At 38.3% G+C, this 54,484-nt stretch overlaps 1 protein-coding gene across 1 annotated transcript; it reads right to left on the bottom strand.

The window, feature by feature from the left end:
• Nucleotides 1-3,340: 3,340 nt before the first annotated feature.
• Nucleotides 3,341-45,039, bottom strand: LOC124286736 (multiple inositol polyphosphate phosphatase 1-like). The gene is made up of 4 exons (XM_046723161.1): nt 44,238-45,039; nt 14,133-14,254; nt 6,794-6,927; nt 3,341-4,143 (listed from the first exon to the last, which is right to left on the bottom strand). The coding sequence occupies exons 1-4, from the start codon at nt 45,001-45,003 to the stop codon at nt 3,732-3,734; spliced, it is 1,434 nt and encodes a 477-aa protein (XP_046579117.1). The 5' UTR covers nt 45,004-45,039; the 3' UTR covers nt 3,341-3,731.
• Between the last annotated feature and the right edge of the window lie 9,445 nt (nt 45,040-54,484).

Here is a 54,484-nt window from a genome sequence, read left to right as displayed (position 1 = left end):
TGCAGTGATTATAGAAATAAAGGCAGAGATGGGAATATTCACCTAACTGCACCAATGGCCAGGTTTAAAAAATAGGCCAAGGCTCAATACTTGAACAATCTCCACACAGTGCTGTTTTTCTTGTTACTTGATATGTAATGGGAGATGATAGGCAAGAGTTAGTTCCCCTTACATACCTAAGAAAAAGACTATAGGGCCCACTGAGTTGAAGTACCCTGTAGTACCTTCCAGAACTAATTATAGCACACCTCTCCCAACTATTGTACAATGTGACAAACTTGGATTGTTATTACACAGTGAAATATACTGCCACGTAAGACAAGTATGGAATTCAGACATCCAGAGTAAATCACTTAAGAGCCTTAAACACTGACTGCAAAACATGAACAAGTGACCTGGAAGGACCAGTGAGCTGCCCTAATCCCACAACCAGTTCATCTGCATAATGAAACCCCAGCTTTAGCAATCTATTTGCTGTGACATCACAGTGTTAAGACATCCACCGTTTTCCTTTGTTTGCAGTGCATTCATCTACATCACAATTAACTGAATATGTGTTTTTCTCTGTGTTCAGGAGATGCTAAATGTGATATTGTGTTGTGTGTGGGTGTCCCTGTTCATCAAACAAAGGTATCAGGCATAATTTTTCAGACGTTCATGCATAAAGATTGATTTAGCGAGGAGGAAAGTTTAGAAATGTCAATGTCATCGTGGAGAAAAGGAATGGAATACCACTGGACATGCCGTGTTCTGTTCCTTGACGACGAGTCTCTCTGGTCATATTCAACACACCTGCCAGGACAAACATCACAACAATGTTGAGGGATTCTCTGGTAAACTAGGTCTTGAGAATCTCATTTAAACACAGTATCTATAAGTCCTGAAAATGTCAGGTCATGTGATGGCAACTCTGCTCATTACCTCTGTGATTTCCGGAAAACAAGTAGTTTCTTAACGTTTGTTGATATTAATGTTGACTTAAGAAAAAACATTTCATATTTCATCTGTATTTCTCCTTTTAGTTTTGGACCTGTTGCTTCAGTGCACTGAGCAGATGGTTCACGTGATCTGGATAAAATTGAACAAAGGGAAATAAATTTCTGAGCAGGCAAATACTTTCATATATCCTGTCACGAAGAAAACATGCTTCACTTGGATTTGTGTGCTTGAGAATATATCCCTTGAAACCCACTACAAGGCAAATAGCTGCATGTTGTTAATGAATCAATAAAAGTCACCTCACACAGTACAGTTTGACCTCCACTCAATTAAACAGCTGTCCTCTATCAATGTTTATGTCGCAGTACCATCATGGTGGATATACATTGATATATGATGGCATTGGCAAAATACTCTTCATGAATATGTCAACTAGTTATGACTATGTCAAATGTATGGTTGATGTACCTCAGTAATGTTGAAATAGAGTGGTACTGTTGATTTATGTCATCAGGTTCTTGGATACCCACAAAGTGGAAAGAGAGTATTGAAAGGTTTTAAAGTTCTGCTCCAGAAAGGATCACTACCACCAATTTCAGTCGAAGTCAAACTTGTTGCCATAGAAATGCAAAAAGATTTTATTCAGAAATCCAAAACCATCAAAAAACCAGTCCACCACCAGACCTATCTATGTGCCAAGTTTGGTGAAGAAATGATAAAGAGTTTTAAAGTTCTGCTCCAGTAAAAGAGCACAACACAGATTTCAGTCAAAGTCAAACTTGTTGCCATGGAAACGTAAAAAATATTTGATTTGGAAATCCAAAACTACCGAAAGCACCAGTTCATCACCAGACCTATCTATGTGCTAAGTTTGGTGAGGAAATATTGAACAATTTTTATGTTCTGCTCCGGAAAAAGACGAATTTTCACGACAGACAGAGTCCATTTTAATACCCCACGCGGAAAACGCTTTGCAGGGTATAATGAGAGTCTCTGATCATCCATTATGTGTCCACCCAATCTCCCATGATTACAATGGCAAAAACAACTTGAATTGTAATACATGACACATGTTCCAAGTCAGTTTGGTTTGATGTTGCTTTGTGTATTACATGGAGAGTACCACTGATTGGGTCACAACAACTGATTGGGTCACAATTCTGACTGATTAGAAATTGTGTTCTTTGAGTTTGCACATGTGAATAAGTACTTGAATAAGTCATTTTTGTGTATGTTCATTGTGATTCCTGCAATCTGATGCAATGAATAATTAAAAGCTGTATTCAGTTCCCAAGAAACGTAACTAAGTAACCCAGCCTGTTGATGGTTGTCTCTACAATATAATATGAGGGAATCTGAATGGACATTCTGGGAATTCTGTCTGGTTCTTACCACTGTAATTTGTGGAGCACAGTGGTGTAGTGGTTAGCATGCTGGCCTCTCACGCCAAAGGCCCGGGTTCGAATCCCGGTGGAGACCCAAAATTTGTGACCTGGGTCTCATGCTGTGTTGTGTCCCTGGGCAAGGCACTTCATCAACATTGCACTCAGTCCACCCAGCTGTTCCAAATGGGTACCTGAGAAGCGGATGTATGGACCTATACGGTCGCCCGAAGCGCTTAGTAGCAGCTTTGAAAGTACAATTCTGTCAGGGTAATAATGTAACGCCAGAGAGCAGCATCGTGCTTGATTCTAGGCGCAAAAATTAGCATTATTATTATTATTAATCATGGTCAATGTATAAGTTTGCAGTGTTAGGATTTGTGACCTCAGTGTTCACTCAGATCATTGTTAGCTAGGTTAACTATTATCTTACATCACACATAAATGTCGTTTTCTGACATTCAATGTACCCTGCTTACAAACGAGTAACATTTTCTATGTTACCTGCTGGAAATGACGAACTGTGGGAATTCGTTTGGTACTTTGTGTTAGTAGAGTTTGGGCTGTTGCCTAACTCCAGTACTCCTTGTTATGATCCAATACCCGTGCTTCAAACAGTTCAAAATTAACATTGAGGTGTTCGGTAAGATAAATACGTTGTTCACTGGTCCCTCAGGGCCCATGGACCCATGAACAGTGAACAACTTATGTTGTCTGTGAACATGCTGGACAACATGGGGTGGAAGCCTGGGTATGTTTAAACTTGTAATAATTATCTAGTGTACCTTCATTGTTGTTCTCTGTGTTTAACTGTGTGATTCAATCCAGCATAGCAAACAGAGGATGAACACAGCACAGATTTCATGTCAGGAGTCTTGTAGGTGGAGATAGCGATCCACACAACTGGACACATCAATGGACAAAGATAACTTTCATCTGACTTGTGTATCACAAAAGAGACCCGTGACAAAATAGTTTCATTTGGTCTGCACAAAATCCTCATCAGCATAAAACATGTCTATACAAGATAAAAATACTTTTTAATCAGAATTATGTACATTTTAAGCAGCTGAATTGTTTTACTTTAAAAACCAGTTACAGATTCCAGCAATACAGGAAGCAAACATAACACAATGAAATGACTGACTGACTGACTGAGTTTGGTTTTACGCCGCTTTTAGCAATATTCCAGCAACATCACGGCGGGGGACACCAGAAATGGGCTTCACACATTGTGCCCATGTGGGGATTCGAACCCGGGTCTTCGGCGTGACGAGCCAACGCTTTAACCATTAGGCTACCCCACCGCCCCACAATGAAATGAAATACACAATGCATATGAAGGTGACAAATTTAGCACTTGAGATGTTACGGTGATGGCATATGTGTATATAGCAATATGGCTAAAAATCACAATTCATCTCTTGGTCGGCCATTGTAGTCACAAACTTTACTGAAATTACAGGAAATGAGATCTACAAATCGCTTTCTAACCTGACTGTAGAGACAAGTTAAGTCTTCACAGCCAGGAATTTTCATTACTTTTTCATTCACGTACAGTCGTAACATGTACTGAGTTGTCTCCCTTGTTTCATCCGCAGCCTCACTTTCAGTTAGCAGTTCATCATTCTGGTCACATTCATATAGAATCAGCATTAAATTGGCAGAGAAGGGCAGAATTTCACTGGTCCGAAAGAGACGACTGCTTTGCTGGAGGTAGTTATCAGCAGTGAGAGGTAGTGTGTCGTTGAACAGCCCCAGTGCTGCGTACAGAGGTCCCAGAGTCTCCGCGTGGCCGAAGTAGAAGTTTCCCAGAACATACCTGGAATACAGTAGAAACACAATATAATAAGATGTAATTCATCTACAAAAATATTCTGTTCTTTTGGTAAGCCCTTTATTAATCCCTAAAAACTCCCAAACAATAAAAACATCAAAATGTGCGTTATAATTCAAACATACATATTTTGAACTATATTTTGTTTGTAATTTTATCGTTACTTTCATTTAGAGAGACACTCAATAGTTTTGACACACAAAAACTAAAAACATTTGTCTGGTCGACATGCTTCTAAGAGCTCCTCAAATGTTTTTGAATGTGAATTAAACACCATTCCATAGTTGCTGACAATACACACAACAGATTTAAAACTACTAATTGTCTTGACTGGTTTTGTGGGAGATGGAATAGAAGTATTCTGTATGCTGTATGCTGCAATAATTCAGGCATATTTAAAAACAATATTTTAATCCACCAATCCCTACAGGCAAACTGATTCAGTCTGCAACTTCATCCATGAGCCTGTAGCCCAAGTCTAGAAAGAATCTGGTTTGTCTAGTAAGCTGAGGAATACCAACCCATGTAATGCCACTGAAATGGAATTATAATGAAGCTGAGAGCCAAGTTTGGACCAACAGACTTGTCTTCAAAATCAACTATAATACCCTCGCGTCATGGGTTTCCGTGGTATTAAGAAATTTACGACTATGAATATGATCGTTCATATTGCCAAGTCATATAAACATAATATAGTGTTAGACGACATACCTTTGTATCATTTAATGTCAATAAAACACTTTTGTCATTCATTCATTGTTGTCCGTATCGGACAACAGGCGGCCATTGTGCACAAACTCTGGTGACGTCATATGTTTCCGTGGTATTTCCTACAGATCAAATTACAAGCGCACAGCACATGTCACAATCTCACACGTTGTCAACAGCCAATCTGGGAGTGACAATGTAGGTTTACAGTAATATCGAAGTTGATAAATTGTAATACAGTAAACGATTTTGTAGAATTTACACAATAGTCACATTTCTTCAGCATAAATTTCCAGTTCATAGAATATGTAGAGTTGATACGGGATACATGAAATGAAAAGTGAAAAAATAACTTAAGAGATGACCCTATCGGGCTTCTATAGTTTTAAAAAATAGAGCTGGGATTCCTCCCTTAGGTCACGTGATTGTTTTTATTGATGACATCATGTAGCAGATGAGCGATGTTTGGAAAACTTTGAAGCTGAGTAAGTTTATAGAATATGTTTGCAAAGATCGCGCAAAAAATGCATTACGTGCTAGACATAAAGTTGCATTAGTTTTTAATAGTAGATGACTGTACGCACGCAAATTGATGAAAGTCTGAACAGTTTTTGTTCAGACCCGTGCCGATCAACTGATGAACGTAAACAATCGATAGGTGGCGGATTTGGCGAGTGGCTCGTGAGAAATTATGTCATTAGAAAATACCACGGAAATGTAAGTACCACGGAATCATATGACGGCATGGTACCATATCCATCACATAAGAAACACACAAAAACACATGATCCATCCATTTAACCAAGCCATTATTTCTGTCTGACATACTTTATAGGTATTCTTCATCACAAATGTAGCGACAAATGTTTGTAATTATGTTCACTCCAGAAGGTTTACAAGCTGATACTGATGAACATTGACCAGTGTGATGGACTGGTTGCAACCAGCAGTTCACATCAAAACTGACTGTTGTAGAAAGTGTATCAGCTTTCTTTTCCATTGTGTATATAATAAAACTGAGTCAATTTTACCTGAAATAGTGTCTGGTAAATGATATCGTATCATGAATCAACATCATGAAATATATCTCATCATGGTTGGTTGGTTGGTTGTTGTTAAACGCCACACTCAGCAATATTCCAGCTATATGATGGCAAAGTCTGGACCAGACAATCCACTGATCAACAGCATGAGCATCAATCTATGATGACATGTGTCAACCAAGTCCCCAGATAGCATTCAGACGTTTGCCCAACGTTGGCAATACTTTTGCTAACATTGCCAACGTTGGGCCAACATCCGAAGTGCTATCTGGGTCAGTGAGCCTGACCACCCGATCTGATAGTCACCTCTTACAACAAGCATGGGAACTGAAGACCAATTCTAAACCAGATCTTCACGGGTCATCTTATCATGAGTGACTGCAGTGTGTGGGCTTGACCCTGAAACAAATCGGGCAGGGGGGTAGCCTAGTGGTTAAAGCATCCACTCGTCATGCTGAAGACCCGGGTTCGATTCCCCACATGGGTACAATGTGTGAAGCCCATTTCTGGTGTTCCCCACCCTGATATGGCATGAATATTACGAAAAGCAGCGTAAAACCATACTCACTCACTCACTCACTCACTCACTGAAACAAATGTATCCAAGAAAGCCCATGCAAGTCTAGAAAATGTGGCAAGTCCAGATTACCACAGTTTCAGGCTGAAAATGAAGAAGGTCTCTGGTCTCCTTTATTATTTTTTTTATGAACATTGTTTTTCTTGTTTTTATGCTTGTAAACTAACACAACACTAAGCAGTATTGCAGCTGTAAATCAACAGCTGGAAAATAATGGGAATCTGGACCACACAATCCAATGACATCACAGCAATGTGCCTCGTTGCAAAACTTTGGTGATCAGTGATAAGATAAGGGTGGAACAAACCCGTTCAAATCCTCCTCATCCACTTCAGTTTCCATTGCTTCAATAGCATCGTCCATGGTGGTGAAGATATCTGTGACCAATGGGCAGCTCTGGATTGCTGTTATCTTGTGTCCATAGCCATTCTTGTAGTAGTGCTGAAACAAAAGTGAGTGAGTGAGTGAGTTTTATGCCACACTCCGCAATATTCCAGCTATGTGGTGGCGGTCTGTAAATAATTGAGTCTGGACAACACAATCCAGTGAAAAGACAGCAGTGGGTCAGTAAGCCGGTTTGTGGCTGTTTGGACAAGAACTTATAGCACAGCTTGCCAGAATAATAAATGGAAAACCAAAGTAAAGCAGGTTATATATGTTTATCTCCTGTGTGAAAGGAAGGTTTTGGTGCTGAGCAACAAGTTATGACAAGTCTGCATGAGTAGGACTTCAGAGCACTTGCTCCTCCATCCAAATTAACCCCACCCCACTCTACTCCACCCACATCGCGAAGAACAGCAGAGGATAGTAAAAAGTATTAAATATTGGATACCTCTCCGGATGCCCCATGAAGTGAAATATTCACTCAGCTATTGTGTTTTGGTTTTGGTGTGCACATCAACAAGACATCAAAACACAACTACCCATGGCCAAGTAGATATGAGTTATATTGCAATAATGTAATTTTTAGAGTAAAATTGATATTTTATACTTATCCTGACTCATGCTCTTTTTGCTTGTCTTCTTCTTCTTGCGAACATAGTGGAACACTTGTATCTCCCTAATTGAAGCTCCCTTCAATGTAAAATCACTAATTAGTACTCACCACGAGTTACCTCCCTTCCACAAGCTCGGGAACGAGGGCGCCACCTCCACCCATGTGCCTCACTCTCTCCTCATATACTGAGCCCAACATTTGAATTTACAGGGAAATCCAAAGTGTTATGTGGGGAGGATGGGAGGGCTTACCTCATGAGTCAGGATAAGTATAAAATATCAATTTTACTCTAAAAATTACATATTTTTCCTTATCCTGACTCATGCTCTTTTTGCTTGTAGAATCCTACGGCAAAGGAGGTGGGAATATATAATACTTTGGATTTTAATAATTAGTGATTTGAACTGTAATGATTGTAATAACCCTATGGGAACTTCATAAAGGCACTGAACTGATGAATTCCTGCTGCTAACTTATCAGCTGCCATATAAAGGTTATTACAATGTACTTATTATGATAAAGTATATATAACATTAATACAATGCTTAAGACTAATAGACTGAAGCTTGTTAATATGCTAGTATAAACTCCTTAGAGTTTGTTAGCTAAAATACTTTAAGATATAAACATAGTACTAAGCTTAAGATATGATAAACTTAAGCTAATTATATAATAGCAAAACTCTTTAGAGTTTGTTAGTTAATATACTTATATGATATAGATATAATGCTGAGCTTAAGATATGAATAAGCTTTAGCTACATATATAATAGCAAAACTCTGTAGAGTTTGTTAGCTAATATATTTTTACAATATGAGTATAGTACTGTGCTTAAGATATAATTAACTTAAGCTACATATACAATAGCCAAAACTCTGTAGAGTTTATTAGCTAATAGATTTATAATATAACCATAGTACTAAGCTTAAGATAAGATTAGACTTAAGCTAAATGTATATAGCAAAAAACTCCTTAGAGTTTATTAACTAATATACTTTTATGTTATAAACATAGTACTGAGCTTAAGATATGATTAAACTTAAGCTATATATATAATAGCAAAAACTCCGTAGAGTTTTGTTAGCTAATACATTTTATAATGTAACCATACTGCTTAAGATATGAAGAAATTTAAGCTAATTGTATAATAGCAAAAAACCCTTTAGAGTTTGTTAGCTAAAATACTTATATGATATAAACCTAGTATTGAGCTTATGAAGGAAACCTTAAGCTACATATATAATAGCAAAAACTCTGTAGAGTTTGTTAGCTAATACATGTTATAATGTAACCATAAAGCTTAAAATATGATGAAACTTAAGCCAAATATATAATAGCAAAAACCTCTTTTTTAGAGTTTTGATAGCTAATATACCTATATGATATAAACATAGTATTGCGCTTAAGATATGAATAAGCTTAAGTTACATATATAATAGCAAAAACTCTGTAGAGTTTGTTAGCTAATACATGTTATAATGTAATCATATTGCTTAAGATATGATGACACTTAAGCCAAATAGCAAAAAACTCTTTAGAGTTTGTTAGCTAATATACTTATATGATATAAACATAGTACTGAGCTTAAGATATGAATAAGCTTAAGCTACCTATATAATAGCCCAAACTCTGTAGAGTTTGTGAGCTTATATATTTTTACAATATGAGTATAGTACTATGCTTAAGATATAATTAACTTAAGCTACGATATAATAGCCAAAAACTCTGTAGAGTTTGTTAGCTAATGCATTTATCATGTAACCATAGTACTACTCTTAAGATATGATTAACTTAAGGTAAATATATAATAACCAACTCTGTAGAGTTGTTAACTTATATATTGTATGATGTAATAATCATAGTACTGTGATGATAAAAGAACTTAAGCAAAATTATATATATAGCATGTAGCTATTTAGTACTGTTATAAGATAAGTAGAAATCTGGAAGATTGACTTATCTTCTCCGAGGAACTGTCAACTGTTGTGCGAGGACCATGGGATCGAATTGGTGGATACCTGAGACGTCCTCGGTGGTGATATCTCTCAGATAATGGTTGGCAATCACCATATCGGATCTCCAGAAATAAACTCTCCATTATTTCAAATAGCATTTGTGTAGATCAATTGTAGAAGTTAGCGCTCTAATATCATGAGTATTAAAAGCTCATGGAGGGTCGGATTAGGTCCATCCGTCCTTGTATGCCGCGTAGTATGACAGTTCTGATCCAAACGGAGATATAGTGCGTGAGACTTCATTTTGCGTAAGTTGATGATAAAGGAAATAATCTTTTGCATTTTTCCCTCCTGTTTGGTTCGGTGGAGATAAATTTACAGTGCTCTTGCCGGCCATCGTGATAGAATCATCGTATCATGGAGTCCAAGTATGTCATCCAGGCGTGTTCATAAACCTCACTTGTGAGGTGTTGGAGCACTATATTCAGATCCCCAAGTTGGAGGGTGAAACTTCCGTTTTAATTCTCCAATCAGAAAGCTTAAGTAGGTTTACTAACCATCTAGTTGTGTTAGTAGCTTGATGATGAAATTCAGCTGTAGTCTGAGACGCTGTGGATTTAGATCCACTTGTATCCCGTCGTCTAGGTTATTCGCTGCGAAGTCCTTGACGATGTAGGTGCACAACCAGGTGTGTCTGTCCTCGTTGAACTTTATGTAAAATCGCCTGACTGCCGTGCCTTGTCCTAACTTGACAGGGAGGTCTCTAACCTGAAGAAAGCAGCCCAATCATGAAGGTTCAGATTAACTGGACTGTAAGGAGGCTTGCTTTCGTTCACTGATATATAGTTGTCACTTGTAGCGTAAGTCTTGAACTGTGAACTAAGATTGACCTCTCATGTAGAGTCGTTGTCCAACGCGGTCCAATCAGAACAAGGCATTTGATTCTGTAGAATACCCGCTGTGATGTCACGGTGTAGCAGGAAAAACCTTGTATAAAATCTTGCCGTCGTTGATATTAGCATAATCGTCGGTCTTCACCGTAAGCTTCGAAAGTTACCCGAGTGACCACGTGTTTCGAGGGTTAAAGGTAAACGCCAGCGAAACCCTCCGGTAGCGAAATACCTCGCTCTGTAAATTAATGCTGGGTAGGTTATTTTCCTGGCTGTCGTGAAAGTAACTTCAGTTTTGAATATAATTCCGACTTCCTTATATAAAGGTACAATAAACTTGCAAGTTGTCAGCTTGTAGACTGTATACATGAATGTATCGTCATAATTGTAGAATTAAAGCTGAACTTGTTGTACATATTTCTTCTCAGAAACTTTGACGATTATGAGTTATACTCGCTGTAACAAGGCTGCTGTTCAATTTCTCGATATTGAATTGTCTGCAGATGTGCGTAATGGTCACGCATGTAAATAATCGTGATCGTAGTCCGGGATTGCATATTCTAGCAATCTATAAGGAAAGGTTGATTCCTGTGAAGATCTATGAAACGTCGTTGACTAATTAATACAGCCGGCGTTCTGTGTTGTAAATAGCCTGTGCAATTGTCTTCGGCGTGAGGCTTATAGGCGGCATATGGCATACAGTTGATAGACAACTTATGCGATGTCTTGAACGGACTGGACGAGTAGCTATATATGACGAAGTGTGGCTAATATATGGAGACCTTGGAGGAGATTTCCTCGGTGGACGCCGGAGACTTCACGAAGCTCTCGAAGTATCCATTCTAGATTTTCTGTGTGAAGTAGACTTGTAGCCACTTAGCCTTTGCGACCATCGCGAAGGTATCGAGTCAGAGCCCGATCAGTATATATATATGATATGCTTTGCCCGCGAATGACCTCTGTGTTCAACAGGAGTGAGTGAGTGAGTGAGTTTAGTTTCACGCCGCGACTCAGCAATATGTGGGGTCGGTGAAGCTTACTCCTCCGCCTGACGTCCCTTGTAACTGGTGAGGCTCTAGCTCCTTCGCGGAGGTGGCCTGGGACTTCCTTAGCGAAGTGTCTAGAGTCCGATCAATATATGAGCGTTAGCTTCATACAGGGTGGTTCTTGCTGGTTCTGCATAAGTAGAGCCGAGTAGATCATCCTATCATCTTCAGAAGTCGTGTCACGAAATCTGGTGATAAGAATCTCATTGATCGTTCTAGATCTATTAAGGCCAAGAACATACGCCTCTGGCGTTTGAACTTTTATGGCTTTATGGTAGGCTGTGTCCACATTCTGTGGCACCGCGGCAATCGAGTCGTCGGAGGTAAGGTGATGGCGCCTGCATCGTCTTCCTTTATCAGGTATGTCTCGCGCCGAAGTTGCCACTCTTGGAAGGTGAAGAGATCTAGGTTGTTTACCATCCAATATCGTATCTCAGCGTCTGAGAAAATTATGCCTCCATCATTTTCTATCCCAGCATCGCTGATGAGAGGTTGATGCTCTTCTGATGGTGGACTGTGTATTTCTATCTCTATGTCGGGTGACGCTCGGGGAGACCTGACTGTAGACTTGTGTGCAGACTTGTGTGGTGACCTGTGAGGCGATCGACGTGGTGATGTACGAGGAGATCGGCGCGGTGAACGGCGAGGAGATCGTCTTGGCGATCTGCGTCTATGGGTTGACCTTCTCGGAGACCTGTGAGGAGAATGTTGATAGCTTCGCGAAGCTTCTTCTGCGTCCGGTCCTGGGGAACGGCGACTTGACCTTCGCGAAGGCTTCCGTGAGGTCTGGTGGTCTGAGTCCGCATCTAAGGATGAAGCCGAGGAAGGTGATGATCTTCGCGAAGGCTGTACATCTGGGTCCTTCGTCGAGGTGGTCTGCGACTTCCTTCGCGAAGGTGGCTTCGTCGTGGCTGCTACGCTGACGGGGGTGCCTCTGGGGTGTCGTCTGCGTTGGAACCTTCGCGAAGGCTCAGGCCTTGGGCTGGCTGCTTCTCCAGTCTGTAGTGGCCCTCCATCATGATCATGATTTGCCGCAACAGTTCATCTGGGATGGTCTGCGATGAAGTAGTCGGTGCCCTCTCTGCGATGTTAGCGGCGGGGCCCTCAGGGAAGTCGTCTGACGTCAGTGTAGAGACATCAGGCTGCATGGCGATCTCTGCTGATGTCACTGTAGCTGTCTCCGGTCGCTTCTTGTGGCGTACGTCGGGGATGATGATCGGATGATCATCGAGGCCCAGTTCAGCGGCTGGAACAATCTCGGTTGAGAAAGTCCTAGTAGACTTCGTTGATTTCCCCTCAGAGGTCGACGCTGCCCTGGGGGTCGCGAAGTCTGGTTGAGTGTTGGTAGCGGCAGGGACCCTCAGGAAGATCATAGAATATCAGCGTTGGTACATCAGGCTGCATGTTGATCTGCGCTGACATCACTGTTGCCGACATCGGTCATTCTTTTGATGTACATCAGGTATGATGATCGGCTGATCATCATACAGGCCCAAATCTGCGACGGGAACAATCTCGGCTGAGAAGTTCAAGTAGACTTCGTTGATTTCCCCTCAGAGGTCGCGTTGAGATGCAGTAGAAACCCTCTAGTCTTCGGCTGCGACGATGGGATGTCTGGGGAAGCAGGACGCTTCTTGGAGCGCGGACTACGTCCCACGCCTCCACCACCCTCTAGCGGAACACCAGGCGGGAGGGGGTCGACCAACAGCAGTAGACTGGCGAGGGTTCAGGTGTATCAGTCATGGCTAGACTCTGCATATGCGGCCTATCTGCTGCGCGTCTCAAACGCAAAGTAATTATTTATTAAAGGCAGAATTGGATAGATTAGTACCGCAACTGCAACGTGAATAAAATGAAACATGGCGCAGTACAGCTAGGGCATATTAAATGCGGATCAGCAGCAGAATAAAAACGTTATGTGCAACAGTACAGAATTTTTATCCACGTAATCCACTGAAACAACACGGCGTCGTCCCGTGAATAAACAGTAGAAACACGACTAAATATCAATATATAATTGTTGAAGGATACTAGCTAAACCTCTATAGATGTCTATACGAGGTAACTAACTAAATATAATCAAAGGATATAGTGTGTCGGGAGACACAGGCGCTCTCACGTCCAGCTCACTGGGCGAAGAAGGAGAGAGTGAGGCACATGGGTGGAGGTGGCGCCCTCGTTCCCACGCTTGTGGAAGGGAGGTAACTCGTGGTGAGTACTAATTAGTGATTTTACATTGAAGGGAGCTTCAATTAGGGAGATACAAGTGTTCCACTATGTTCGCAAGAAGAAGAAGACAAGCAAAAAGAGCATGAGTCAGGATAAGGAAAAATAATAATTGTTTCTGTTCCATAGCCATAAAAGGTTTGTTTCCAATATAGGAAAATCCTGTCAGTTTATATACAAAAAAAGAGAGCAATTATAACACATTTCATTGACATGTCAATCAATATCAGCATATCTAAGATTGCTACTTTCCCCAGTTTGCACAGATGGCTTCATGGCCAGCTGTCTGGAAGCAGTCAAGACCAGCTGAAAGTCAAATGCAACCATTCTACCAAGACTGTAAAATACCTGATTCTGCTAATTCAAATTTTACTGAACACAAGTTGGCAAGTTTTGGTAAGGTGCTGCCACTGACAGGCTAAGGATCATGTCCAGGAAATCAGCTTATCCTGGCATATGAAAGGGATGGTACTCTTTGCAGTGAATTGCAGTGCTTAAAACCATAGTGCCACAAAAAACAATGTCAAATTACCTTTAAGTCAGACAGGTATTCCAGCACCTTGAAATCCTCCTCATCAAACAGACTGCACCATGGGGAAGACTGGTACAGGGCTGTTTCATATCCACACACAAGGTACATTGTCCGTAAATGTTCTGGAAAAAAATTCAAGAGGTATGTTTAGGTACAGATTCTAGTACTTCAGGGATGTGAACCTACATTGTCAGAGTGAGGCACCTAATCACCAGCACACAAGGTCAGGGATCCACTTAGCGACCACGGCTTCCACAAAAAGATGGTCTGACAGTGACAACTGGTAGCCTAGATCATGTACTTTGTGTACCTCTCTGACAAGTGTATTCAGTATTTACATGTCATAAGGGGACAGGGTACTTAGGGACGCCTGCCAGTTCTTAAAGGTCACATGCAACGTAAAACACAACTTTGCAGATTCTGATACCTTTCGGTATGGACTTACCGAAACAAATCATCAAAAATGCAAATTCAACTTATAAAGTGGAAAATAATGCGATGAAAAAAACAGCGCGAAATCGGAGTTCAAACGATTTACCAATTTTTCCCCCAGCACTTGGGGGAAAAGTGGTTTCAACAGCTGGGCTGCACTGCGCTGGGCTGCTCTCATAGCACATGTGCAGTGAAACTGGTTCGTACAGCTTGGAAGGTTGTCCAGATTATAAGGTCGTGAGCAGGAGTAGTCTAATCAAAACAAATAGTAAATAATCTACTCATTACATAAAAGAACCTTGTTAGGATCTAGATCTACTCAGCTATGTGTCAACCAGTGAGGCGTTCGACATTTCAAGACGGAAAACCTTCGCTGGCGGTGAATACTCGGTGAAGGCTTTGGTGTGAGCTATTTTTCTAATGTTTTGTTGATATTTCATAGGCGCAAGCTTTTTATATGTTATGACAGTAGATTACCGATTTAACTGTTTATATAATTTCATTTGTCTATTTCACCACACGCCACACTTACCGAGTCTTTCTTAGTTCAATACTTAAAAGCAATGTCATTATTTAACGTTGACAGAATTTCTAACTGTGATATGAATATGTTGTTGTCACAGACAAAACTCAATGTCTGTTTCATTGACACCTATGTGTCTGCCTGCCTGTCTGCTAATGACAAAATTCAATACATAACTTCGATCACTGACCACATGCAATTTGAACTTAACACCTATCAGGCTATACACCATAAACAAAAAGCATTGATTTATGGCCCGAGTTCGGTCTCTGTCACATTACATAATTACACGGACATGCAGGTGTGATAGTGGTACACATGACATGTTATGATGTCTGTTGATTGCAAAATGTTATACACAAAATATGAGCATGTATTTACAAAACCCAACATCTCTATCAGGGGCGGATACAGCTTTTTGAGAAAGGGGTGGAGTTTTAATGGTCATTTAACAAACTTTCAGCACATAAGGGAGGGTTGCGCACCCCCTCTGGATCCGCCTATGTCTATATATTATACACACACAATGAGCCGTGAGGGCATCTGCATATGAACCAGCCACTACACTTGAGTGCACACCCACCCGCTCTGACTGGGTTCAGTATCCCGGTTCTTCGTTTCGAGGGAAGTAAACCCAAGTACGAAATATTGCACTTTTGATTTGCGATTGTACGCTTATAATTTTGTTTATATGTTTTTTCATAATCAGCAATGTATATTATATGTCATGAATAAGTGATAATTGTGTTTTAATTATGTTTGATTCTTTGGTTGCGTGTGACCTTTACATTGACATTTCCTGAGGTGTAGCTTGGGGGAATTTACTTGTAAGCAATCATGTTGCAGTTTATTTTCAGCAGTATCTTTTCTAAAACAAGTACATCTGTACAACATAGCTAAAGCAGACCTCACAAACCTACCACTACCATGTTCTGTGTATAACACATCAGTAAACTAAATGAGATAATAATGAACAATATAATCATGGCAATCAATATGTTACATTAATTTGCTACAATGGTTTATATCATTTCTATAAAACGTATCAATATGTTTTTATATTTTCATAGGATGATGCCACAGCCGTCACGTGTGACAATCAATGTGCCATACAACAGAAACAATTGTGCATATCATTATCATTCAAAGTAATTGTTATCATAATCATCGTACAGGAAAATATATACAAATGAATTGCTGTATAAAATTAATTAGAGACATTATTGTTTGAGAATGTAAAAACAACCAGCATCACATTAAATTTGCATAGCAAATTTGAGGTAGAAATATGGAGACTTGTCCTTTCCACCACATGTATTCATCTGTCAACTGTTAAATTAACAGTTAGAGATAGTACCACAGAGAAAACACAAACATCCTGACTATGAATATCAGAGAACATTAAAACAAAGTCAGATGAATGCTTGTTGAAGATTGGTCATGCTTGTTCCAAATTAATGCCTCCAAAAGCCTGAATATTGAAGAGAATCCCTCCAAAACTTTTCAACTTTAGTTCATCCTCCATTAGTTGAACTGTCTTGCAATAATAGATAGTCATCTGTATGCAATAACTGATTATGATTGCTAACCTCGTTAGGATGGGAAAGCCACAATAACTCGGTGCGCCTAGTGGCTGCAAGAGTTGTATACTCCCCAGGGAGTTGAGATTGATAATACGATGTGCCGTTGAGATTGACATCCAATGATCGAGGGAAAAATACCATGCACTAGTTGAGCATGCACTAGTTGCCTGGATATGTAATAATATATAATAATAATAATAATAATAATAATAATAATAATAATGATTGTTGCTAGTTGTACGCAGAAAAGAATCTTTTCAGAAAAGAGACATTATCATGAGGATCTAGGATGTAATTTGTACTGTACAGGATCACATAGAAACAAGCACACAAGTCTCCTTCTGACTCCTGAACAAAACCACACATAACCCTCCAGTAGCTATACGTCTGCACACTGGACAGACATAAGTTTAATTTACCATGTATTTTCAATGGCACTTTGGATAACGTCTGAAAAGTCATGACTGTTTTTGCACATGGAGCTTGTTCTTGATCTGATGACCTCCAACCTACCATGTAGAAATAATGGTGACTATTCAGACCATAACCTACACACATCATTGCCATCATTCAGAGCCAAATATATATATATGTATATTTATATATATAGACAGATGTTAGCAATTATTCAGCCAGTGAACCATTTTCAGTGATGGATGGAATCTGTGGGCTTCATACAATTCCACTCTCATCATTGTCCTGAATTGGAACAAACTCAGGATAATTTGAACCAATTCAGGACAATTTGTACTCCACTGATTTTCCAATTTCTTTGTATTTAAAAATTAACAGTCACACATTCCAAAACTCAATGTCCTAATTTTTGTTTTTGCTTTAAAGGAGAATACTAGACAATTGCAAAAATTTGCTGGGTGAAAGATAAAGTCATCCGAAACATGTACCCTGAGTGTTATTTAAAAAATATGCTTTATTATGTTTTTTCGCAAAAACAGTTTCTGTTATCTGAGCTTCAGCCATTATGCATATTCCGCTGGAACTCACGTGACCTTTCCTCTCGTGACGTCATATGTGACAAGCGTCCGACATATTGCCAAAGAACAAGCGCTACATTAATACAAATCGTATTGTTTCTGTCGTTTTTGTAAATGGTACGATAGTGTATTCTGTTGCCCCAGGGATGCACGGAATCATCGAACAATGGAAAGAGACACCATTTCTTCCGTTTTCCAAGTAAAGAGACAGATTTAGGCAGGAGAAATGTTCCGATCATTCCGAGTCGGACTCATATAAAAGAGACATGCACACATGGGAATTGAAAATCCCCAAGCTAGGCTGAAGAAGGAAGAAGTACCCACGAGATTCATTTATACTCCATCATTTCCTGTTACAACATACTGTCAGTGGTATTTTTAACATAAATTAGATTAAAGTCCAATTGCCAGTCCAATTGCCCCAGCAAATTTAGTCAAATTGCCCCGAAGTTTTGGTCAAATTGCCCCAGGGGGTAGTCAAAATGCCCCAATATATTTAAAATGATTATATATAGGCCATAAATGCATAGTTTTGTCAACTTTGATATTATGTTCTTCATATAAAAGTATATACATAGTTATGAGTTTACTAATGGAACATTTATCAGAAATATTACTTCCTAATAACTTTTATATAAAGAACATAATATCAAAGTTGATAAAAACTATGCATTTATGGCATATATTTAATCATGTTGGAGCCCTAAATGCTGCAGTCTACCTGAAACATTGCCGAATACAACGGCAAATCATGAAGTACTTGTTGCTTTCATTGTTTTCCATTTTGTCCAATTACGTCGGCATCAGACTCGCTATTTGTCAGTAGTGTGTGCCGTGAAAGTTGTTCTGTATTCTCATTGGCTGACAAGATGTCATTCTAAGGCTATGGCTGAGTACTATTTCCATAACCAAACACTGGGGAAACATACATTGTCCTGACTAGTATTTTATAATTCACCAGTTTTTGGGGAATAACCATTCTGCGTCGCGAATATTATCACTGCTCGACCAGGCTGGGATCTTGTATGGAGACTTAATACATTATTAATGAGAATTAGGATCCTAATTGTTCAACAAAATAATTCCAGTGTTATTTTTGTAGCAGATATTTTCTATTTTCCTCCGTCTGAAGCATAATTATTTTGTTTTTAAATCCCAGACACCCTACAGTCACCGATTTGACACAAAAGGAACTGCAACCACATTTAAAAAAAAAAAATTCTTAGGGACTGGTCATATATGTATAGGGGTGGGTTTGCTGGTTGGAACTTCACACATTTTGCTGACAAATGGTATTCTTGTTAAATGATATGGTCTATTTTTAAATTTATTTTGACCTCAAGCAGTGGCTCTGTTTCGCTTGATTCATCTTCTTCATCTCCACTGGAAGATTGTCTTGCAAGATGTAATATCGGATCGTATTGATACGGTCTAACATCCATTTCAGAAATGACATCAGGAACTGCTTTTACTGCTTCAGAATCCATGGACACTGTTAAAGAACAACTAAACTTTGTTTTTTTGTACTCTTTTAACCATTACATATGAAAGATTTGTGGTTAGTCTTACGCGGAACACCAAATTCATTCTTAAAAAACTTATGGTTAATTAATACCGAGCGATTAAAAGTGGCCAAAAGGTCGCCTGTTTCACTCTCGCCCTCCAACGAAACCACAGACAGGTTACGTAACTCTGTCGCCGGAGCACTGCAGTGACGTCATATGAGGAAGGATTTTCAGTTAGTTGAATAGAAAGTGTGTAGCAAGCTCGTCATTTTTATGATTTCTCGACATCAAGGAAGACATGCTGAATCGTTACGTTATCGTCAATTGCTTCTAGGAGTCCGGCGATGGTGTCACCATCCACAGATTTCCACAGGACCCCGCAGTTCGTGCTAAATGGGTTATGTTTGTGAGTGCGAAGCGAGCGTTGTGGAAGCCTGAAACGATATCTTGCTTGTGTTCAATTCGCTTCAAGAATCGAAAATAAATACTTACTAGTTGTAGTAAAATATGTATATGATTGATGACCATAGAGATTTTCCATGACACAACTTGTAACATAACGATTTCTTCCTTGGAAGCGAGGGTGTGGTCGAAGTGACAATGATATTGTTTGGTATTATTATATTGACACCCACCTCGCTTCCACAAGAGAAATTGTTATGTTATAAGCTATGCCATGCAAAATCATATTGGCCATCAATCAAATACATATTTTACTACCAGTAGAAAGTAATTTTGATTTTGTAACTCGGTGAAAACAAACCTAAACAGCATTTATCCTCAGACTGGCGGATTTTCCCGAGAGGGCGCCGCCATTTTTTAAAATCGTGAAGTCACGGGCTAAAATCTGTTAGAATTAATGAGATTATGGTTTGTTTTCATCAAGTTAGAAAATCAAAACTACTTTCTACTCGTAGTTAAATATGTATTTGAATCATGACCAAAAGGACTTTGCATGACACAACTTGTAACATAACGATTTCTTCCACGGAAGCGAGGTAGGGGTCGAAGTGACAATACTGCGCGATAAATTCTTGCTACATTCACGTGGTTAACGCCCACTCACCATGAGTCAATGTACGTCTATATATTTGGTCTTATAATCCTAATTTGTTTATTATCATACTTGTATGCATTTTGAACTTAATAAAAAGCAGGCGATCTGCTGATACTTATAGTGAATTTATAACAGGACTGTGATATCTAGACAGTTTATAATTTGCCAATGTGAATCATAATTCGCACACACGCCCTAGTGTATGTTGTCTGTCTCACTACACTTCACGGCGAAAACAATGATTCTGTTCAATGCTACGACAAATGAATAAAAACAAAATGCAAATATTAAAATTAAAACAGATTAAAGTTACAGGAACAATGTCAGGCTATTACCTTGTTCGAGGAATGTATCCATCAATATCCACAAAAACGAGTGATATGCCATTCATCTGCAGCTGTTCCAAGTGATGTGTCTTTTAACAGTCTAATATACGAAAAAGTGATATATCGTTTCAGGTATTTCACATTAGTGTATAGTCTCATTGGTCACCCAAGATAGCACACCTGGCAACTAATTGCATAATGTCCGCCATTTAAAAAAAAAAAGTAATTTAGTTGTCCAATAATGAGCAATCAATCAATGTACTGGTGGTTAATCCTTTGAAAGAAGGACGTTGTTTTTACAAAGACACAGACACGACAGAGTGTATTCAGTATAGATTAGTAAATCTACATACATAAACACTACCTTTTGACAAATCCACTGTGTAAGATAAAAGTAATTAATCAATCAGCGTGTTATCGGTTAATCCTTTGATCGATGTTTATAATGTTGAGTATTTACTCCAGACACAAGAAATGCCAAATGGGAACCTTTGTCGGGTAATCTAAGTGTGTTACCACTAATTATACCTGTTATAAATTCATTAACTGACCATCAAGTTAATGATGACAAATAACATGTGTAGTTTTATACCACCTAACACGGGTTACAACAATGGAGTATTAATTGCTGTATTGCATTTAATCTTAATTGCATGTGAAAACTTATGGGCCGACAGTGTTTTGAGAATGCGAACAGAACTTCATTGTTGCATAAGAAATACATATAAGCATTTGCTGTGTGCTAAACCTGTATGTACCTATTTACCTAAGTAAATTTTCAGATTCTTCTAGCAATGGCAAAGTAGGGTTGTTTAGTTTACAGATTCAAATCAATCAAATGTCAGTTTTTAATATCATATGTAATAGACATCATATTTTAACATGGCGTGATTAAATATCGAGGTAAAAAAACCCACAGAAATGGGATCAATTTGGATCAGTCATTATACCATCCAGGCATTAGAAAGTCTGATACTTTATTACAATCAGACAAGAACTACCGGGGATATTTCAAATAACGGCATCTGATGGGCATCCACCCTTCTTAATGTCGCACTGTTTAGGTTGAAGAAATTAACCGTAACCGTGATGAGCAAGGCTGATCATCGTTATCACTATCACTACCGTCTGGCTCGAACAAATAAGGCCTAGCAACACCAAGCAATTTTGACGGAATCATTGTCTATGAAAACAAGTTGTAACTCGGAAACTAGGCAAAGCAGGAGACAAAATTAAATGACTGTAGATTGTGAGAAGATATAGCTTTCATTTTCACAACAATTGTCACGATTTCAGGTTTATACAAGCCTGTAAACAAGATAATTTACCCCCTGAAATGTACATGAATTCTGCATCGGCCCTCAAAGCTATTCCTCATGTGACGTCACAGGGACGCACCGCTCTGATTGGTTGAAATTTCGTTTCGCGGGTGAGAATTGTGCACTGTTGTCAAAAAGGTCGATTTAAGTCAGTTAAAGATCGAAATGAGTAGTTTTAATGATGGGGTTTCATTTATAACAATGCCAATTAGCGATTTATGTATTTGTACCCCCATAGAGTATATGTGATCTTTAAGTTGTGTGAGGTAAAATCAAAGAGGAAGCCATCAGCAACAGGCACATATGACGTCATGTCACGTGATACCCCCTCTGCTCATTAACTGTCGGGTGTTTCCGTAATAGGCAGAAATACGAGTACGTTTTTTGTGTTTTTATTGCTATTTTACAAACTTTTTGGTCAATTTTAATCACGAAAGGTGACTTTTAGAATATCCTTTACAATATATCAAAAGTTTTGTTTTCGTTCGTATTCTCCTTTAATTCAAAGCCTGATGTCCATCAGCTCTACATGTGTTTAATTTATACTTATAAAAAACAGAAGAAGATGAAATTTCATCAGTTGTCTAACTGCTAAAACACAAATGAGGTACCATTATTGTTAATGCTGATAAGATTTCCAGAAACAATTATTTTGAATTTGCTTAAACAATATGGCTACTTGTTATTTGCACATGTGATCTTGAGAACACATTACTTCAGTAACATCTGCATATCATTTATGATGTCTGGGGAAAATAACATTTATGACAACAGGAAGATGTGAACATTGTTCAACATGGTTTAATTTCAATAACTGTTTTGTATTTTATCTAACAGGTCGTTGACAAACTTCCGCTCCTAGTTGTGTGAATTTCTGGTGTCCTCTGCTAGATCAGGACAAACTGGTCGAGTGTCTCAAACAAGGCAGTGCCGTAATGAAAATGTCCTAGCACAGTGACTGTTGATATCCAGTTGTAACATATCTCTGTTGCTCAAGTTCACTAGGACCTCAAGCTGAAGTGTTTTGAGCTGATTACCTCACAATGTTATGTCTCTAAGATCAGTATACATGACGGTTAATGCATGATCCCTTTTAACTGAGACACTTCCAAAAGTACACCATCGTTAAAGGTGCTAGTGATATTCGTTAGTGAGGTCATTTATTTCCATATATTATTTATACAACTTTGTGACAATAGCAAGCTGACACAAAATATTTATGCACACACTGCTGCTGTAAATGGAATGTGTGTCATCGTAGACATTTCACCTGTCATGACCTGAGTGTCTCGAAATAGTAATACTTATTCTCCTTCACTGAAAGTTGTAAAAACATGTCGTGTGTGTCTGCCATGTTGTCTGGTGAAGACTGCCATGGTCTGTGTTGTGCATACCCAGGAAGGGGCTGGTGTGTGATTAACTACTGAATAGTTCAAGATATTTGTGCCACTCTTAAATATGTCATTAATGTCCTAACTATATGAACATTTGACAAAAGGTAATGTGATTTAAAGTTCCTTCATCACAGCAACAGTAATAACTCCTACACATCTGTCACCGAGGTTTTCACTCCCATCTACAAATTGTATATTTGTAATACTTGTCCTATGTCATATTCAACACTTTCTTTCGATCTTCGAATGAAGAGAAGAAATGACCTTGACAAAAGTTTCCAGCCTGTAGTAGACCTGTGTCTGAACACACCCCTGAACCAGCTATATAGGAGCATCCGAACCCTGAAGATGGCGACCATCCAGAATTGTGGCAGTGTCTCCAGGTAGAGAGTGTTGAACACCTTCATACTGAAGATCATGTGGAGGTTGTAATCTTTCTTGGATACAAGGAAGATCACCAAATAAAAACGAGATTCTTGGACAAGGGACCAAATGCTAACAAGGTACCTAAAGTAGACTGTCTTGGGATGGCAGCTGCAGGAGGGTGCTTCTGCTGTTGCTTGCCTTTGCCTCTGATGTTCCTCTTGCCACGAAAGGCCTCTTAAGATCCCGAGTATATTGAGCCAAGTGTATGTGCCATAAAGAATCTTCAATGTGGATCTCCTGCATGAGACTTCACAGAGACTTGAACTGATTTTCTTTGGACTCAGTCAGCAACAGTGAGTGAGTGAGTGAGTGTAGTTTTACGCCGCACTCAGCAGTATTCCAGATATGGCAGCGGTCTGGACCAGACAGCATGAACATCAATCTACACAACTGGGATATGATGACATGTGTCAACCAAGTCAGCGAGTCGCCTCCGTTGTCGCTTCTTACGACAAGCATGGGTTCCTGAAGATCAGTTCAGTAACAGACGGAATGGCATCATTAAATAAGGATTTGCTGACCATGGTTGATGAAACAGTTGGAGTTTCAAACAAGATCCCACCTACTTTTGTGTAATCGACAGTGACGTCTCACGCACTCCTGTAACTGAGAAAATGGGAAACAACTTGAAATTGTTCATGCACAAGGACAATGGCTCCCCTAATATAAGCTTCTTCCATGTCATGAGATGCAGTCATTGCAATAGCTATCACAGCAGATAGGATTGTACTAATAGAAGGCAGGGTCCTTCTGTTGACAGGGTCAAGGTGCATCAGTTCCCCATCTTCCATTCGGAGCGGAGTGTTCTTTCAGTTAGGATGCAATAGGGTAATGTCCACATACAAGAGAGGAATGTTTATAAACACTGACAATCCATGGACATGGCAATTCTCTACAGAAATCTTCTTGATACCATCCCTAACTCTCTTCAGTTCACAGAAGCCAGTGTCTAATGTAGAGCTGAAATCCTTGATGAATGTTTCAGGAGGAAGGTGCCTTCCTCTGTGTCCTTGACCCTCAAAAAAACGGATGTGGATTTGTCACCAGCTGATGCACTCTTCTGTAACTGAAGTTTGTCTGCTTTCTACATTCTCCATTCTTCTTCATAAAATTATTTGGTGAAAAATTATAAAACTAAAATACACAAAAATCTCTGCAGCGACTTTGTATTATCATGGACATATTGTCTGTTACTGTAGGTCATCTGCACTAGACAGTGAGATAGAAGAGAAGACATGGTCAGCCAAGGCAAGATGCACATCCTCTGACTGCCTACAACAATAGCTGTGTCAGGGGTGTGTTCTAGCAAGGTGGTACTGGAGGCTGGACGTTTTCGTTAAAGTCATTCCACTCCATGGTTGAAGATCAATGGAGAATGCTGAACGTGAGACAGGGTAGCTTACTTTACATTAACTCCATTCATAGTTCATAAATATATTTTAATCAGTAATTCTGTGAACTGTCAGCTTCTGTTTGAGGAAAGCTTTTATGTAGTCTAATATTCCAGCTATATGGCAGCGATCTGTAAATAATCAAGTCTGGACCAGACAATACAGTGATTAACAGCATGAGCATCAATCTATGCAGTTGGGGTACAATGACATGTGTCAACCAAATCAGCGAGCCTGACCACCTGATCCCGCTAGCAGCCTCTTACGACATGCATGGGTGTGCTGAAGACCAATTTCAAAACGGATCTTCTCGGGTCGAAATATTAGGGATGTCATGATACATAAGTTTCATGAATCGATGCCCATGTCATGATTCCATATCCACGATACCTATTATTGCGTAAATTTAGTTACATTTGGAACATTAATATTTCATATTGATAATTGTCCATGAAAAGATCAACATTTTTTATTCTGAGAGATTAAAAAGTTCTAATTTCCCATCTTTGTGCATGAAAAATAATCATTTATAACTCGCATAACATAAAAACATGAAACAATTATAATACGTAAATGATACATAAACATATTTAAACCGATACTTTCAAAACTAAATATCGATACAGTTTTGAATGTATCGATAATTGCATCGTCTTAGAAAAAGTATCGATATATCGTGGCATCCCTACCAAATATATCAACACATGTTGGTGAAAGATTAAAACGTTTGATGCACTAAGTCTTAAACATATTCGCAGTACTGGTGGTATATTATATATCAAAAGATACTCTAGTGAGATTACGTTTAAACATATTCGCAGTACTGGTGGTATATTATATATCAAAAGATACTCTAGTGAGATTACGTTTAAACATATTCGCAGTACTGGTGGTATATTATATATCAAAAGATACTCTAGTGAGATTACGTTTAAACATATTCGCAGTACTGGTGGTATATTATATATCAAAGGATACTCTAGTGAGATTACGTTTAAACATATTCGCAGTACTGGTGGTATATTATATATCAAAAGATACTCTAGTGAGATTACGTTTATGGACAAAATCTTTCTTCCAACTTTTCCTGATATAATATTATGTAAACAGTACCACACTACCCAGCTTCAGTGGCAGAGAGATATTAGTGATGTCATTTGATTGTAATGTCAAAGTGACCCATGATGTCCCAGTGACCTGAAAAGCATTGTGATGTAATTCAATAGTAGGAAGATTGTAACATGCTATCCAGGTAAAGCGTTGATAGCTGGCTTGTCAAGCCATTGTTGGTCTATCATATTTTAGATTACCTTACATTTCTAATCTGTTTCACAAAGATAATCAACACTGATTATTCTCTGAAGTTGTATATCATATTGACTGTATAATGCAATAATGCCAATATGTGTATTCTCTGATATTGTATATCATATTGACTGCATAATGCAATAATGTCAACATGTGTATTCTCGGATATTGTATATCATATTGACTGTATAATGCAATAATGTCTACATGTGTATTCTCTAAGATGCCAAATTGTATATGTGTATATTTGTATATAATAGTATAATGCAATAATGCCAATATGTAGTATTATTTCTTTTCTAAGATGCCAAATTTAATACTTTCTAAAGATATTGACTGTATAAGGCAGAAAACAATAATGTCGGTGACATTAAGAATGCTTTCACAGGGGCTAACTTGTAAAATTCATTGATGAGTCTGCCCCTCACGTTAAAGCGATGTTACCAGAAAAAAAACAATGATAACAGTTTGATGACTCTGTTCGATTAAATATCTTCTCTGAATTATTTTAATTACATATGTCATTAATGTAAACCATGGGGAAATATGAACGTGCATTCTACTACCAGCGTATTTAGATCAGTACATCAGAGGAAGTTGAGTAGTCAGCGACATTCCACAATTGCATTGTATAATGCATTAATGTCAACATGTGTATTCTCAACTGATATTGTATAATGTAAAATGGTTCATATTGACTGTATAATGCAATAACTGCTAGTCAACTGCATGTTGTATTCTCTGATATTGTATATCATATTGACTGTATAATTTTTTCGGATATTGTATATCATATTGACTGTAATGTCAACATGTGTATTCTCTCCGATATTGTATATCATATTGACTGATATTGTATATCATATTGACTGTATAATGCAATAATGTCAACATGTGTATTCTCTGATATTGTATATCATATTGACTGTATAAGGCAATAATGTCAACATGTGTATTCTCTGATATTGTATATCATATTGACTGTATAAGGCAATAATGTCAACATGTGTATTCTCGGATATTGTATATCATATTGACTGTATAATGCAATAATGTCAACATGTGTATTCTCTGATATTGTATATCATATTGACTGTATAATGCAATAATGTCAACATGTCAACGACAGTAATTTAGAGGAGAAGTATCTATAGAGAACGTTTTGCTGTCAGTTGACTTACCTTCTCTGTGGGCAATATTTAGGAAACAGATATTGGCTAAATTGTTGGCAAATCCAAGGATGGTGGTAATTCGGCATGTCAGATGACCACAAAGTGCTGTGAACACTGGGTTCGTGTGGTTGAAGGGTGTTATCTAAGTTAGCAGAGGACACACTAGTCTGTCTCACAGTCCCTGAACCACATTATTTTCCCTACTGCCAAGCCCTGCAGTGTCAAAGCCATAAATAAAGCAAGTCTAGATTTCCTCAGGTTCTGAATCGCACTGGGGCTCCTTTTCAAATTAAATGGGCTTGTTTGTTACTATCAAATATACATATACATATATGCAGAGACTAAGCCTTAGTCTAAGGACACACAGGAACAGCAGGACTGGCAACAGTCATGTTTCTTTACATTAAAACTGTGAACATGCTCCAAGGTTGATTGAATTTGTATACACAATCTAGTTTTCATTAGTGTCAATCAGTGTCCCTTTCCTGAAAATAATACATATGTATCTTCTGCTGCAAATTACTCATGAGAGGCTCTGCACTTTGTTTGCTTAATATAAACCCGTCACTTCTGTAGCAAAGATCATTTCTTCAGATTCTGCCTTTATGTTTTTGACTTCCTGTCAAGGAGAGGATTGGGTGAGAAAAAATATATTTAAGCTAAAAATTAAAAATGAGCTTCTATAATGAGTTATTTTGTGACCTATTAAAGTTCATGTTTCATTTCAGGAACTGATCTGTCATAGAATATGACATTTGTCAACAGTTTTAGAATACCCCTTGGACAATGACTTATTTCACATAGAGATTTAGTTTAAGTATTTAAATTAATTCATTTTTATGCTACAGCCAAATACCAAATGATCAACACTATCAGGGCACATCAGTACACCATTAACCAAATCAGCACTAGTGGGGCATCACACCATTAGCCAAATGACCATGACCATTATCAGCACTAGTGGGGCACATCAGCACACCATTAACCAAATACCACAAACCCTGACCACATGATCACACACTGGGGCACATCAGCACACAATTAGTGGGGCACATCACAAACCCTGACCATGATCAACAGCACCAAACATCAGTACACCATTAATCAAACACTACACCCTGACCACATGATCAGCACCAGTGGGGCACAGTACACCATTAATCAAACACTACACACCCTGCCACACCATTAACACATCAGCAAATGGGACCACATGATCAGCACCACTGGGGCACATCAATACACCATTAACCAAACACTACACACCCTGACCACATGATCAACACCACTGGGGCACATCAGCACACCATTAACCAAACACCACACACCCTGACCACATGATCAGCACTGACCACATGATCCAAACACCACTGGGGCACCATCAGTACACCATTAACCAAACACACACACACAAACCCTGACCACATGATCAACACCACTGGGGCACATCAATACACCATTAACCAAACACCACTCACCCTGACCACATGATCAGCACCACTGGGGCACATCAAGCACACAACAAACACCAAATGATCACACACACTGACCACATGATCAACACCACTGGGGCACATCAGCACACCATTAACCAAACACCACACACCCTGACCACATGATCAAGCACCACTGGGGCACATCAGCACACCATTAACCAAACACCACACACCCTGACCACATGATCAGCACCACTGGGGCACATCAGCACACCATTAACCAAATACCACACACCCTGACCACATGATCAACACCACTGGGGCACATCAGTACACCATTAACCAAATGATCACACACATCAGCACACCATGACCCACATGTCCTGACCATGATCAACACTGGGTAGGGCACATCAGCACACCATTAACCAAATACCACATGTCCTGACCACATGATCAACACTAGTAGGGCACATCAGCACACCATTAACCAAATACCACATGTCCTGACCACATGATCAACACTAGTGGGGCACATCAGCACACCATTAACCAAATACCACATGTCCTGACCACATGATCAACACTAGTAGGGCACATCAGCACACCATTAACCAAATACCACATGTCCTGACCACATGATCAACACTAGTAGAGCACATTAGCACACCATTAACCAAATACCACATGTCCTGACCACATGATCAACACTAGTAGGGCACATCAGCACACCATTAACCAAATACCACATGTCCTGACCACGTGATCAACACTAGTAGGGCACATCAGCACACCATTAACCAAATACCACACACACTGACTACATGATCAACACTATTAGGGCACATCAGCACACCATTAACCAAACATCACACACACTGACCACATGATCAACACTAGTAGGGCACATCAGTACACCATTAACCAGACACCACACACACTGACCACATGATCAACACTAGTAGGGCACATCAGTACACCATTAACCAAATACCACACACACTGACTACATGATCAACACTAGTAGGGCACATCAGTACACCATTAACCAAACATCACACACACTGACCACATGATCAACACTAGTAGGGCACATCAGTACACCATTAACCAGACACCACACACACTGACCACATGATCAACACTAGTAGGGCACATCAGTACACCATTAACCAGACACCACACACACAGACTACATGATGAACACTAGTAGGGCACATCAGCACACCATTAACCAGACACCACACACACTGACTACATGATCAACACTAGTAGGGCACATCAGTACACCATTAACCAAACATCACACACACTGACCACATGATCAACACTAGTAGGGCACATCAGTACACCATTAACCAGACACCACACACACCCTGACCACATGATCAACACTAGTAGGGCACATCAGTACACCATTAACCAGACACCACACACACAGACTACATGATGAACACTAGTAGGGCACATCAGCACACCATTAACCAGACACCACACACTGACTACATGATCAACACACTTAGTAGGGCACATCAGTACACCATTAACCAAATACACACACACTGACTACATGATCAACACTAGTAGGGCACATCAGTACACCATTAACCAGACACCACACACACTGACCACATGATCAACACTAGTAGGGCACATCAGTACACCATTAACCAAACACCACACACACTGACTACATGATCAACACTATTAGGGCACATCAATACACCATTAACCAAATACCACACACCCTGACTACATGATCAACACTATCAGGGCACATCAGTACACCATTAACCAGACACCACACACACTGACTACATGATCAACACTATTAGGGCACATCGGTACACCATTAACCAGACACCACACACACTGACTACATGATCAACACTATCAGGGCACATCGGTACACCATTAACCAAACATCACACACACTGACCACATGATCAACACTAGTAGGGCACATCAGTACACCATTAACCAGACACCACACACACTGACCACATGATCAACACTAGTAGGGCACATCAGTACACCATTAACCAGACACCACACACACTGACCACATGATCAACACCACTGGGGCACATCAGCACACCATTAACCAAATACCACACACCCTGACCACATGATCAACACTAGTGGGGCACATCAGTACACCATTAACCAAATACCACATGCCCTGACCACATGACTTAATGATTGTTTAATGACTGTTATTTTTTGTCTGCCTGATGTTTGCGTTTTTATTATGTACAGTGAGAGAACTAAATAAAAAATAATAATGATCGTTTGTTAAACAACTTTCTTATTCGGGTGTACAAAATTATGAGACACATCATCAGAGTTGGTCTGTTGATTTCATGGGACTGTGAAAAAGGTTTTGTTGCAATTATTAGATTTTGTGTTAGTGAGCAATTCATCGGTCTAAAATGAAATCAAACGGACTATGAAAGCTATTGAAAGCTTAGTCAGAATTAACATCAAAACATTACTGAACACTCCTGAGTGATAATGATGTACCTTCCTCAAGCTATTCCGCAGCTTAACCTCAGCCAGGATTTTTTATTACAAACAAGAGAACAATGCTAACAAATACAATCTCTGACACATACATAGTAAGTTGTTTGTATTTCATCTCAGCAGTATTCCATGTACCTGATGTCAGTCTGTCATAACGGAATCTGGATCAGAAAATCCAGCATTTGACAACATGCCCATCAATCTATGTAATTGGGACATAATGAGACACATCAACCAAAACACCTACATGACCACTGGACCCTGTTAGTCTCCGCTTACGACAAGCGTGGTTGCTGAAGCAAGGCCATTGTCATGGTCATTTCGACAGTCAAGTGTCTTGTAGACAGCTGACCACACCCGACTCGCTACTTATAGTCAGGTGACTGACCTCTTACAAGTCTACATTATTGTATATTGACCAGGTATTGACATTCATGTGGCAGCTGTCTTGTTTCAGTGTTACCTAGGTCAATATTTTAATTGATTTAGAATCCACTTTCTACCTTGATTTACTCCACGCCTACATGCATTCTTTCCTGCTGTGAGACAACATGCATGTATTTGGTATGTCTCCTCATGATCATATACATCATATTTGGTGTGTCTCATTATGATTACATACATCATATTTGGTACACCTCATCATGATCACATACATCATATTTGGTGTGTCTCAACATGATCACATACATCATATTTGGTATGTCTCATCATGATCACATACATCATATTTGGTACACCTCATCATGATCACATACATCATATTTGGTGTGTCTCAACATGATCAAATACATCATATTTGGTGTGTCTCATCATGATCACTTACATCATATTTGGTGTGTCTCATCATGATCACATACATCATATTTGGTACACCTCATCATGATCACATGCATCATATTTGGTATGTCTCATCATGATCACATACATCATATTTGGTGTGTCTCATCATGATCACATGCATCATATTTGGTACACCTCATCATGATCACTTACATCATATTTGGTGTGTCTCATCATGATCACATACATCATATTTGGTACACCTCATCATGATCACATACATCATATTTGGTATGTCTCATCATGATCACATGCATCATATTTGGTATGTCTCATTATGATCACATACATCATATTTGGTATGTCTCATTATGATCACATACATCATATTTGGTATGTCTCATCATGATCACATGCATCATATTTGGTATGTCTCATTATGATCACATACATCATATTTGGTATGTCTCATTATGATCACATACATCATATTTGGTATGTCTCAACATGATCACATGCATCATATTTGGTATGTCTCATCATGATCACATGCATCATATTTGGTACACCTCATCATGATCACATGCATCATATTTGGTGTGTCTCAACATGATCACATACATCATATTTGGTATGTCTCATCATGATCACATACATCATATTTGGTATGTCTCAACATGATCACATACATCATATTTGGTATGTCTCATCATGATCACATACATCATATTTGGTATGTCTCATCATGATCACATGCATCATATTTGGTACACCTCATCATGATCACATGCATCATATTTGGTACACCTCATCATGATCACATACATCATATTTGGTATGTCTCATCATGATCACATGCATCATATTTGGTACACCTCATCATGATCACATACATCATATTTGGTATGTCTCATCATGATCACATGCATCATATTTGGTATGTCTCATCATGATCACATACATCATATTTGGTGTGTCTCAACATGATCACATGCATCATATTTGGTATGTCTCATCATGATCACATGCATCATATTTGGTACACCTCATCATGATCACATGCATCATATTTGGTATGTCTCATCATGATCACATGCATCATATTTGGTATGTCTCATCATGATCACATGCATCATATTTGGTATGTCTCAACATGATCACATGCATCATATTTGGTATGTCTCATCATGATCACATGCATCATATTTGGTACACCTCATCATGATCACATGCATCATATTTGGTACACCTCATCATGATCACATGCATCATATTTGGTATGTCTCATCATGATCACATGCATCATATTTGGTATGTCTCAACATGATCACATACATCATATTTGGTACACCTCATCATGATCACATACATCATATTTGGTATGTCTCATCATGATCACATGCATCATATTTGGTACACCTCATCATGATCACATGCATCATATTTGGTGTGTCTCAACATGATCACATACATCATATTTGGTATGTCTCATCATGATCACATGCATCATATTTGGTATGTCTCATCATGATCACATACATCATATTTGGTACACCTCATCATGATCACATACATCATATTTGGTGTGTCTCAACATGATCACATACATCATATTTGGTATGTCTCATCATGATCACATGCATCATATTTGGTGTGTCTCATTATGATCACATGCATCATATTTGGTACACCTCATCATGATCACATGCATCATATTTGGTATGTCTCAACATGATCACATGCATCATATTTGGTATGTCTCAACATGATCACATACATCATATTTGGTGTGTCTCAACATGATCACATGCATCATATTTGGTATGTCTCATCATGATCACATGCATCATATTTGGTATGTCACCTCATCATGATCACATGCATCATATTTGGTATGTCTCATCATGATCACATACATCATATTTGGTATGTCTCATCATGATCACATGCATCATATTTGGTACACCTCATCATGATCACATACATCATATTTGGTATGTCTCATCATGATCACATGCATCATATTTGGTATGTCTCATCATGATCACATACATCATATTTGGTATGTCTCATCATGATCACATGCATCATATTTGGTACACCTCATCATGATCACATACATCATATTTGGTATGTCTCATCATGATCACATACATCATATTTGGTACACCTCATCATGATCACATACATCATATTTGGTATGTCTCATCATGATCACATGCATCATATTTGGTACACCTCATCATGATCACATACATCATATTTGGTGTGTCTCATCATGATCACATACATCATATTTGGTACACCTCATCATGATCACTTACATCATATTTGGTGTGTCTCAACATGATCACATACATCATATTTGGTATGTCTCATCATGATCACATGCATCATATTTGGTATGTCTCATCATGATCACATACATCATATTTGGTACACCTCATCATGATCACATGCATCATATTTGGTATGTCTCATCATGATCACATACATCATATTTGGTACACCTCATCATGATCACATACATCATATTTGGTATGTCTCATCATGATCACATACATCATATTTGGTATGTCTCAACATGATCACTTACATCATATTTGGTATGTCTCATCATGATCACATACATCATATTTGGTACACCTCATCATGATCACATGCATCATATTTGGTGTGTCTCAACATGATCACATGCATCATATTTGGTACACCTCATCATGATCACATACATCATATTTGGTGTGTCTCATCATGATCACATACATCATATTTGGTACACCTCATCATGATCACATGCATCATATTTGGTGTGTCTCAACATGATCACATGCATCATATTTGGTACACCTCATCATGATCACATACATCATATTTGGTGTGTCTCATCATGATCACATGCATCATATTTGGTACACCTCATCATGATCACATGCATCATATTTGGTGTGTCTCAACATGATCACATGCATCATATTTGGTACACCTCATCATGATCACTTACATCATATTTGGTATGTCTCATCATGATCACATACATCATATTTGGTACACCTCATCATGATCACTTACATCATATTTGGTGTGTCTCAACATGATCACATACATCATATTTGGTATGTCTCATCATGATCACATGCATCATATTTGGTGTGTCTCAACATGATCACATGCATCATATTTGGTACACCTCATCATGATCACATACATCATATTTGGTGTGTCTCATCATGATCACTTACATCATATTTGGTATGTCTCAACATGATCACATGCATCATATTTGGTACACCTCATCATGATCACTTACATCATATTTGGTGTGTCTCAACATGATCACATACATCATATTTGGTATGTCTCATCATGATCACATACATCATATTTGGTGTGTCTCAACATGATCACATACATCATATTTGGTGTGTCTCATCATGATCACTTACATCATATTTGGTATGTCTCAACATGATCACATGCATCATATTTGGTACACCTCATCATGATCACATGCATCATATTTGGTATGTCTCAACATGATCACATACATCATATTTGGTATGTCTCATCATGATCACATGCATCATATTTGGTACACCTCATCATGATCACATACATCATATTTGGTGTGTCTCATCATGATCACATGCATCATATTTGGTATGTCTCATCATGATCACATGCATCATATTTGGTATGTCTCAACATGATCACATGCATCATATTTGGTATGTCTCATCATGATCACATGCATCATATTTGGTGTGTCTCATCATGATCACATACATCATATTTGGTATGTCTCATCATGATCACATACATCATATTTGGTATGTCTCATCATGATCACATGCATCATATTTGGTATGTCTCATCATGATCACATGCATCATATTTGGTACACCTCATCATGATCACTTACATCATATTTGGTATGTCTCATCATGATCACATACATCATATTTGGTATGTCTCATCATGATCACATGCATCATATTTGGTATGTCTCATCATGATCACATACATCATATTTGGTGTGTCTCAACATGATCACATACATCATATTTGGTGTGTCTCATCATGATCACATACATCATATTTGGTATGTCTCATCATGATCACATACATCATATTTGGTACACCTCATCATGATCACATACATCATATTTGGTATGTCTCAACATGATCACATACATCATATTTGGTGTGTCTCATCATGATCACATACATCATATTTGGTGTGTCTCAACATGATCACATACATCATATTTGGTATGTCTCATCATGATCACATACATCATATTTGGTATGTCTCATCATGATCACATACATCATATTTGGTATGTCCCATCATGATCACATACATCATATTTGGTATGTCTCATCATGATCACATACATCATATTTGGTGTGTCTCATCATGATCACATACATCATATTTGGTATGTCTCAACATGATCACATACATCATATTTGGTGGGTCCCAACATGATCACATACATCATATTTGGTATGTCACATACATCATGATGGTATGTCTCATCATGATCACATACATCATATTTGTGTCATTGTCATGATCACATACATCATTGGTATGTCATCATGATCACATACATCATATTTGGTATGTCCCAACATGATCACATACATCATATTTGGTATGTCTCAACATGATCACATACATCATATTTGGTACACTCATCATGATCACATACATCATATTTGGTATGTCTCATCATGATCACATACATCATATTTGGTATGTCTCATCATGATCACATACATCATATTTGATGGTCTCATCATGATCACATACATCATATTTGGTTATGTCCCATTATGATACATCATCATTTTGGTGGGTCCCAACATGATCACATACATCATATTTGGTGGGTCCCAACATGATCACATACATCATATTTGGTATGTCCCAACATGATCACATACATCATATTTGGTATGTCTCATCATGATCACATACATCATATTTGGTATGTCTCATCATGATCACATACATCATATTTGGTGGGTCTCAACATGATCACATACATCATATTTGGTATGTCCCAACATGATCACATACATCATATTTGGTGGGTCCCAACATGATCACATACATCATATTTGGTGGGTCCCAACATGATCACATACATCATATTTGGTGGGTCCCAACATGATCACATACATCATATTTGGTATGTCCCAACATGATCACATACATCATATTTGGTGGGTCCCAACATGATCACATACATCATATTTGGTATGTCTCATCATGATCACATACATCATATTTGGTAGGTCCCAACATGATCACTTACATCATATTTGGTATGTCTCATCATGATCACATACATCATATTTGGTATGTCTCATCATGATCACATACATCATATTTGGTATGTCTCATCATGATCACATACATCATATTTGGTATGTCTCATCATGATCACATACATCATATTTGGTATGTCCCATCATGATCACATACATCATATTTGGTATGTCCCAACATGATCACATACATCATATTTGGTGTGTCTCATCATGATCACATACATCATATTTGGTGGGTCCCAACATGATCACATACATCATATTTGGTGGGTCCCAACATGATCACATACATCATATTTGGTATGTCTCAACATGATCACATACATCATATTTGGTATGTCTCATCATGATCACATACATCATATTTGGTGGGTCCCAACATGATCACATGCATCATATTTGGTATGTCTCATCATGATCACATACATCATATTTGGTGTGTCTCATCATGATCACATACATCATATTTGGTATGTCTCATCATGATCACATACATCATATTTGGTATGTCTCATCATGATCACATACATCATATTTGGTATGTCTCAACATGATCACATTACATCATATTGATGGTATGTCTCAACATGATCATGTTCACATACATCATATTTGGTATGTCATCATGATCATTTGGTATGTCTCATCATGATCACATGCATCATATTTGGTATGTCTCATCATGATCACATGCATCATATTTGGTATGTCTCATCATGATCACATACATCATATTTGGTATGTCTCATCATGATCACATGCATCATATTTGGTATGTCTCATCATGATCACATACATCATATTTGGTATGTCTCATCATGATCACATGCATCATATTTGGTATGTCTCATCATGATCACATACATCATATTTGGTATGTCTCATCATGATCACATACATCATATTTGGTATGTCTCATCATGATCACATACATCATATTTGGTATGTCTCATCATGATCACATGCATCATATTTGGTATGTCTCATCATGATCACATACATCATATTTGGTATGTCTCATCATGATCACATCACATCATCATTTTGGTATGTCTCATCATGATCACATACATCATATTTGGTATGTCTCATCATGATCACATACATCATATTTGGTGTGTCTCAACATGATCACATACATCATATTTGGTATGTCTCATCATGATCACATACATCATATTTGGTATGTCTCATTATGATCACATACATCATATTTGGTCTCATCATGATCACATACATCATATTTGGTATGTCTCATCATGATCACATACATCATATTTGGTACATCTCATCAAAACTCAGCAAATGCATAGCAAAACACCAATTTGATAACTGGCTGGGAAGATAGACAAAGTTACAATATGATACGTATCATGACAGTGAGGTTAACACAGGAATGTCACTTACAGGTGGGCCTGTCAGACTTACAGATGAATATGCCCTCAAACGTGTATCTAGTTTATGAATTTAATGAAAATACTTCAGAATTTACTTTGAAAATTTACGATAGTCTTTAGTATTGAAAAGGTAAATATCTGAACTTGTCATTATCTGTTGACATTTGTATGTTTCTGAACAAGATGGGACAAATATTATAATCGTGAATATGAAAACCTAGTACAATTAAACAATGCATGAAATTTATCTTCAATATCACCAGAATCACAATCCTTACATATAGCAGTTAACTGGTCAACACAGTGGAACTGACAGCTATGATTCACAATTAAGCTAGGAACAGAATTTTTTAATTTGCCAGACTCCCCAATTATCTCTTTATCATTTAAATTTGTGATGTACATTTCTGTTCTAAATGATACTTTACACCAGGAATAATGTGTTAAAAGGTTAGATGTACATTCTGATGGTGTCTGTTTTAGATATGAATATCATTTACTCTTTGTTCATCTGTACCTAAAAAGGCTTTCAGGACCAAAATATTTTGGTCAAGCCATACATGAGCAAATCCACATTTAAGCTTCTTGTACATCTGAAACCCAGTTATGTACTAACATTATCATCAAACCATTTTTATGATTTATAACATTGATGGGGGATCATGAAATTCCACTTTCAATAATCAAAGGCTTTTTAAAGTCCCTGAATGAATAGTTGAAACTACCTCCTTGTTTACATAACCCATCGCAGCTTGTGTTTCACTCAGTTCATTTAAGTCAAGCCATATTCATAATCAGGATTATTCCAGCTGTATGATGACGAACTGTAAATTGTCAAGTCTGGACCAGACAATCCAGTAATTGAAATCATCAAAACCTCAGTAAATTGAGCATCAATCTATGCAAATTGGGACCTGCTGACATGTGTCTGCCTTCTTAGTGAGCCTGAACACCTGATCCCATTAGTCACCGCTTCTGACAAGAATGGGTCACTGAAGATCAATTCTAACAGTTAGTAACACAGATTTTCACACTGACTGACTGACTGAGTTTAGTTTTACGCCGCTTTTAGCAATATTCCAGCAATATCACGGTGGGGGGCACCAGAAATGGGCTTAACACATTGTGCCCATGTGGGGAATCGAACCCGGGTCTTCGGCGTGACGAGTCAACGCTTTAACCACTAGGCTACCCCACAGCCCCCAGATTTTCACAAGTCCATAGGGCCGGTAATGTAGCCATGCCCAACATTTAAAATATACAAAATAAGTGAAGATAAGGTACAAGAGCATCTTCTATGAACATGTGAAATTCTAAGGAAATACAGTGATCTCCAGCAGTTAATTGCTTGAACACTTCAATAATTTTATTTGTTACAGTTCTGTTTGTTACAGCATATATTAAAATGTTTAGATCATCATCTGTTAAAATATTCTCAATGCAGTCAATGTGGTCAACACAGGAAGGTGAACAACCAAATTATGTTACATACTCATGAACGTGGAACAAATGGATTGCAAATATCTAATATACATATTTCATATTTTCAATGCACTTGTCATTATCATGCACAGGCATGAAATTCATTAGGTATTTGTTTATTGATGCTTTACATGTAAAACCACAGGAAAACAAAAGACTATCTCTGATAACAATGATCAACCTATGAATCAGTTGGGTTTGGAATGACAATAAATGATAGAAATTGTAAAAGGGGTCTACATGCATTTTCAAACCTGGGGCCAAAAGTCATGAAGCATGCAGTATATTTGTATAGTATATTTGAACTCAGTTTAACAATGTGGATGTAGCCTTGCAGGTTGCCTTGTTTGGGTCACAATCACAATCTAAAGGTGCTCATGATTATTCATCTAATTTGTTCATCTGGCTCTGAGGATAATACCAAATTTTAGAGACCAAAATGTTAAAATATTGAGTAGTAGTGCATTTTACCAGGCACATTTTTTTTTAGATTTGAATTAATCAGAGTTAATCCAATTAACCAACACCCACCACATGATCACAGACTTGATCAAAATATAAAGTTTCCTCAAATTTCATTGGATACACTATTTAAATTCAACTGATCATATATCATCGGCAGAATTAAAATTATAAACTATTTTTCGCAATGTTGAAAAACAACGATTCTTGTTTATGCTTCCGGCAGCTGGTCTACAATAGCATTGTCAAAGAGCAAAGTAACGATGTTTCAAACATCGAGGAAATCATTAAATAAATTGAAAACAACAATAACATTTATAAAAGTTGTCCAACGTTACATATAAAATTACTATTTCCATACTTTTGTGCGATCATGCAATGTAAGTCAAGTCACTGACAAGTTACATCTCGCTTTCACCGCCTCCGTCTTGACGCTCGCACACGATGCTTAATGTGAAAATATATGCATGAAGCATTTTGTCATAGGCCATAACCTAGCACGATATGTCCAATACGCTCCATAATTTACGATAGGTAGCGATGTCTTTCTTAATATGTTCAGAATAGCATTATTTTACCCAAAAACTTTCGTCTTAATCTAAAAGTTTTAGTTTACAAAGAAGGTATCCATTTCCATAATATGATTGGCTGCTAAGGTCACGTGTCTGATTTTGACCAATCATGACCCTTATAAGCAGAGTGTAGTGAAAAGCGTCCGTTAGAAACCAATCTTTATCCAATAAAATTGCTTCTTACAAATGTGAAAATACTCTCGGCAAGAGTACAGTGATATTGTTGATGTTCAGAGCTTTCAAACGATACCGCCATCAAACGATTAAGCCTCTATGTAAGTGACACGTGCCACTCACTAATTAACAAGAAACTGATTGACACTTCTCTCGTTTCTGAATAATCTCGGAAGTCAATACCCAGCTAATCAACAAAATGTAAACACTTGCTTGTTTATACAGTCAAACTGCCCACTACATGTATTAATTACTCTGGGTAAGTGTTACGTACCACTCACTGATTAACAAGATACTGATTAACACTTCCCGCTTCTGAATAATCTCGGGGAGTCACAGCGAATTGTGTTGTTACATCATTTGGACCTAATTGCATCAAAGGGTTACGCCGTCTTTCATGTGCCGGTTTTTACAGATTCGTTTTCATAACAACTTGTTCGTTGGGACTGAAAAACAATGCCGATATCCTGAATAGACAGATGCCGATGTTTACAGAAGTTTCTAAATGATAATAACGTGCATTTCTGCCGGGACCGAAACTTTGTGCCGATGTAGACAGAGTGCCGGTGTTAAGAGAGGCCGGTATTGGCAGAGTCCACTGTACTTGGTAAATGAGGTAGCTAAGCCATACCCTACCTCACAACTAATCCTAAAAATCATGAAGGGGAGTTTGTAGTGTCCAACTCTAATGATTGTGAAAGCTTGTCTCATTGTAAAAGGGTACCTACCTGTAATCATGCTAATCATAAGAGGGTGCTTAATCTGAAAGGGGATCCATGGGAAGTGGGATAAGGACTGAGTTCAAGACTCCCAGACAGCCAATCAATTTTCTCAGCAGAATCAATGGGCATGGTAACCTCACTCCATGACCCATTCATCATTCAACACAATGAGATTTTAATTCTAACAGACTCACTCAGTGGGCTCCAAGCAAAACAAAACCAAAAACACCAGAAACCAACATAAACTAATAAATGAGATGCCACAAATTGCTCAGGATCTATACGCCTTAATCAAAAAGGTAGAGTTCATATGGATATCTTACAGACATCAATGATTTCAAATCTGCCTTAAGTCCCAGAGCTAAAGACATTCATTTTGATCCAAATATAGGTTCAAGAGTTTGTCAAGTCCTCCACTGTCACTTAAGGTTTGATCTCAACGCTGACAAACACAACAGACATATTTCTTGTCATGATACTGTTTCATATATTTATGTATATTGGAGCGGTCTTCATATAAGTTCTTTTGAGCTTGTTGACCAATCCAGTTCATGAAAATTCTGTCGTTGCTTTTTCATGAAATAAATGAAAAACCATATGGATCCCTGCCCATGTTGGTGTGTTTGGCAACGAACATGCCGACCAAGAAGCCAAAGCGGCTTAAACTCCCAGAAGTTAACTCAGGTAAACATACCCTTATCTAAAAACGAAATAAAAGCCTATCAAATTCAAAACAAAAAATCTTCCTAGGGTGGCAAAAGTAAATACCAAAACTCAAATTCTAAACTAAAATATCTACTAAAACAAACACTCAAAAACAAAAATATTACCATAAATCCAAAAATATTGACCAGAACGATAACCAAATTACAAACAGGTCACACAAAATTAACTTCCCCTCTACATACAAGCAAAAAACACCAAACAGTGAGTGAGTTTAGTTTTACGCCGCACTCAGCAATATTCCAGCTATATGTTGGCGGTCTGTAAATAATGAAGTCTGGACCAGACAATCCAGTGATTAACAGCATGAGCATTGATCTATGCAATTGGGACATGATGACATATGTCAACCAAGTCAGCGTGCCTGACCACCCGATCCCATTGTTTGTCTCTTACGACAAGCATGGGATCAATTCTAACCCAGATCTTCAAACACCAAACAGACAAATTAAAACACTGCAATGAAACAGAAACGCCTGGACACGTCCTACTACACTGCATACACTACCAACAACACAGAATGGTGCTCCAGAGTTCACTGGACAGAAACACCTAACACTCCTAAGCCCACTAAATAACACCCAAACCTTCAAAGCCTTAGGTATATTTCATTTCAAAACCGGCATTTAGGTCACTTATAATCCCACATAACCAACTAGTGCTAACATAAAAAAGATAATACAAAAACAAAACATAAAATCAAACAAAACAAATACCAAGCAAACCATCCCATAGTTGATACCCCTTACACCTTCTGGCAAATTTCCGAACCTAAAATTCAAACAAATTTAACTATGCAACACTAACGCCCCATTCAGGTTGCCACATCTGGCAGGCCTGTGTGCAAAATACACATTATGTTGGAAAGTGCATCTCCAAATCATCATCATCAAGGACAGAGTTGGATGTAACCTTCCGTAACCCAACCCAACTAACCCTAAGGATCAAAAGGTATGTGAAAAATGAGCTAGAGTCGGCAGTATGAACCAAATATCACTATAGTAAGCTGCGTCAACTAATCTGCACTCTGGCAATATATTGTAACAAGATATTTGCCTACCTGTTTTTAGGAGATCTTCTGGAATTCCCAATTTAGAACTGACTTTCTTCATAATGTTGGTCATTTCTTTCCCAGAAAGAAATTTATAAAATTCCATGATAGCAGTTTTATTCTTGCCAACTGTATGAATGTACTTTTGACACCTTTCATGAAACCTCAAAGTTTCATCGCTCAATTCCGAATCCATGTCTCCTTCCTCGGAGTCGCCCATTAAAGCCTGTAAAAACCCTTCATGGTAAGCATTTCCACTTTCCTGAGTTCTCTGTTTGCTTGACACAAGAAATCTAAAATTTTCCATATCTTCATCTACAAATAACGATCTTAATCGTCTTGCAGTTCTGTGACCAAGATGAATCTGTTCCTCTTCCCCTAAAGCCATTAACATTTTTTCATTATTTTGAGGAAAAGAATTCTTCCACTCTTTCAGTGGTTGAAATTTGTCAGAAGTCAATTTATCATAAATGTCCTTGTGAATCTTCGATATGCTCTGGACATCCTCAAGACCTGGGTACCTAGCACCATGTCGCATGACAGAACTGGAATGTGCAGCCAAGCATGAAAACGTCCCAACTTGAACGGAATTAAACTCGTCTTCGATAACGATTTCAGGTGGCGGATGAATGAGCTCGTAAGCAGTTTTAGACCCAAAGTATCTCTGGACATTTGCGGTCCCGGTTGTCAAAGACAGATGTATGGAGATTAAGAGAGAAATCACAAGGAATTTGACATCGCCTGGAAAATTTGACAGTTTCATGGCCGCTGACATCTTGTCAGTTCCGCAGCAAATACTATTTCCGCGATGCTCCACTCTGAAATCATAAACATAAGATTATGTTTGGTTTGGGTTTTTTATGCATTAGGCTCAGTTATAATCTATTTGTGAAAGTGAACAATTATGGAATTTGGCCCCTGGAATTTTGTTAGCAAACATTTTACGAGCGAGGTGAAATTATTACATGGAACGTCACGCAACTGCACGTTTTGCACGGGAAGTGCACCTCATCACAAGTACCGAGAATAGGCAATAAGAACAATGAGTGGTGACGGAAAGCAGATCCAAACTTCAATCCACGTAAGTATACATGGTTCGGTTCCTAATTGCAAGTGTCGACGAACGTAATTTAAATGCAGCATTTTGGATCCACCCAATAGTCAACCAATGTTTGGTAACGCATGGATGCCTGCAATCGTACCAGGACGATAGGCATCGTTGTTTGCGGTATCAATCACTGTATTGTTTGGTCTAGACTCGATAATTTACCGCTGTCAAATCTGGAGCCCTGGAATGTTGTTGTGCAGTGTTAAATAAGAAATAAACAAGGCTTCAAATTAACGTGAAAGTTCTGTTCTTTGGGTGTGTCAACTTCATGATTTCAGATATCTGAAGAAGACTCAACACTTATTCTCACTTACCCTATGATTGAACAGTTAAGATAACATTGCAGATATATCAAGGGAACTGTTGGTGTCACCCCATTAGTCATACGTCTTAAATAAACACATGTTGATTGCTCTTACATATGAACCCTTAGTACCTCTGTAGGTGAATGGAATGACCCATATGAAATGAAATAAAAAGAATTTAGCAAGAGTTTACATATTCTTATAACAAGTATAAATATATAAAGCATTTCTTCAGTTCTTCTGTCACATGTATAACACATTTCTTCAGTACATTGGTCACATACTCTTTGACATATAATTTCATTAGTGTATTTATTTTTATGACAAGTATGTAGTATTCCAAGAAATTATTAGGAAAGTTGTTTTGGCAAATAAGTTTGTCGGAAATCGTGTGACAGCGTATCTCAATATTCGACCACTTCTTTCTTCCATAGAGTATTTCCTTAAATCTGCATAATAGTTAATTCGATTCAGAAATGGAATTATATTCTTACCCCGCTTTTCTAAGAACATATTCAAAACAATCTGTATGCAGAGTAGACTATTGAATTATGTTTGACTATCACCTTATATCTCGCACAACAAAAGCAGACGAAGTCTATTGTATTGGAACATGACTCTTGTTGTTAATTAATCCGGTCCATTCCGTATGACTAGTGGCCATATGAGAAATGGGCGTATGACTAATTGGATACAACCAAACTGTTAATCAGGAATTTATTCCCTGTTCATACTAGAAAACATGGTATTTCATAGGCAGAATTAAAAAGTAAAAGTGGCTTTTATAAAACTGGGTCCCTACACAATGATACAAACGAACCCCCATACCAGGAACATCTGTGATCTGGTTTAGGCCATCTTTATATACCCCAAGCAACAAATTCTTTGATTCCCATCTCCAAAGTGGCTTTGGCCGATTTTGAAAATGCAATCTTGACAGTACTTTCATTTTAGATATTTGCATTCTGCAGCTATGGATGCAAATGTAAATTCTTGAGTGATACATTGAGTAAATGTTCACATTTGTTTTTACATTTATATGTCCATAAATGAAAAAAACAACCATGTTTAAGTTCTTGCAAATATATACCTGAACAAAAATAAATTCACATGACTGCTTATTCACACACAATCACAGATTAACTGCAGGTAACAGTATCCTGGTGTCAGGGGTTTTCGACGATGTAAGACAAAAACGTGACTTTTTATCTTTAAAATCATTTAAAGTTTTTTTCACTAACTGTGAGTGTTAAAGGATATATTCGTTCATTTCACACAAAAATATCAAGTGTTTGATGACATCGTATCGGCGAAACTGTTGCCACTCTCCACATCCGGGGATTTTGTATGGGTTTTCGACTATGAGCCATATTTTTCACTCCGCATTTCAAGGGAGTGTTGTGATCACATGGCTTCCTATTTATATGTTGCCTGTCACTAGCAGACAACTGAATTTTAGCTTGCTATTTTTTGTTATAAATGCAACTGATGTTGCATCTGATGTGGTATTAACAATCTCAGGTAAATAATATTTGTTTGCTTTTTATATAAGTTAACTTCCAGATTTCTATTGTCAGTAAAACTTCTCACGACAGCGACTGGGCATCCATCCTATTGATGAAACTGCTTGTGCACTCCAATTGTGCACGTACTCCCCTGATATAGCACGAGCAATGCAATCGTCGAAATCACCAGATTGTCGAATTCATCTCGTTTTGGGATATGAAATCAGTGAAGTTGTTCAGCACAATATTGCAATCCAAATCCCATCCATTCTGTTATTAGCCAGTTAATAAACAGTTGGCCGCTACTGTGGTCTTATATATCTCTGGGTTTTTCAGAACATAGTCAGTGTTCATTCTAGGCCATGCCCTTGTGCCATTCACGCATTAATATTTAACATGGCGCACTGTACAGGTATGGGCGGGTCGTGTCGGCGCATCCATAAATGTAAATCTGAAACGCATCACAAGTTTGTTTTCTCTTGGCAACTCAAGCAAAACTCAAGTACTTCTTCCGTGTATCTTGTTGACCTCACCTGGATTAAAAGTTTAACAAAGGAAGTGAACCCATGCTAGTAACTAGTAGTGTATGGCTAAAAAGTCACAGCAATTTGACATGACCCACAATATTTTCTAAATGACCCATATAACCGAGTGCTGGTGGGCCATGGGTTCACTTTTTAGAAATGTTTGAATGAACAGAGCATATTATCACAAAAAGTGACCTTTATTGTTAATGCTTTCTTTAGCCAGTCAAATGCTTTGGAAGAAGTAGCAGTTCAGTATTAAACATTTCTGTGGAATTCAGAAAGTACATTTCAGATACACTGGAATCATGTTTATCTGCACCCCCTGATATCCAGACGATATTTGTGTGCTGACCAGACAGTATTTGTGTGGAATGAAATATATATACCACATAATATCATTGTTTTTTTAGACAGCCAGTTTCTGGATCCAGACAGTGAATTTCAATTACCAAGAATGCAAAAAAATACACTATTGTGTCTCACTTAACAGACATACTTTGATTAAAAAAGTCATATTAGTTTTATATAGAACACACTTTATGGATAACAACTTCTTTTTATTCGTGAGTGCGACGCTTCGATACAGATTCTTGTACCGTTGTCATGCGCGCCATAAAGTGTGTTCTATATTGTACTTCCCAACTTCTAAAATGCCACTCAAAGAAGTTATCCGTCGTCAATATTTGTTTTAGTTGGACATTAATATGCAATGTAAAGTTTTCATGATCAAAATTGGAATGTACAAGATAGCACACATGTAGCCTGGTAATGGCCGTTCCCTATATTAGTGTTGGTTATCGCTCACAATATGCAGATTGATAATCAGAGATAAGTAATTGATTGTAGTTGTAAACCCCAACACTAAACTCACATGGGCGGGACACAGTGATAACATTGTGTAAAGTAAACAGTCGCTGATTAATACCACAATCAAGTTGATCAACGATACTTGACGAGTTTGTCGTTTACATTGCAGGTTTACGAGTCAGGAAGTTGCATCAGTTGTTTATGTGTTGATTTAACAAACTTGACAATAAGAAACATACTTTCTAAAGTTTAATTTGATGGTTCTATTATTATGAATAACCAGTTAACCACTGTAGCCTTAACCTTCACTGGTAAAGTTCAAGCTGGTGCATGGACAGTATATCTTTCTCTTAAACGATGATATGTCATGTGTTATGTCCTAAAATATTTGTTCCATGTTTCCATGATACATCAGGGATTACAATGACTGCTTATACTGCAATAACGAATCACCACATGGCTGTTTTTTGGACGTTTTGCAATCAGTAATTTAAGTCATGCATTAAATGTCTGAATATCACACTTTTAAAGCTAGAGTATATTTTCTTTGTATCCGTACAGTACTCAAATTTCTTTCATACTATGTCTGATTAGGCTATATGCAGGCAATTCAATATAGCGGGTAGCTGATGCAGTACACGAAATGTGATGGTCTTGTATGCAGCGTGTGAATTTCGTCAGCCCGTACATATTGGGATTTTTGACAACACAAATATGTCGCAGTATATAACTGAGAGAAGTGAGAAACAATATTCAATTGATTGTAAAATAAACAGTCACGGAAGAATTATGTCAATCATTGCCGACTATCATAATACAATGTTTAAATATGATGTAAAATAAGGGTGGTAATAACTGAAATGTCTGTTTTTTGGTATCTGTAAGGGTGTATGGTGCATGATGTACTATAATGATTGTATGGATGAATGGTGGATATATTTTGTGAACTTCTACGACGACAGGTGTGCGAGTTGCATGTGTGAAATTGAAATTTCACTACACACGCTTGATTACCTGGCTGTTCTACCAGCATGTCCTCATGGATTCAGTGGAAAGGGGAAACACTATGACCAAGGATCTTATTTTAAAGGATTTGAAGCATAAATAATTTTTGTCAAATTAATGACTTGAAACAATAAATAGGCATAATTTCTGGTTTACAGTTTCTACAATTGTGGTTATTATTGAATTACAAAAGTCCTCTGAAACTATCATATATTGTAATTTTATGAAGAGAGATTATCTTGGAATTGGTGTTAGGATTTTATTGATTGATCGACATTCTAGAAGTTGGTTGGTCAATAATAAAGCACACAACTTTATTGATAATAACTTCTTGTTTATTGCTTAAAGTGATGTTTTGGCATAGGTTCTTACACTGTCTTCAAGCGACTACAACCAAGTGTTGAGAAGTATGTACAGTGCACCTTGGTTGTAATGCCACCCTGGATATAGCGCGATGGTTTTGCCAGAACATATTTCCTGCCTATATAATACCATGGTTATAGTGCCAAACTGGATATAATGCCATTTGCCAAGGGGTTTTATGACAAAAAGTAATTTTACCCTGGTTATAATGCCAATTGCACTGGCTGCATGTAGTGTACATTCCTTAATTGGTTAATTAACATGAATCAAATTAATTGACCAAAGTCATTAATGCTGTAAGTAGTCATGTAATCCCAGATAGGATAACACATGTGACAATACACTTCCTGCCACCTACAACAACAAGTCACCTGCAGCCCCTATAGATGCTGGGTTTATCCAGTCATTCAAGGCTCATTACAGGATGGGAGGTGAGGTGAAATTGGGTTTAACGTCGTGCTTGAGAATATTTCGCTCATATGACGACGTGCATGCGTGCGTATGTGTGTATGTGTGGCTGCTTGTACTAGCCCAGGCTTAAGCTGGTTTTATAGTGCTAGCCCACTGAGATACCATGCCGCAGTGAAGCATGAATACCCCACTCAGACACATTATACTGACTCCGAGCCGACCAGTTCTTCTTGTACCCATTAATGCCGAGCGCCAGGCAGGGACCAACAAGTACCTTATTTTAACGTCTTTTGGTATGACGCGGTTGGGAATCGAACCCGCGACCTTCCGCTCTCCGGGCAGACGCTCTAACCACTACACCACGGAGGCGGTCCATTACAGGAAACATCAGCTCAATCACCTTGTATATTACACAGGGCCACTATCTGTCCTACCTGGTTATAATGCCACCCTGGATATAATGCCATATTTTCTCCTGGACAAACGGTGGCATTATAACCAGGGTAGACTGTATTCGTACTATGTCTATTCGTACTATACTATTCCTGCTATGTCTTCATGCGTCCATGCATGGAGTGCACCAATCGATTAATGAAGGCCATTGGCACCTGGAACCACACTCTGAGAAAGGCCTGGCGCAATAAATCGTCTGTGTTCAGCCTTGGTATGACATTATTCAGGCTCCTCTGAATTTCATCCCAAAGATGTTCAGTTGGGTTTAAATCAGGACTAAGGGCTGGCCACTGCATAATGTTGACACCGTTCTGCTGTAGGAAGTCCCGTGTAGCTCTGACAGTATAGGGCAGGGAGTTATCATGCTGGAAAATGTTGTTCCGGTGACGTGCGAAATGTGGTATGATGTGGGGTCTGAGAGCTTGGTCGATGTAGCGCACCGCTGTGATGCTACCTCCTCTCCTTGGACAAAGGTTCTGGAACACCACAGGACCCACTGCCTGGTTTAGGCCTATTTCACCCCATACCAAGATGCTTGTTCCTCCCGAAGAGTCTCTTTCCATAACACATTGGTCTGAGTAATGCTGGCCATGTCGTCGCCATATTCTTGTTCTGCCATCTACAGTTGATACGCCGTATACCGACTCTCATCTGTCAACAGAACAGTTCTCCATTGCCTGTATCGCCAGTTTTGGGGTTGTAGGGCAAACTGTAGACGTTCACGCCGATGACGAGGGGTGAGGATAGGTCTACGGCAATGGAGGTTCCCACTGTTAAGACGTCTGCGTACTGTATCAGTACTGATTGGTCTTCTCACTGTCTGGCGTGCTGTTTCGGATGCCTGCATGAAGGGATTCTGTACATGCTGTCGCACAACATGGCGGCCTTGTCGTCTTGTGGTCACCCTTGGTCTGCTAGTACGGGGGCGATCATTTGTGGCGTTTGTGCACCGGAAACATTGCTGCAGCCTGTAGATGGTCCGAACGTTCAACTGGAAGTGATTGGCAACGGCTTGTGCAGTGTGGCCAGCTTCAAGTCTTCCTAGCGCCTGGTTCCTCTGAGCTGTCGTGACTTGCGCCATCCTGCTGACGTTGTAGTGTGAATGTTTCAACCGGTTTTGGGGGTGCATTTTATAGGGCTGGTCCTTGTGAACAGCACGTGCAGCATGAGTTGCATGAAAAACATGGTGAACACCGTACCATATCCGAGATCAGGTTGTGTTTTTGAGACCATTTCCTGGGTTCCATTCTGAGTTTGGGAAGGAATGTCTTTGCTCAAGTAAAGTTGGAGATGTTGTCAAAAATATACCATCAAAACATTGAATGAGTTTACAGTTATCCGTTTCTGTGAAGGAAAATTCCAAACTGACGTTTCTTTTGCTGCTTAGTATATTTGACCTCTGCACAGTCTGGACAGAACATGTTTGACTGCTCAGTATTCATGTCATCAAAATCAACATGGCTGATTGTTTCCTCCCCAGCAGCCTCACCAATGTTACATTCAACATCACAATCTGTATCCACTAAGCATCCTTCAGCACCCATCAGCCACATTACGTGGGGAAACAATTGGTGACACAGCAGAGTTTTCTCTGTTGCCTCGAGGTGTTCATCCTGGAAAATGTCAGTGGAATATTAATATCCACACTGTTTCAGGGTAATCTTATCTTATGACTACCAGTTATGAGATAATTTATCATTATCAGCTTTAAGTTACTGTTGTGGAGAAAGACATAATGAACATAATCACTGGGATACTTGACACAAGTCGAAGGTTGAAATTGTTCTACTTAACAAATGTTCAAAATATTGAGAAGCTTAATTTAAATATGCTGACAATTGTTTTATAAAGTCCCAACATTACGTAGAAATGCCTGATACAATGTAGTGTCTACAACAAGACAAATGTAGCCAGAAAATGAACAAACATTTAGCTGTATTCTGGAATCACCTGGGCCTCATCTTTGTGGACAAGGGCCACCTGTGGGTAAATGTAATATGATGCATTAAAGGGACAAAGTCAGTTGTGTATTGACATTCTTGGTAAACTTCAATTCAACATTTAATGAAGGATTATTGGTATTTAAATGCCATGAGTAAATGAAATTTAACCCACAGGTTCACACGGACATTTACTGTTAAATGCCAATCACCTTAAAACACTGATAAATAAAATATTTGGTTCTATTCCAATTTACTTTCTGCTCTGACTTTCCTGGCAACTGAAGATACAAAATATAATGTGCAAATATCACTCAATATTACTCTGTGTAACTCAGTGTCGAACAGACAAGTGTGTTTAAGATGCATGTCCAGGTGCGGTCATGTTGATGTGCTGTATGAGCGTAGACAGGCAGAAAAAGTCAACACGCCATATCAAGAGATGAAATCTATGCTAAGATATGGTTGAAATATAGTTGAAAATAGATTCATTTGATCAGAATGATAATAGAATCGAATAGCTATGGTTGCAAATTTGGAATCCAATGAATTCCAATGAGTAAAGCATAAGTAGTACAGAAATTGCACTAATATTTATTAGGGTGTTGTTTTCGCCAGATGAAATCAGGGCATTTTGCTAAGTTGACGCTTCAGGCTGCACCCTTTGTAATGCGAAAGGATTGTGTAATGGAAGGTGTGATGATTACTACAGTGAGAGGCTCCTAATGTTTCACGTGAAGTGTTTGGTACATTTAATATAACTGTCTATCAGAAGCATCATATTGTTTTGTCCTGAATCCATTCTGCACATTTCTGCGTCGTGTAAAGCCCTGCACGTAATTTCAGTTGGCATGCACTTTATCTAAATCTGGCAAGGCGATCTATAATGAAGAAACTTTTTTTTTCCAGAACTTTTAAAAGTTACAAAATATCTGGTACTCACCATAATAAGTTACAGCAATGAAATCAGATGGTCTGATGTGGAAATATCGCACAACACTGAGACGAGTGAGAGCTGATGGCTACCTCATCTTGCTTGATTCAACGCTACTTCAAATAGCAGTCAACCATCATTTCAGCAAGATTTGACCTCACACACGTCAAACCACCTCCACTGCACCAGCTAAAGACAAAGCAGATCGTCTCAGGCACTGTAATTATTGTGCTAGTGAAATTGGCGCCTTTAATTGGTGAAGTGGTAAAGGGGGATAACTGAGGAATGTTCCCCATTTGATAAATTAAGGATGTATCTTAAAATGGCATGTTTTAAGTTTGGAATAGAAGAAAAGAATACAAGGGAGGCTACAATAGTTTCAGTAAATATTCAAGGGTAATGTCCGGGGGCGGTGGGGTAGCCTAGTGGTTAAAGCGTTCGGTCGTCACGCCGAAGGCCTGGGTTCGATTCCCCACGTGGGTACAATTTGTGAAGCCAATTTTCTGGTGTCCCCTGCCGTGATATTGCTGGAATATTGCTAAAAACGGCGTAAAACCATACTCAGTCAGTCAGGCAAGGGTAATTTCCAACTTAATGTTTCATCACATAAACCAGAAACAATATATTCATGATATATTAAAGTCTCTATAATCACACTGTTAAGTCAAATGGTTTACATTTACTGACTTTTAGTATCTACACATAGTTTGCCATTCACAATGATCAGATGATTATAAAAGTCAGGAATAGGCTCATGTTTTAGTTTTAGACCTATTTTTTATGTTTTATGCTGGAAACCTTTTTTTTCAAATTCTCTCAAAACAAATCAATAACGTGAATCTTTTTATCTCTTTACATTAATAGATATGCTTTGATATTACAATAGACATTCATGACT

Source organism: Haliotis rubra, unplaced genomic scaffold, assembly GCF_003918875.1.
Source record: "Haliotis rubra isolate DU_JTF1 unplaced genomic scaffold, ASM391887v1 Scf39, whole genome shotgun sequence".
NCBI classification, from domain to species: domain Eukaryota; kingdom Metazoa; phylum Mollusca; class Gastropoda; order Lepetellida; family Haliotidae; genus Haliotis; species Haliotis rubra.
The sequence above is the reverse complement of the archived record's forward strand: the minus strand, read 5'-3'. Positions and strand labels throughout refer to the sequence as shown.

Coding starts and splice junctions, on each gene's coding strand:
- LOC124286736 (XM_046723161.1), bottom strand. CDS start 45,003: ATGTCAGCGGCCATGAAACTGTCAAATTTTCCAGGCGATGTCAAATTC. Junction 14,255..44,237: donor AGAAGATCTCCTAAAAACAG/GTAGGCAAATAT, acceptor ATTTTTTTCCAG/AACATTTACGGACAATGTAC. Junction 4,144..6,793: donor GATGAGGAGGATTTGAACGG/GTTTGTTCCACC, acceptor ACTGTATTCCAG/GTATGTTCTGGGAAACTTCT.